Below are 68,884 nucleotides of genomic sequence, written 5' to 3' on the forward strand. Positions count from 1 at the left end.
GTCCTTATCATAATCATTTTTTAGCCCTGTATATTCATCTTTGCTAAAAAGTCAACTAGCCCATATGGTATTCGATAGGTATCTATCGAAAATGATAGCACAATATCTGCGGGTAGTGGATTACACATCTTTAATGTTCTTTTTACAATCCTATTACAAAATAGACGGTCTTCTGAATACAGCCCTGACTAATGGAAACCAGTTAAAACATGCATGAAAAATGTATGTACCTATGTGTCATGTTTCACCCTGTACCAAATCGCACCATTCATGAATAGTCTAGTCTATGACTGAACTGTTTGAAAGAAAGTACTTGCCTGTTTTCACACATGTTGGACAACATGACCCTGGAGGTGTTTGTAGTTGGCCTGAAGGGCACGAGATCGTCTCACAGCTGTCTTGCTGGCACACCTGCTTGCCCTGATCACATATACAAATAGTACAAGGACGAGGTGCCCAGGCTGCACCGTCATACATGACCATCCCGTTCACTATGCATTGTCCTCTTCCTGAAAAGCATCAGGAAACAAAATGACTTATTGTTTTGGCACTTTATCTTGCAGAACATAAGTAATGTTATCGGAACCCTAAGAGTAAGACACCTGCAGCCATTATATTGTCATCCAAAAATGAGGATTTAAGATTTAAAAGCCATTCTGTCCATATGTGTTATTCACATACTTGTATTCTAATTTTGCCCTACTTCTGTAGGTACGCCTATATTTGCGTTCATCTAAAGTATTAACACAATCGCAAAAAAACAACATGGTGAAAAAGAAGCAGTCATTTTCCCGTTCCAAGGATTCCTATGTTCATTTTTTCTCCCCATCAAGTGATTTCTCTGGTTAGATCGAGTTACTGCGCATGGTTAGCAGAAACTTATATGGCTCTGGCAGCATTTGTAACGGTGATAGGAAGTGCCAGGGCCACCTCATCATCTCCAGTCCAGCCCCGAAGCCAAACATTTCATAGCACAACTCTGGCGCTTGGAAGATTAATATACTGCTAGGGGTACTACAGCCATGACTGGACCCTTGTACAGAGAAGGGTAAAGATGAGTGTGTTTCCATTAAACATGGCTTATTGTATTGTTGGGATTTTTATTGTTGGGAATCCTGGTTTCAATCAATGCTGGTTCCCATTAAGTTCTTGCCATCTCTTTGATGGTGGTAAATCTTTTGAATCCACGGGGATGTGTATGCGGCAACCACAGCCACCTTGGTGTCAGTTTCATTTTAAGAAGGGAGGAGCATAACTTGCTAAATTAACAACCAAATCCCGCCAATATTTCACTAAATAGAGCCTGTGCACTTGATGATGTAAGCACAGAAAAACGCCTGATGGAGATGTAGACAGTAAGATAAATACGATAGTACTGCTCCGTGTGTAATACAGATTATTAAACAGACCTTAATAGACCAAGCACAGTACGTTCCCCTTCGCTGGGTCTGTATTTCCACTAGATGCTCACCTTTGATCCATAACCTTCTGTCTGTCGTTCCACACTCAGCAGACAATGTAAGGCATCTGTACAATATCATGTTTCATATGAAAACCGATCACTAGAGAACTGTAAAGAAGTCTACCTCCTTTCAGAACTGGAAACAATGAGACTATTCCCCCCCTAGACCACTAATCGAAACCACCTGAAACAGACAAAAAATATCTCCTGTTGCTAAAACCCAGGTCAATCACCAGTTAAAATGTTGCATTCATTTTGCACTGCCGGAAAGGGTTGGTTGTCAAGGTTTGTGGGTGATCTAGTACATTAAAGAGAAGGGCAACCTCTGGCAACCTGCCTTCAGAGGACTACTGCTCTGGAACACATTTATAGCTTGTAGTCACACATCCATTCTTCATGGTGCTGTTCCACTATATAATTGAGCTCTCTACCATTGTATTTTTTTTTACAGAAGGTTTAATTAAATCATCTTCACCGGTTTCATTGAATTGAAGGTTTTAAGAAGATTTTTTTTAGTTCTCATGGCAACAGCCTATCAGTGACTGCTTTTGTGTCACATGACATTTAAGCGTTCCCTGAAAAATCATGAATGAGACAAATTTTTGTATCTTAAATGATTTATGAGGATGGTTTCACATATCCTACTAAGTAACTTCCCAAGCTAAATGCCCCAAGACCAATCAGCATGCCACCTTCTCCTGGCTGCACTGAATAATCAATTAAACCCGTTACACGAGACTGTCCCCAAAAAAACTGGCCGACTTTCTTAATTTGCACAAAAGATTAGACTTTAGTTGTGATCGTGAACCTTAGCTGTCAGAAGATGACTAACCACAAATTACCTTATTTTATAAATTAAAACATATTGCAGTGGTTATGGCTCTTTGGTTTTTAGGCTATATATAACTCTAAATATACAAAAGTTACTTTACCTGCCACCAGAGTATTCCCAGCTTGTGTATAAGTCTGCAAGGAAGGATTCGGGTTCCTTGACTTCGTTGGTTCTTGCTTGGAAGTTTTCTCTGTCCGTCGTGAATCTTTTGTGGTCACCGGAACCAGACGAGCTCCTTTTTGGAGAATTTGGTGTAAGCGTGTGTTGTTGCCGGGTTTCTCTTGAGATCTTTGGGCGCATCCTTTGAGTCCGAGAACGCTCAGCGCCAAAAGGACAAAAATCAGATTCATCTTGTAACCTGTTTTCTTATATTATACAGAACACCAGAGTGCACACTCAAGCAAATCAAAGCTTGATGTCGCCTTCTCTGATCTATAAAGTAACTGGGAGGTTTTCTCAAAACTCAACTCAAGTCTTTTCCTACATGAAATCCCCAAGAGGGTTAAATTTAAACATATGATAAACTCCTTCTTTTTTTCTTACTTTTCAATGCGAAGTGAAGATTGTTTTCTGTCCAAACAAACACTTCCATCAGCTGCAATTTCTCTTCGTTTTTTCGGTTAATACGCTGCAGCCTATTTTCTCGACAAACTATAGTTTCCACAAACTCAACGTTTTATCAAACAGGAGCGTGTGAGAGATTGGAAGCGTACCAGGGTGGCTGTCGGTGAAGTTACACAGTGGCATCTCACGGCAAGGTCTGCGGCCTAGTCATCATGAATAGAGCCTCTGTTTGTTCACAAGCAGAGCCCAGATGGGGGGGGGAAAGGGAATTAGACTCATGCTAATACACAGCAAGCTTTCTTGGCATTTCCTGTACAGCTCGGCAATATGGAAAGGGTGTTGGAACTTAATTCAGCTTTCCTACACGAGCCTGACTGTATTCACACAAACCCCCCTCCCCAACACGGTTCTAGGGTCAAATGAATTTAGACAGCTTATAACATTTTGTAAGCCCTTGTTAAATAAAATAGAGTGATAAAGAGAGAGTAATATATGCTTCTTCGCCATATTTCTGAATGCGTTTAATATAAATGTTGCTTCTCGTCTTAGAACCTATAAGCGACGGATCAAGTACTTGGGTAAGATAGGCCCGAGCCACTATAAAGTATGGGCGATAAGCTTATGGTCCATCCTACCAGCTGAGACGATAAAAAAAAAGTTTAAAAGTGTAATAAAATTAACAAATAACCATAACTTAACAAGCACGCGGGTTAAGCTCATATAACTGCTTTCATGTTTATAATATAATGAACTATAATATAATTGTATCATATTTACAATGTCTTTAGTTATTAGTGGTATCAGGGCTATAAGATAGGGTTGGATGGAGGAAAGTAGCTAGGGAAGGAGGTAAGGGGGCTGAAGCCCTGAGTGTTTCATGGAGTAGCCTGAAAAGGAGACCCTGGGGCTGAAGTATACTCACCGGTGTCGTCAGCTAAGGTTCTACAGGGTTCTGAAACTCTTGATAGTCTACGTAGAATATAAACTCTTCTCCCCCCTAAGGTTTTATCACAAGGAAGTGTCAATTACTTTTCACATTCCTGTAGCTGACAGTAACCAATTATTGAAGAAAGGTAGACTGAGGCAAGAGTACGGACTCCTTTAATCATTCACGTGTCAACAGAACTTGACTAAAGATGTAGCTTCTAAAGGAGGAGCTTCTGAAGGAGCATAACATAACTGAGGTTGTTTTTTTTATCAACTTCATTTCCCTGCATACTTTTTCAAGGATTGTTACATGGGTTTCTTATTATAGAGCTGGATGTCTATATCTTGATTTTTCCAAAGCATTTGATACGGTGCCACATAAAAGGCTCGTACATAAAATGAGAATGCTTGGGCTGGGGGAGAATGTGTGTATGTGGGTAAGTAACTGGCTCAGTGATAGGAAACAGAGGGTGGTTATTAATGGTACATACTCTGAGTGGGTGACTGTTGCTAGTGGGGTACCACAGGGGTCAGTTTTGGGTCCTATTCTTTTTAATATATTTATTAATGACCTTGTAGAGGGATTGCATAGTAAAGTATCAATCTTTGCAGACGATACTAAGCTCTGTAACGTGGTTAACACAATAGAGGACAGCGCACGATTACAAATGGATCTGCATAGGTTGGAGGCTTGGGCTGGGATGTGGCAGATGAGGTTCAACACAGATAAATGTAAGGTTATGCACATGGGGAAGAAAAATCCAGGCTGGGAATATGTATTAAATGGGAAAACACTGGGGACGACTGACATGGAAAAGGACTTAGGAGTTTTAGTTAACAGTAAATTTACCTGTAGCGACCAGTGTCAGGCAGCTGCTGCTAAGGCAAATAAAATCATGGGGTGCATCAAAAGGGGCATAGATGCCCACGACAAGGAAATAATTCTACCCCTGTACAAGTCACTAGTCAGACCACACATGGAATACTGTGTACAGTACTGGGCACCAGTGTACAAGAAAGATATAGTGGAGCTGGAGAGGGTTCAAAGACGGGCAACCAGAGTAATAAGGGGAATGGGAGGACTACAGTACCCAGAAAGATTATCAGAATTGGGGTTATTTAGTTTGGAAAAAAGACGGCTTAGGGGGGACTTAATAACTATGTATAAATATATAAGGGGACAGTACAGAGATCACTCCCAGGACCTATTTATACCCAGGACTGTATCTATAACAAGGGGACATCCTCTACGGCTGGAGGAAAGAAGGTTTCTACACCAGCACAGACGGGGGTTCTTTACAGTAAGAGCGGTGAGATTATGGAACTCTCTGCCAGAGGAAGTGGTGATGGTAAACTCAATAAAAGAGTTCAAAAGGAGCCTGGACGTGTTTCTTGAAAGCAATAATATTACCAGTTATGGATATTAGATTAATAGGGACAGAACGTTGATCCAGGGATTTATTCTGATTGCCATATTTGGAGTCGGGAAGGAATTTTCCCCCTGGTATGGGGCAATTGGCATCTGCTTCATAAGGGTTTTTTGCCTTCCTCTGGATCAACACAGTAGGGACACAATATGTATATAGGTTGAACTTGATGGACTTTGGTCTTTTTTCAACCTTATGAACTATGTTACTATGTTACTATGTTACACAAACCAGGTTTAATTAGCTGTAATGCTTGTCATTTGTTTTAGAAAATGTAAGGCAGATGAGCAACTGATCAGTAGTCATAGTCCTGCATCTCCACATGATAACACCATAGAGAATTTATGTAAACCAGGTTTAAACACCTCTAGCATTTTTGAAACTTTGACACATAACCCATGATGGCATCCATCCAAAAACAGTTTGAAAATAAAGATGAGGGGCTGTTAGAATTGTATGTGTAAACAGAGCCACCAGCCTTCACATATGAAGATGTCATACTGCCATTTAGGATTAATTTGTCTTTTAGTTTTTTGGGGGAAAAACACTACACATTTTTAGTAATAGGATGGTGCGATTTTGCACCTTGGATTCACAGATACACTTTTTGCTATAGCTGTTGCAATCCAGAAAAGGTTGCCGATAAAATTATACATTGCTGTAATTAGAATTTTCAATTTATTTTATAACAACCCTCATTGTTCTGGATGGCTTGTGATTCAGCATCCTATATTTACTAAAATAAAATAGTAAAAAAAAAAAAATACAACAAAATCAATAGAAAACAACTTCTACAAGTGGGCTACACAGAATATTGGAGCATCTGGATACAATTTAGACATTTTTAAATGTACATTCCAGACCATAAAATACTTTGTCTAAAACTCTTTAGACACATCTAAAGATATTTAATGCACTGTAGAAAGCTGAAACAATCACCATGTGCATGTTCAGAGAGGTAAAAGCACAGTATACTGGTGACAGCTTCACCCTTCCAGTGCCAAAAAAATACTTAGAACAAGAAATGCTACCATGCTACAACCGCACAACCAAAACATTGTCATATTGTTATAATTCTACTCTACTCCAACACTCTTGTATGTGATGGAGACCCATACTCCGACTGTGTAGCTACACCATAGATATCCTCCTTTCCGATGCAAGTTCCATTACTAAAAGGATTAACCCTTTGTGATCACCTAAGCACTAGTTGAGACTTAGTGTAGGGTGCAAGCAGAACTAGGTTTATTGGGAACTGCACAGATATTTATACACACAAACATAATTACGTCAGGAATATAATTCCATCAACTACCAGACAGCCCGGTGCCCCATAACGTTCTATGGCCAGCAATGCCCACCCAACAACAAGTCACTATTTCAGGGTGATCCTGAGGGAGCGGCGTCAATCTTGGAGTATCGACGGATTATCCAATGCTTTAAAACATTTGTTGGAGAGTGTAACGCTTGGTAACTTCATAACGCTTGGCTTCAGAGTGTTGCAAAGTGGTCACATGCAATAGCACAGACCTCCATCAAGTTTACAGCTCCCTGAGCCAGTCAGGGGAGATCAGAGGATCTCCCAACCCACCCATGATCCCCACTTCCCAAAAAGGCAGGTCAGTGGTACAGGGTGACATGCTCACAAATCAGGGCTGTCCTGCAGAAAATTGGATGGCTGAGAGGTATATTTTGGATGGAGTGGTTTACTCTGATCTCCTTTGACATTCTTTGTTGTGAATGTATTTGTTTTTTTTTCATAATACTACATAATGTTATCTACATCCAGGGTCAACACTGAAAGTCCAGTCCAGATCGGTTACTACTCCGTCCACTGCTCCCAAATTCCTGTCCTATACCTGAATTATAATTCTGAATTAGGAGATATCTGTTCATGATTTTACATCTGTTCCCAGTGCTACATTTTTAGCTAAGTCATTGAAAATTGGGAAGCTATGAGGTCATAAAATGAAATTCAGGAGGCCAGAAATGCAGTAGTCATGACTACTGATTACAAATGCGGAGGTAATGGAGTCAAAAAAGCAGACCACCTGTGTGTGACAAAAAGAATAACCACAAATTCTCCCATCTGTTGTTGTAAATGTAGAAGCTTAGAGCTGACATTCTCAGGAGGCGTTCGGTAGCAACAAGGGGTATGTTTTTAACTGTTGATCAGGCTGATAATGCAAATGTTATTGCATGACCTGGGTTAAAGTAGTCAAATAAACACAAAATGAGTTTGCAATGGAGAAAACCAGCAGCTGTCTGAATGTTTCTGTAGGAGTCCAGAAAATCATTTGTACAGTAAGACAGCAAGTGATTTGGAGAATTCGGCCACGATTTGGGGTCACAGGGCTGAGATGTGGAGCGGTAGAGATAACTACATTAGTCCATGGTGGTTGACCCATCATTTTCATAAAGCAAATGCAGGTTTTGTGGGAAGTGGAAGTGGGAATATGTCTCAGTGAGGATTGATTGTAAATAATTTCAGGTTCCATAACAGACAGCTACCAGATTGTTCCCGATGTCCAGGTAGGGTAAAAAGAGAACCTTCTTCCAAAATCAATACTTACTAAGGAATGCTTAACTCTTTATACTGATAAATGACTAGGTGGAAACTGTTCATCAAAATGTCCCTTGGTGGTGTGTTTCACCACCAAGGGACATAAAGAGCTAAAACAAAAATCAGAGATAGTCATGGAGTTTGATAAGGCAAATCTGCAGCTTAAGCAAAGAATGCTGCCAGAACAATGGCTCCACTACACTAGAATTCTACAGGGACATATGATACAGCAAATACATATTGTTACCGATCTGTAACACAAAAGCTGATTAAATTCACTCACATTTACTTCCCCTGCCTATTGGGCCAAACCTCTGAACATCTGACTTCCATTAGCCCATTTTGAAAAGAGGCAGACAGTTTTGCCATCAAGTCCATGATTCAAACAAAGCCACAGGAGTGATGACTTTTGTCATAGGGTGTCATGAATACAGGGTCTACAACTCTGGTGGCCCTAAGACAAACACAACTTGTGTACTAAAAAGTAAAAAATACATTGCTTTCAATGATGGTATCCACACAGGTAATGTGATGGTTCATATGATTATTTATCTCCCGATTAAACCTTGTGAGTGCTGCCTTTTCCTGCATCAGGAGCTGGTGGCCTGATAGAAGACAGCAAACAGAAACCATAGAGATCGTATTCATCCTCCATAAAGCCTGATACATTATTATTATTCTACTCTATGTCCTTTTTAGTCTATTAGCTCATCCCATTGGGGACAGCATGACCCCAAGCTGTGCATTACGCAGGAAATATTTATCTGCATGGGGCAAGAGGGGGTACATGCCCCCTGCAAATTTTCTGATTTACATTTCTCCCATTGATCGAAAAAATACTGGCATTTTCAATAATTCAATTATCAATTGAATTATTGATCACCGCAGAGCAGTGCTGGATTCCCGCACAAGGCTAGCCTGAGGAGGAATAATAAATAAAATTGACAAGTGTGACTGTCTGTGAACTGTACAGGTGAGGCCACAACCGCATCAACTGTTCAACTGTTGGCAGTGCCAATGCTTCATATCATTCTGATGGTGTCACTTCCCATTGGAATGGGTGGGGCATAATAGCCCAACCCATGATGCACACTATCCCATCCATGCCCCACCCCTCAGGCAGGGCTAGTATTTGACCCCTCCCACTCAGACATTCATGACTGCAGGCACAAAAATCAGTCAGTAAATGTAGTTGCAGGTAAAATAACATAAGAAAAAACCCTGAAAATTATCATCACTTCCCCGTTAAGTGTTAGTGATAGGAGATACCAGCACTAAAGAACGGTTTAAGCTTAAAAAGACACATCGTAAAATAAAACGCTACTAATCCCCAATTCACTTGTAAAAAAAATTAAATATGAAAAACAATTTGTGTATATAGAAAGCAGATGTGCAGCCTGATGAATAATAGAAATGGAAACAGCTTGTGCAAACAAGCAAGGCTTTCCCATTAGACAGCATAAATATATGTGAAACAATGATCAGTGGATGTGTAGGTCTGCAAAAGTATCTAAATTCCATATTTGAGTGTAAAATATTAATATATTACTAGCTCAGGAAGTCAGATTTGATAACCATAATCTACGTGGTTGGTTTACCTTAAATATACAATGATCAAACACTGATGTTAGTGGGACTTCCAACAAGCATCCAGCAAAGGGTGGGCTTCGTGTAGCCAGAGATCCCAGGTATGTTCATCGGACAAAGGAGACCTCTGAGGTCCTGGAAGCTGATGTGATTCTACATCTCTGTCTATGATGGCCCAAAAAAGTATCACCTTCAACTAAAGACTATGGAGTCTTCTCCTGCAGATTTTCCAGATCTAGGACTGATTAAAAAATAAACGTAAAATTATCACATGGTTTGATTTACATTATTGGGAAGCAACTCATGGTATAATAATGGTGTTTTCAAGCTGAAGGCAGATTTTGTATTTTAAAGCAGTTGTCCCAAATGAATGGGGTTTTTTTTTCGGGGTTGCACTTGGATTTACAGCCAGAGTCTAGATTACTACAAACAAAAGTGGTTCTGTTTTGTCTAATCACTATTTGTACAAACTGTTTTCTGCCACACACAGAGCCCTTGACAACAGTTGTGTACACAACAACGTACACAATAACATGGTAACATCCAACTAATCTCATGCAGCTCTTTAGTCTTTACAACTAGCCTGGATAGAAGGACCTTGAGTAAATCCATTTGAGGGAGTCTACAAAATCCCCCTACATCAAAATGTGTGGAAAAACTCTATGTTACACTGTAGCTTGTGTAAATAAAGCAAAATTGTGATGAAAAAGCCAGTTGTTTTCCAAATACAAAAAAAGTTTTAGTTATCTCAGAGCAAATTCAATTCGTGTTGTTCAAAAATGTCACAGAATTTATAGGCAATTGGATCATTTTAAGGTTTCCAGCTGTGACTATGCTGGCAACGAGACATCAGTTCTGTATTTTTTTTGCTCTGCAAAAGACACCTGTTTTGTTTCTTCTTCCATTCTGGAAAGACCACCAAAAGGACTGTGGGAGTCCGGTGGAAAGTGGTAGAGAGTTCTGTACGTATAATTCCATTGTTCTTTTGCTGGGATTACAAGATGATTTCCAGAACTTTTTTTTGCCAGCTCGGTCTGTAGTGTTTTTGTCATGCTCTTTCCAGATGTGGTACTTTTTATTTCCCTGACCCAGATTCTCTGTTTTTATTGCTGATCTGAGTCACAATCACCTGACATAAAACCCATGAGATTTTTGTCATCAAATACTGCTGCTAACTGCAAATTTTTGTTAACGTCACTGTGAAGTGTGTTGATAAGATAGCAGTTTAGAAGTTGGAAGGTGAGGGAGGTGGTGGTGGACAGGTCACGTTGGTGGGTCTCACAGAGCATGCGTGGGTCAACTGTGAGAGACCAAGAGATCAGGAGAGTGACAGCAGTTTAGAAGCAGCAGGCAGATTAATAAAAAGTGAGATTGAGATTTATGGGAATGGGCTGTCATCACCCAAGATTAGTTAGTGGTGGGGAGAGTTTGAAGGAAGGAGAGATGAGCATGTGAGTTGAGGTGGTGTGGTGGCAGAAGGAAACGAGAGATGTGGACCGTGGAGGGGTTGTTAAGCGGAAAGGGAGATTAAATCTGTTTTAGGAGTAGGGGTGCAGAGAAGAATAAAAACGTGTAGGGGGTAATGCTGAGGGCTAGTGCGAGTGGGATAATAGATTAGGAGAGTTACCTGCTGACTGCAAGGGTAGATGGTATGCAGTTCCTGCAGTTTCCCTCCATCGTATCTGTCCACTTGTTTCCACCAAGCTTGTTTCCAAGTTGTGTTCCCCAGGCATCTAGTCTTCTCTATTTACACCTCTTCCTTTGGTCAACTCATTTCTTCCTTTGGCTTTCAATACCACCTGTACGCAGACGTACATATCTAATTTCCTCTCCTGACCTTTCACCTTCTCTTCTAACTTGCCTCACTCACTGTCTTTCTGTAATTGCATTATATATGGTGTTGCACTACCTGGAGTTTAAAATCTCAAAGACTAAGCTTATAGTTACTCCGCCATCCTCTCTGTCCATAATTCCAGGCATCTCTATTATTGACAACCTCCTAATCAAGCCATCTGAACGGCCAACCACCCCAGTAGATCTTCCTGACTCAATCGTCTCATTCCTATCTAAGCAGTCCTCTTCTACTGTTTCACCTCCCCATCAACCACTGACTAGATTGTAAGCTTCATTCTCCTTTTGTACCAGTTTGCGTATGATATTAAATTATTTTAGAAACTCTGTTGTAACAGCGCTATGGAATCTGCGGGCACTATGTAAATAAATGTAATATAAGATAGATACTACACAATGTTTCAAATTACACTGATAGATACATACATTGTGTCATTGCCTGACCTCAATTTACATCAGAGTATCGCTCACAGTATCATTGTCCCATGTTCCTTTCCATTGTGCTATTAATGCACTTCTCTGTAAAAAATACAGTGTTTCCATGTTTCACAATCTTATGGGAAGTATTATACTATTCACTGGACTACATATGTTTATATAATTGATTGGGGTCATTTTCTTAAGAAAATTAGAGCCTGATGCCAGACAAGAACCATTCAGAACACACAGTCTGCCCATTTTAAGGAGAACAAAAACATTTATGTTATATGAATAATAGAGGGAGAGAGAGACAGAGGGGGAGAGAGAAAGAGAGAGAGAGAGAGAGAGGGAGGGAGGGAGAGAGAGAGAGGGAGAGAAATGAGACAGTTGTGTTCACTTCTGAGATAGCTTCTGAGACTCATTATTATTAGACTATAGTTTCTTCAGATATCCACCCTTCACCTTTTCCAAACATTCCTCTTGCTCATTTTTCCTGTCTAGTCTGCGTGCCCTTTTTATAGTAAAAAGCCGGCTGGAGTATAAATCTATATGAACATCTGAAGTCTCTAGACTAAGCAGCTAGCTCAGGAAATGAGTCAGCTCACGAGAAGGTAGTCTCTGCTCCCTGGGTGCACACAGCTGCCTGCTTTCATCCCAGGAGCTCCGAGCTTTTTCTCGGACAAGGATTTCTGGGTCAATTGTCTTCTGCAAATGCCCTGCACATATAGAGATGCTTGTAAAGTGTAAGGTGATTGTATACTTGTTTAAACTTTTATTTTCAAAAAGAATTATAGGAAATTATTGTTCTTACTATATTAAGAATTCTCTATTTGGTAGGTATATTTATTGTTGTAAATGGATTAGTTTCTTAAATCCCTTAATATGGAACTGGGGTTGGGAAATCGAAGCTACATTTTAGAATGAGCAAAGGGAGATACTGAACTAATAGCAGTCTTGACTTTGAAAGGTACAAAGGCCATACAAACTTGAGGTGGAGCTGAAATAAAGGGTCAGAATAAGGAAAAAAACCAAGAATGGTTAATTGTGATTAAAGATTGAAAATTAAACTGAAAGGAGTCAGAGAGAAGGAAAGATGAAGTTAAAGTGGGGCAGATAATAACAGTGGTGTGCATTATATACCAGAGATAACTATGATGGGCTTATTAAGACTGATGACCCATATAATGATAGTACTTGTGATCTGTTTAGTAGTACTAATAGGATCAGAAGCTTAGATGTAATGTAAGTAAGTTGTACATTACTGATAGGGTGGTAGATAAGAACATCCTCTTAACAGACGTAGTAGAGGTTGATACAGGAGGGCAATTTGAATAAACATGGGATAGACATATGACTACCTTGATCTAAGACCAAGGATTGATTAATGTTTGAGTCTTTACATCTAAACAAATTGGCATTCTGGATGGGCTGAATAGTTCTTACAGTATTTGCCATCAAATTCTATCCAACTATACAATACTCTCAAAGATGAGCCTAGGGTTAGTGGTGTATGGTGCAATATTTCCTCAACCCTCCATAACGATATCACTTGCACATGCTAACATGTTCTAAGATCCACTCACTCTGTACACTTACATATACATTCACACATCTATCCCCTCACACACTCATGATAACACCCACCCATATACACACGCTTACGCCAAATACTAACATACACACTCTAACACCACACACTAATACACACAGACACACAATAGCATCATATGCTGACATACACTCACACTGAAACACACACTCTAACACAATACAGTAATATGCACACACATATTAATAGCATACACTCACACATGTGCTGACACACATGCTTATGCCATATACTCACACGCTAAAACACCATACATTCACACATACAAGACCATACACTGCTCACACTATACGGGTGGTGATGTTATATCCCAGGGGCGTCCAACCTTCGGCCCTCCAGCTGCTGCAGGACTACATCTCCCATAATGCTCTTTCAGCTAAGGGGCTGGCTGAGGAGGATGGGAGATTGGACGCCCCTGTTATATCCCAACACTCTTTAGCTAACCAAAGAGAACCTTTTTGTGTATTCATAGTGTCCTGTCCGGACATGTTACATGCACAGTTGCCAGTAGATCCATTAAAGGACAATGGCAGGATAGTCATCAACGCCTTGGAAGGCAGATCCCAGGTAAACAAAACAAGAGGCCGATTGTCCTATTGGGTGATAAAGTCACCCGGTCTCTGGTCTCGCTAAATGTCCCATTTACAATATTGAGGACTGTGCCTAGCTTTGCACTGCATCCAACGCATGCTGTACCCAGCTTTGTGCATCCCTAAAAAGCCAATTCAAGACTGTTGGCGCTGTGACTAAACATAATGAAGAGCTGCCATTTTACACAGCTGTATTTTATTTCCGGTCTCAAGGAAGGAAACGGTCATTTCCTAAATCACACATGGATGCCATTTGTCCAGTTTATACCTAGGATTTTGCATGCAGAGTTGGTATCTCCTCTCCTTTCTGGCTTTGCTTTCCCTCACGTGTTCCTGGCAAAGAACAGTTGAAACCCAACAGTTGCACTTTGGATAGACAAGAAAATAAAATTGTTTCAGTGATCACTTGGTATATTTGGTGACATGTAAAATGTGTGCCCTTCAGCCTAATTCTGACTCACCAGCTTCTCTTATTTCAGGCATTTTTCAGTGTTTGCCACTTTTCTGTGTGCCTTTTGTACTGTTGTGGGTAGTATTTTGTTACTTCAAAAATAATCCTATACTTGCCAACAATTCCTTTGTGAGGCTAACAAAATGTTCAGTTTTCAAAACCTGAAAGAAGTATAGCATTTCTGTAAAGGGAGTAGTATTCAAATTCACAGCAAACATCTGAAAGTTTTCATTGAGATCTATATTAAGTGTTTTATGTTTATTTCATTTGATATGTGTTTTTTAGTTGTTTTTGATGGCCATTTCCAGATGAGATATGTAGAAAAATAGGAGTTGTTGTAACATTCCTCTTGGCAGGGGGTTTTGAGCCAGGATGGCAATCCCTGATTGGGGAACAGAATGCAGACCTTGCAGATGGTTTCATCAACTGGCCTACATGTGGTTCTGCACAATAACTAGGCTAGGATGTGATGTCATATCCTTACCACCTATCACAGTGTGCCAGCCCTGTAGTTTACTGTGAGTAGTGTGGAGGTTGGGGAACTGTAAACATTTAAGACCCTGTTAGAATTATACGCCAAAGGTTTTCTGTAAATATTATACTTCTCCAGCAAAACTAGGAAAGTAAATGCTTCTATAAACATTTTCTTCCTCTTTATTTGTCAGGTTTTACTTAAATTTGTCAGCCATAATCCCCCTATTAATTGGCCCCAGGCCTGGACTGGCTATCTGGCACAGTGGGCAAATGCACTGTTCCAGTGCCAGGTGTCATCTTTGCTCATAAAGCAGATCTGCCACTTAAATGTGCGGCCACATGCTGGATACACGTGACTGCATACTGTGTGAGTGTAAGAGCATCCATCTGGTGGCTGCTTTAGTTCCTCAGAATGGCCTTGACTAGCCCTATAGCATAAAAAAGTGATGGGGGTTGACACAGATATTCACATCTTTGCTTCCTTAAACAACGTGCAGACTGGGAACATGAGTATGATGTCAAATTCTGGAGCTCCGCATCACTAGCCTGGACATTGTGTGAGGGAGCAGTGGTGTGATGTTTGTGCAGACCTCTTCTCACCATGCCACATGCTGTAGGTCAACCTAGCAGGAATATCAAAGATCTCCAAACCCACAGTGAGAGTGCCCTCTTACATTTGGTATCTAGGGTGCCCTAGGACACCCTAGGACTGGCCCTGGGTGGTTTCATTAAGATTGCTGACTGTATTTAGGCTCTTGGTTTGCAATCCCACTCCTGAGAATTTTTGGTCTTCCGCATTGGTTTGGAGAATGTCTCGTTCTTCTGGCCACCGTTTTTCTGCAGAGAATACCGCACTACAGTATGTTATACCAACCTTATTTTCTTAACTCTCTGTTACAAAAAAAATGCAGAATAGATCTATAATAATTTTTCCATTGCAAAGAATCATGCCAGTCTTTTTTTTTTATTTTTCCCTTTTCCTGTTTTTGTTAACCTGGGATTGCTGAATAATAGAAACCATCTTACATTTTGTTGGCTTTCAGACTCAAGTTGCAAAGTCTGCCGTCTGGTTTAAATTAAGGATTCATTTTTCTTCTGAGTAGTTTATGTAATTTTTCCTCTTTTTTTCTCAATTTCCCTGACTCTGTGACTAAAGCGGAAATAATAATATTTGAGTGGCGCACTTGATGAGGTGACTGGAAGAAGAATATGACATAGGGCTGTATTGTAGTGCCTTCTGAGACAAAGTGGTCACATTGGGTCCACCTGCAATGATACCGTAAACGGACCCATGCAATATTCCCTAACATATACCTTTACCTTACCTTTGGCAGGGTTGATTTTCTTAAAATATGGGTCAGTGGGGTAAGCAGTTCCTGGCTTTAATATTATATATATATAGGTAAATCCTCTTAAACATGCGACTTGTGACCCCTCCCAATTCAGTCGGAACAGTGTTGAAAGGACATTTATGCCCTAAAGGACTACACATGCACAATGCTTGGTTTTTGCCTATTAAGTCATTAGGAGGTGAACTAGTACATTTTTTTACTACTTAATGAATATTAAGCCAAACTGGATGATTCTATGAAACATTGCGGGGTTAAAAGCCCTTAAATCCCAGCTACAGACTCAGAGCACACTTTACGCACTATGCCACATGCGCAAGACTCAGCAGGAGACATTTAACTAAGACAAGCATTTTTTCCTAAGTAATCCGAGCGCCTTCTGGAAGTATAAACCAGCCAGGGTGGCAGCCAGAGCATTGTGGATAAAATATATACCTCCATTGTTTTTTTGTTTAACACTTTAAGCCTATCCAGTGTCTATGATGGGTTTCATGTGGACAGCAGCCTCCGAGTCTGAGGGAATGTGCGCTCTCACTGTGTTAATGTATACATTCGGGGAAAGCCTTATTGTTAGCGTAATGGATACATTTTATAGTGCTTGAAATTGTATTTCAAACGTTCCTTGTAGAGACATATGCATGGTGTAATGACTGGTGCTTCTTTCAATCTTTTAAGAAAAGAAAGCCAATGGTGTAGTCACATAAAGATGGATAGAATCCAACCGGTAACTGTAAAAAAACTTAACCTTTTCTGTCACTCCACAAACTTGGTAGTCTACATAGAGTGGTAATTTGACCCTGGGCAAACCATTCTCTGGTGAAACACCTTAAACATCCGGGCATCACACTAATCATGTAAAGGAAAAGATAACACATAACAAAGAGCTCTACAATATTGTCACAAAGGCTTTAAAGCTTGAATGGCTTCTGAGCCTCCGGGGCCAAACTATTTTCTCTCAGTGGAGGTCAGCACTCACAATCTCCATCTCTTTGGTTGCTCATGTCCTCCTAGCCAACATTCTTCTGAAACCAAGTCCCACCTGGCCATGGAAGGAATTGAATAGTCATAAAGGTTACAGGCAGTGATGTTGTGCCTAATATTCTCTGTTTGTTTGGCATACTGTGTACCTAGCAGCACAATCGTGTACAATGACCATATGTCCAGAGGTTTCCTTCAACCCATATTCTTTGTACTCTTCCTTATGACATGTCTGGAGGATGCAGAAATATCTGTAACTCCAATGGATTTCAGATATCCCCATTCCTCCAATCCCGTTATTCCGGAGCAGAGCGTTCTGGACGAATACATATATTCCTGTGACACACTTGGACAGATTAAGTCTACCAGATCCTTAGAGATTTGTCGCTCGTTACCTTTATGTGCATCCAAAAATCATAAAGACGTGATAATCTCATTATAAGTCGCCCTTTGTTCTTTGCATATATATAAATCTTTAGCGCAGAGAGCCAAAGTCAGCTGGATCTGCCAGTCTGAATTCAGCTGATCCAGTTACATTAAACTGGCTTCCAGAACCACATGAATATTTGTATTTTAACTTGGGCCTAGATCCAAACCCACCGCTCCCTCCGTGCCATTACCAGCAGTGTAATAATACTTTTTCAAGCCAGGGTTGAAAACATAAACTCGTAAATGTTTCAATGATTGCCTCATTGTGCCAGAATCATCTAGCTAGACACTCCAGGGCTGTCTGGATTTAACATATACCATAAAACACAGTGAGAACGGACCAGTGGCTGATTATGTGCTCTTGCCAAACACTCAGCTGAGTAAGGTAGCAGGTTACTTGGATTCTGATCAACAAGGGATCACGATTTAGCTTTACACTCAAATGTATGCCTGGATCTTACTTCACTTCAGAACGTGCAATGTACCATTTAGCCATTTAACACAAGCAGGAGATGGTCAGTTTACTCAGTAAAGAGCATGTTGCGTGCATTGGTGGGATGAAGGGCAAACTGTATGTTTCCACACCGCAAAAAATTAGGAAAAAAAGGAAAAAATGAATTGCTATCCAGACATTCCATGGCCAATTGCGTCACAATGCACATGACTTTCCAGAAGTAGAGTTTTGTTCATGTTGTGCCGTCAGCGAGTTGGATACATCCGGCCACACATTACATTTGTATACCCATGCAAGGTGGCGCAGGTGTTGCAGTGTGCTTCTGCATGTACCTGGGTGGTAGATCTGGTAAGTATTTTGTGACGCCAGCTAGCGGCCCACTGGGATTTGCCCCATGTGCCAGTCCGAGCCTGGGCCCACTGCTTTACCAGCTTAGTCATCTATGCAAAAGGGTGCATGACCTCCTCTGAGGGAGGTGAAATTAAGTTCAGTTGCAAGTTCATGCAAAGTTTAAAGGGGTGTAAAAAACTACACTAAAATTAAAAAAAATCTTTGTTTTTTGCAGTATTGCTTAGAATTTCTTTTACACAGTAGGTCCCCCCTGATAAACAGTGACCTCATTTTTAGCCATATCCCCTGATTAGATACATACCCCACATACATGTTTGTATGTTCTACATAGTAGGGTGGTTGTACCTTTTACATGTAGTGCTAGGGCAATGGGATGTCAGGACTTTTTTTATTTTTTATTTTTGCACCATTGTCTGTGCAATATGGATCCCTTTAGGCATCTCTTGTACATCTTGTTTATGCCAGTGATGTCACAATGACATAACTGAGCTCTCTGTATTGTTTATTTTAGTTTACATTTTTGTTTTTATGTCATTAAAAAAATAACACTTTTTCCCTTTGTGGGAAGCGGGAGAAACGTTGTTCTCTTTTGCATTAGTCAAACTGATCAGCAAGCAAGGTTCTCCTGACTTGCATTGCTGACTACAATGTGTGCTCCAGTGACCTATCAGAACAGAATGCCAGTACAGTAACACATCATTGGTTGAAAAGAATAGCTTCTGCTGGGAGGAGGGTAGTCCAGGCTGTCAATACCAGAGTCACCGCAATAAGGTCAGGGAATACAGTTATATCTTAATAGGCTTAACACAGCTCTTAATGACGTACCGGTACGTCCACATGGTCACGAAGGGGTTAATTGCAGATTTGTCATTTTATTGTTTGCTTTGAAGACTTAATCACATAAAACAACACAGAATCTTTTTAGGATGCCTTCTAGTTTCCATGGCAAGATGCTTTATCAGAACCTGCATTTGCCAAATGTTCCCGGCAAATATGATAAATGAGACATTTTAAATTATTAAAAAATATTTGGGCATTCAACAGCACTAAAATGGCATTTGGCTAGAATATCATTAAGCCAGAAAGGTGTTAAATCCAGCAGAATTGATGGAACAGCATATTTCAAACAGCACCTGTTTAGGTTAGTACTTCAAATCTCCATTCCTTGTCTTTTTTTCAGGTTCATTGGTTTGTGAAATCACAAATAAATTATGATGTTAACATTTTTTTTTTCTTTATGAAAAAATATTGTTGTGAAAGTTGAAATTGTATCTCGCCAGCTGGAATCCTTTCATACGGTTCTGGAATTGTGTAGCACCATCTAGCTGTGTGCAGACCCTCCGCATATGCAGTCTCTTCATTTCCAGGACAAAGTCCATTGCTCGGGACAGAATAGCGCTCTCCTTAATGTACCCCTTTTTTGTTCAAGAATCAGCAGTGACTGTTTTGTTTATCCAGTTCCTTTTGACTCACATACCCATTGCTTTGCCAAAGAGTCTAGACTTGCAGTCATTCCAAAGCTATTTAACTTTAATTTCCCTCATAGCCTTGATGGGTAACTCCCTATTCTTCAACTACCACCAGAGGGATAAACCCAGAGGGAACCGTTTGATGTTCTCTACTTAGTATATTACTGCTCTGGGCCTCACGGATTTCATATCCTAAATAACATATCGGATGCCAGAAAAGATCTTTCTTTGCATTTGTTAAGACTGATCACCGATGAAGCAGAAGTTTCTTGGCAAAGCTTTGTACGGCATAGTAGGGACAGGTGGTCAGATGCTTACAAAGGAGTACATAACATAGATGATCTATATGTATGTAGAAATCACGACGGCATTAATATATGTCCATTTAAAGGGACAGTAAAGTCTGTGTTAATATCACAACACTGATGTAAGTGTAATAAATACGACATAACAATAATTTCTCGGTGTCAGCCTTTTTATATATGAAGTCTTCTTACCCCATGCTGTAACAGCTTCTAGAGTCAATAAAAATATTATGAAGCAGTGATGTATTTGGCACTTAAATATGTGGTATTTATTATATTTTAATGGGAATTGTTGGAGACCTTCACATCTTTTAGCAAAAGTAGATTCTTTATTTTTAATACCTATACCTATTGTGTTCTTTTTCTTAATTTGTGGGGTTGTTTTGGAGATATTTAGTTTAAAGGTTCATCCTATAGGGGCTGAGAACGGCAGCACGCTGTGGCAAGGCCGACATTATCTAATCAATGTAATTTATTTTTTTGACTGGGTCAACTAAAATAATACACCAGGGAGAAGCTCTTCATATAGCCTATGAAGTTTTCAGTAAGGCATCATACATTACTTTTTAATGTCTTTATTAGTGATATTACAGAAGGTTTTAATGGTAAGGTATATGTTTTTTGCAATTTTTTGGGGGGGAAATTAGAACAATGGTCATCAGTGTGGAAGCTGAGGTTTAATGTTGATAAATGTAAAATAATGCACTTGGACCGTAAAAATCCCAAAGCAAAATATAGCACTGGGGACTCTCTTTGTCAGTGACAATGGAAGAGAGGGACATAGGGGTGATTATTCCTGATGACTTAAAGGTAAGCAGACAATGCAATAAAGTGTCGGAAAAAGCAAGCAGGGTGATGGGTTGTATAGTGAGAGGCAATAGTAGCAGGAAGAGGGAGGTGGTTCTGCCATTTTACAGATCTCTGGTCAGACTTCACCCAGGGTCAACAGTTTTGGAGACCCCATCTCTAGAAAGATATTGACATATTGGAGAGAGTTCAGAGGAGGGCTACGAAAATGGTGAAGGGTTTGCAGAATAAAAATGATCAGAAAAAACTTGGAGGAAAGAAGAGAGAGGGGAGATGTGATAGACAAATTACAATGCTTAAAGAGATTTAACAAAGTACATGAGGCAGGCTTATTTGAAAGGAGAGATGTTAGAACAAGCGGTCATAGTGTAAAACTAGAGGGCCAGAGGCTTACATGTACTGTATGTTCTACTTTACTGAGAGAGTAGTAGATAAATGGAGAAGTCTCCTACCTAGGAAAAATTGGCGAGATAATATAATGGGAAAAAATAATCAAGTGAGTCTTGACAACAGGACATTAAGATGTCGGTACTCATGGTAAATCCTTAATGTGATGACTGTTCTGTCTTTTAAACATAGGTTAGAGGGAGCAAGTGAAGATGGGTTCATTGCATTGCCTAGTCTTAGGGTTTATGTTGTACAGAAAAAAGTAACAGCTAAAAAAAAGAAGAATTAGTGATATTGGTGACAATTCAAGTGTCGAAGCTTTGACTACTGTAAGAATTGCCTCTTAGTTGAACCCTGTTATTTGTAACAAAAGACAACTGCAAGGTGACTGGTGCATATAATTAACACCAAGTGTATGCCCCATAGCCACACATAATGAAAAACACAATAAATGCAGCTGCACTGAACAGACATATTGGATACATTTAAGATAGCTAAAAATAATTTCATTTTAAACGGAACACAACAAGAACAGAGGATGTACACCGTGTCCTGCAATGTGGGATATGGTCCAGCCGGCTCACGATGTGGCATCAAAGAATGGAGACATGGGGGGAAATCTGCTCCTATTCTTTATGCAACTTCAAAGGGACGCGGACTGCAGGCTATCTGATCTGGTAGGCCTGAGGTGTTACGTAATGATCCCATTACAATATACACTATATGGACAAAAGTATTGGGACACCTGGTCATTGCACCAACAGGGACTTTTATGATATTGCATTCTAAATACATAGGCATTAATATGGAGCCCCCCCCCTTTGCAGCTATAACGGCTTCTACTCTTCTGGGAAGGCTTTCCACAAGATTTTGGAGTGTTTCTGTGGGAACTTTTGCCCATTCATCCATTACAGCATTCGTGAGGTCAGGCACTGATGTTGGACCAGGCTCACAATCTCCATTCCAATTCTTCCCAAAGGTGTTCAATGGGGTTTAGGTCAGGGCTCTGTGCGGCCGGTCAAGTCCTGCCACACCAAACTCATCCAACCATGTCTTTATGGACCTTTGTGCGCTGGGGCACAGTCATGCTGGAATAGAAAAGGGCTTTCCCCAAACTGTTCCCACAGAGTTGATATGCTGAAATATTAAGATTTTCCTTCACTGGAAACCTTGGCGTAACCCAACCTCTGAAAAACAGTCCCAGACCATTACCACTCCCCCACCAAACTTTACCTTTGGCACCATGAGGCATTTGCAATTTACTGTATAACTTTGTACCTTGTGTATCATGTTATTCTTTTCTATCTGAAATGAGTGATCAGTATTATGCAAGCATATACTAACTTCACAAGTGCTATACTACTGTCCTCCATCCACTGATTTTGTTCTTGCGTCTTTGACACTCACAAAGCCAAACCCTTTGCATTTTTTGGTCCTTAGAGCTCCCTAAGGGAAAGGATATTCTTAATTAGGTTTATATTAGTAGGTTCCAAATCTGGTTGTATCTGTTGACCACATAGCTAAACCTAAAACAATCTCTTGGTCACGAGAAATCAGGGTTTTTATTTGGAATTTTCCTGACCTTACTAGGATGAGTCATGTTTTGGTCACACGACCATGTAAATATATAGCAGATATAAGTACCTGATTGCGAAACAGTATTTATATGATTCTTGGATATTGAAAAAATTACCCTTGGAACAATCACAGCCGATTGTGAAACACAGGTAGAATTTAATTTGCTCCCTGTGAGAACTAATATTGCTTGACTTGTTTAGGGTCTTCTTTGAAGGCAACCTGTTGCTTTGGAAACTTGAAAAACAGTTTGGGTAAAATTGCCTGTCAACTCAGCGGCTGTCGGGTTTAGTAGTCGGAGCCCAATATGCAAGGCTGGAGATGTGGGTGAATCAAAAGCGAGGTACCGATAGGATAAGCAGAGGTCAGTTCAGGCAGCGAAGGTTCAGACACGATAAGGCAAGCGAAGGGTCAATATCCAATGAAACAACGATAAGGAAGCACTGATGTATATACATAGGGAGCACAGTATATCTGAGCAATGAGTGAACTAAAGGACACAGATTTATAGGAAGGAGGGAGGGATACTGCCTCTGATGTCAAGATTAACCTGATTCTATTCTGGGAATATTGCAGACTGTGCCTTTAAGAAAAGGATTTGTATGCACGCGCGCCACTAGAGGGCGTGTGAGAGACGGAACGTGTTCTCCGTCTCTGTTGGGACGGCCCTGCTTTTGTGTTCCGGCCCTCCTGAGGATCACAATGCCGGGAAGAAGATCGCAGCACCGTCAACGCCGGGGAGTGAGCGGGTCTGCCACGTCGGACCCCTCTTCGTGCGTCGCCATATCGGCGGCGTGGGTCAGAAGGAGGACGCGGCGTGGGGCCAAGGTGAGTACCGCGGCGGGGACCTGACAGCGGCACTATGAGTGTTTTGAGATATCCGAGTTACTACCCTTTTTCCAGGGTACCTCAACAAGTGTCAAAGTTGAAGAGAAGCGACCAAACTCCATGGTTGCCAGCCGGTAGTCCACAAGGTTGAGAACAATGACCAACTCGAAATCCAAGGAGAGGAGCAGCTTTCAAGCTGACTTAAAGTTTTGATTCATTGTGTGTACAGCATGCCTTTGACATGCCCATTTGGTTAGGACCTTGGCTGGCGGGTTGCCATTGCCATTTCATATATTACAACTGTTTCCTGTCAGTGATTGACAGCATAAGCAGCCAATCAGTGTAAGGCAAGTGCTTACATTGAAATCAATGGAAAGACTTTACAAATGTGCACTGGTGTCTGACCAGTCCCCTGCAGGCAGCATTCACCCGCTGCACGTGGTGGAGAAAGATGAAAATGCATTTCGGGGAATTCAGCAGAATCCACTGTATTAAACTATTTTTACTTAATTTATTATTCCAAAACACACATTTGCAATTCTGTAAAACAGCTCTATATACAATAGCTGGTACTGACATTACTAGTGATCCTGAAACTTAAGAGGGGCGACTGTCATTTATTAAATTATAGTAACGCTGAATAATTGCTACCATAATACAGTAATACAGGGTAAGTAAAATAACGTTAAACTGCACAAAACTGACACTTACAGAATGCGACACAGGATCATATGATGGGACCATGTACCATACTGGCCCAAATCTCTTTCCCACAACAGGTTTCCTTTAATTTGATACACATGGCGCTCTGCGTCCTTAGACTATAAAGTAAGTCTAAACAACATTCAGAAACTAGAATCTGTTTAAGGTTTATTGAGGTATTTTGGTGACATGGGCAAAACACTCTGGAAATACTCGGTTTCTTTATCAAAGTTAATGTTAGTTCAGAATGGAATAGAAGAAAAAATAGAACATAGAATACACAATTAAACGTCTTAGTGGAGAATCACATATATATTATTATTTAGGTTTGCCCTGGCGTCAGAGGGAGGGCTGGGGATTTATATTTTACAGTAAGCAACATAGTCGGCACAGCAGTTATCATAATCAACACATGATGCATTGCAGTTGCAGGGAAAAGATGAGGAATATGCCCCGCAGCGCCCATTGCAGCTTGTAAAATCCACACCTACGCAGTCGCAGACACCATTGGCAGACAGGCCTCCACTTATGCCAATGCTGGAGCTGACCCCAAATTTGTGACCACTATAGAAAGCTGTAAGAAGAACGGGGAGATGGAGAACTGTGTTGACGTGGTTAAAACATGAGTTGGTGTCGTGTTATCCCTGTTGTTGCTAGTGTGATTACTGTAAGGCTGGAACTAATTGGATCTGATGGTGGGATGATATCACATCCTGTATATGATTATATTTGATGACATCATCAAGGAAAAAACAACAGCTGAGTAACAATTTAACCCTAAATGGGCAAGTGATTGCCTTTGAAAATCCCAGATCTCATCCTATTGTGGAAATTGAACAAAACCCATCTTGTATCCTTGATACTCACAGTCCTCTCGTAGTTCCAATTCTACCGGGTAATGATCTGATACAGCTTTTGTCTAAGATATAAAGAACAAGAGGGGGTTTTTAGACATGATTGGCTTGTATGGCATTCTGTATACACTTTCTATTAAAATGCTGTCATTAATTATCTTTTTGAAAATTATTACAATCTTTCATTAATGGACATCTTTCCATACTCACATAACAAATTACCAATAAAGACGCACATTTTAAAATTCCATTCTCACCTCTTCATAAGTCAGGCCGTACTCCACCTGGATGTTAAAGACCTTAGCTGTTCCAGGAATCACGGCACTCTGCAGCCCCGCGCCACCAGCCACAAGCCTAAAAAAGAAAAGTGCATGAGTCAAAAAAAGCATGAGAATGGAGAATGTGTAATCAAAATGCTAATCATATGCAGCTCTAAAGTACTACACCAGGCATTAAAAAGATCTGCCGGAACCGATGAATAATGAGTCATTTTAACTAAAAAGGAACACTTGTTGTGGCCAAGTTCTCAGTTGCAGTGAAATAGTTAATACTATGGGGTAGACAGGGGATCTATGGGTGCATTTGTGCATATATGCATGGGTATGTGTATTTTAAAGGCATTGCACCAAAAATGAAAAATGTTTATTACTACTGATTTGTTTCTAATACAAATACAAGAAGAAGCCAAGCATAAAATAGACTGTACATTGGGGAATATAGACTTGCATAGGCCAGGTATGCTGCCCTGCCCATGTTGGCTCCCAATCTTAGAAATAAGATGTTGGGGAGTTTGCCTAATGGGGGTGCCCCATGTATGTCACTCCTTTAAATCGTTGGACAATACAACGTAGTTAAAGTAGTTTTTGCATATTCTTCACCTGTCATAGGCACAGTTAGTGTTGGTGCTGACAGTAGTGTCCGCTTCATCTCCAATAAGCCATTGGAGGCTCGCATCATGACGAAGGCGAATGCCGGGCCAGTGTTTGGTGGTGACGTAACTGCAGTCTGCGTTGTAGTCTCCCAGAATCAGGATATCCTGCAGAGATTGTGAATTTGAGAATGCAATTTGTTAGCAGGGTTTTGGGGGGGGAGGTGGTGCATACAGATGCCAGGGCCAATGAAGCTTAATCCATATTCTCATCAAAAGGAATTTCCCAGTGCAGTATTTAACTCTTCTTTGTAGCCACTTTTTAACAGAAAGGGGCAGTGACTGGGTAGAGCTACTCGGCACCCTTCCAATCAGGAAAGAATGTCAATTATTTTTTAAAATATATGCAGTTATGGAATGTTCCAATATGCATGAAAAAGAGCACAGGCATTTTTTTATGGAAAAACTCCCATCCCCCCCAAGGGCTCCTTTTTGGAAACCAAATTTTCCAGCCATAGACTTGTGGAGAATGAGGGAGATGGAAATTGATGATCTAGGGTTTGATCACTAAAGCAGGAGTTTGCAGAAGGGTTGTAGTTTCATCTTAATAATTTCACTATGCATTAAGAAGGGCCAACCTTGACAAGTTATTCAATCACAAAGGGCAGAATTGGGCCAGCATAATGCATTCAAGAAATCTGATTTTAAAATGCATTATATATATAGCCATACAAGCTGTTCTTCAGCGGGAGGCTCACTTGGTTAGCCCTTCACAATGCATATGGAAGTTGGTGAATTGAAACTACAATTCTAATGCAATCCTACTTGCCAACTCCTTCTATACTGAATTAACCCAGAAAGTTGTATAAGGTCTGATATACAGTAAATGGGAAAATACAGAGGTTCCTACATAGTTTGAAATATTTCAGTATACATCGGTATTTCTGTCTCCATCGTGCCCCTGTTCCCCTCTTTAGCAAAAGAGACTTACGTATTTTTCCCATTATAGTAGGGATTCACCCAGGGGGTTGGTTATTATACATTCATGATGGAACTCTGTTATTGAGTTCTGCGTTCTGTGTATCTCAATGTCGCTGTTACAATTTATGGAATGCAGAAACCTATAAATAAAAGATAACGGTAATAAACTCTGAGACCTCCATGAGCAAACGTTGCTTGGCATCTTCCCACACGTCATAAAGAGCATCCACCTCCCGCACAGCATAGTCTGGGCTGGTGTGAATGGAGACAAGGGCAAAGTCCTTCAGCTCTAAGGAAGAAAGACACAAGAGCAAACTTTGAACAGTTTATTGCGGTCTATGGGAGATTATCTGGTCTGTTGATCCTCCATTGGCTATCTGGTGCTCTGATTTAGAATTTAAATACAGAAAGCACTTTTTTAGATAGGTAGCTATTCTTATGCATGAGATAATTTCAACTTTCAACCCATGTCAGTTCTAAATAACTTTCTCCTGCTTCACTATGAAATCCCATTATGCTGTCAAGATTCTTCAATAGCTTCAGGGTATGATTACGCAGGCGTGCAGGATAGTAACAAATGGGTTAATGAAGTGCAGATGTGCCTGTAGACTTGCATTTAAGCTCCATCTGGCGGTAGCTGCTGGGTAAATCACAGAAGAAAAGAATTCACCCTGAATGGAACAGGGTGTAAACACTAGAAGATGACCAGCACAGTCCTGTAGTATGGGGAATGTATAGACTCATGGAAGGGAACCAATTAGTCAGTTATACATCATCCATACTGCAGGGCAAGCCTTTATCTGGGCTGGTCAGCAATATGTAAAAATGATGTGTCCTGGAAAACATGGCTGATGTGGTCATCCTACAGCAAAACGTTCTAGAGTGTAAAATTACTCTGTAGATCTCTGTAATTAAATTGTAGACAAACAATCACTGGGTAATGTAATGAACTTTCTAAATGAGCTGAAACTGGGACTCTTGAAATATTAACCCTTTTTAGCCCATTGTGAATATTCTATGTAGCAATTCACAAATGGCTCTAACTCATTATTTAAAGATACGCTTAATTGAGTCACCTTCAAGAGGGGATATCAACCACCACATTGTCCTACCTTGCTTGCGGATATGGCAAAGAAATAGTCTTGGATAGGGCAATATTTTGCAGCCCCCATTAAACATTCCTGTGAATACCTATGACTGTGTGGTGTGTGACTCATTATGATGTAATGGACTAAAACTCATGGATTTACCAGTTGTTAGAGAAGAGAACCGAGCCACAAATGGCTCCCGTATAAATGTGTCTGTGCCGCAGCTTTCGCAGTCGTCATCATAATGATACCAGTCTGTTGGCTTTAGGATATCCTCCCTGCAGAGAAAGTATGGAGAAGAATTAACCTAGCTCGTCAGAACATCTCCATCTGATCCAACACTATGAATTGGATGATCTAAGTTCCCCTATTGTGCATTGAGGTCATCTTTCTTCATCCGTCATAGTAGGACAGGTGTTCACATATTCCAGCCTAATTTAAATATTAGAGGGCTGAATGAAGCTGTCACCTATACAACCCAAAGTAAGACTCATTCTGTTTGTATTTCAGTTTCATTTCGACACCTAATTTGTAACATATTTAAAATGATTGCTAGAAAGCAAAGACCATCAACCCATCACTCTTCATTGTTGCTTCCGTTGATCAAAAAGAAGGCAAAATAACCAAGCTAAAACTCTCATTTCGCTCAAAAGAGGAAAAAAAGGATTTCTCCTTAAATAATAATGTATGTGCCTATGTATTCTTAGAATTCTGTATATTTATGTAGTATTTGACTACTCTGTTCTTGCTGCGTTGGTGCCTTTAGTCCTCTGGATACAAAATCTGATTTCTTTATATCTTACGGAATGATCCTGCTCTTCTTTCTTTAAATCCCTTTTCATATTCAACCTTAATTTACCATGGTAATTCACATAAATTGCATTTGACCCAACAATAGGGAAGTATAGCTGAACATCTATGGTTCAGTTCTGCAGGTGGAGCTCTATTAATCTTGATCATGCCACCAGATGTAATAGACATGGTCAGTTCAACCTACCTGTATATATAGACATATTTCTCCCGGTAGGAGCTACGTCCCAGGTGATCGGAAATCAGGACATTGTAGTTTAAACCAGTGGCTCTGAAAATATAAAAGATGGAAAGCGACTCCGTGGATAAATACATGTCCGTATCTAGTGGAATGCAAATCATCCAGATTATGTTCAATAAATCAGTCTGATAGGAGTAAATTGTATGGTATACATGTTCTGTACAGACAAATCACTTTAGAAATGTAGTAAATTTGTGTTTGTTAATCATAAAATCTGCCAAACCAAATAAACAGAGCAAACAATATGTTCTGTGTACAAGTACCCATTGCACTTGTATGTACAAAGAGTCTTCTCATTGTATCACCTACACATTTTGAAGTGTCAGCGGGGTCTTTCTTGGAGAAGAAGGTCATCAAGGATGGTCCTTCACAATATGAAGTTTATGTAGGGAGACACATTTCATCATATTGTAACTAAAACACACGCCACTACTTTTGTAAATACGGTAAGTCCCACTAAAAGTAGACCTACAACCTATATTATAGACATACCCAGACAAACAACTACACAGTTAAGAAAAGTTTTCTTAGTCTTCAGACACGCTGAAAATAGACATTTTGAAAATATGTATTGCGTAATATCATTTTTAAATTGAAAACTACACATTAAGATTGGTTGGTCACCTAGAATACACATTATGTGGGCAACTAATACGTGGATATTGCAAATGTCATCCTTAAAGCCAGGCTAACTTAGGTTATTTAGCACAGCAAACTATTAAGCGGAGGGGGATGTTTGGAAAAAATGATTTATTATTTGAAAATTTCCACTTTTAGGAGCTATGTTACCTGAACAGCAGGGGTTCAATGTTAATTATATACAATGTTCTCCAAGCCAGGTTCCAGTTTCGATGAACAATTAATTTAATGAGGGTACTCACAGGTTGAGTTCCTGGACAAGCCTGATAATAGCGGAGTCGTTCGAACTCATTACTTCTTGGACAGAGATAAGCTCATATCTTCTCAAAATCTGAAGCAGAAAAGGTCATGCAAATGGGTCATATCTGTTTCCTACTCGCAAACTTATCTCACCTTAATATATTTATGAGGGCACCATTGATTAATAGGGGCTCCAAAGCTACTGATGGAACATATACCAAACTTCCCTCTATGGGACCCAAATCCCTATGCCCCACTTTCCACATGTTCAAAATATTCTACAGTCCTAAAAGTCACAGCAATGCATATGGAAAATGCAGAAAATTGGTTTATTAATTAAATACATTATTCTTATTCTAGATGCCTGACCCTTACATAAATGGCAGCCACGCTCTCAACACTACCCTCACGTCATGCCTTTTGCCGTACCCCTTAAAACAAAACTGTCCCACTTTGGCCATTGGCACCACCTGTGATGTCATTTTTATTAATAACTTGATCTTATTATTAATAATAATGAAAATTTGAAAAAATGACAAATTAGGGTACAATTTGAACATTATTGTCCGCTAATCTAATAACGTAAATATTAGTAATGGCTACTGGTTTCTGTGATGTGTCCAGCCATTGCAGTGAAACGAATACATCTGATAACGAATACATTTCCAATAAATAGGTGCTGCTCAGTTTATTTTTCAAAATGTTTTTAACAAGGCAAAAAGCTTTCGTGTTCTACTTATGTCCTATTTAAATCACTAAAAACATGTTAACACAAAATAACGATTCTCTTTGTAAGATGGTGGAGTTTTTGACAATTTTACACAGTCAGTTCTAGCAATGGTACATTTCTGCTATATTATAATCTGTTCTAAAAGTGTTATCCCAAAATGTAAATTAAATCTGTCCATACTACAAATCAAAGCGCGTGAGATCCCTTATAGTCATTCAGGGTAACATTCCAAATAACCATAGCGTTTAATTAAAAATTTAGGCTGAAAAAATGTACAAGCCTACCAAGTTCACCCTAGCTATTGATCAAGAAGGCAAACCAGAAACCCTACTGCGTAGTGGCAAGCGGGCGATGTGTAAGCCAAAGAGCTGAGCGGCATGGGAAGACTCAATACTTTTAAGGAGGCACATAGTTATCCTATACATTAAGGTGAATTATCCTATACATTAAAGTTCCCTTGTATGATAATCTAAATGCCTGGGTATAGAGCGTGTAAGGCTTGTATAGCATCCTATTCGTCACAAGAGGTCTTAAATTTATGTTGAACCCCTATGATTGTTCAGGATCCATGTCTTCTGAAAATATAGCAACGCCCTTGGTACCAGGCGAGTTTCATCCCGTGTACTTACTCGAATCAAAAGGTCCAGCACGATGGGGTCATCCACCTTAGAGGACCCAAATCTCTGAATGTTGAATGACGCGATTTTAAAGGTAAGCCCAGTCTGTAGGAAACATGCTGTAACTGCCAACAGAGTGAGGATCTTCATGGCTTCTAAGAAGATGGGGTTACTTCTAAAGGTATTTTAATCAAAGAATGATGTTAGAGCAGAGTTGCGTACAAATAGACATTCTGTGGTATTTACGAGTGACTCTCAAATGACAGCTATTGGTTCAGTTGCCATTAGGAATGTCCTGGCAGTGTGTCTGACAAATTAGATTGTTTTCATTATGTAACAAATGCTTACATGGAGGCATCACCTGACACATGTTCCGTACAGGTATTTCAGGCTGCCGAGAATGTGACTCAAGTTCTGTACTTACAAGGGTCAACAAGCTGAAGGTGCTTTTGGCCAAGTTGCCTGCCTTCGATGGACTATGGACTCTTTGTTCAGTTATGGAGAGAAAACACGCTAAGCTTGCATTGCCGATTGTCAAAATAAAACAGAATGGATTTATCCAAATCACTTACGAGTTCAGAGGTGTTCCTTCACTGGGGTAATTCCATTTAATGGACAGTCTATTTAGCGCTGCAGAAGAGCTTGGTGCGATAAGTTTCCAAGTTCAGCTCCCCTGAATCCTCATCAGAGGAAACCCAGCTTAGCGGTTCACAGACTCATGAATTCTAAGTACACTTAGTGCTCACAAGTTGTGTTGAAATTCATTGGAATCTCCTCTGATTTTACTTCTCTCTACAATTGAGCTTAGCTAAAAATTTGAGCTTTGCTAAATTTCAAGGATTAAGGAACATATTTCATAGTCATGATATGATATTTCAAACCATTATCAAGATCGGAAAAAATCCCTAAAAATCTAAAAAATTTTAATATTAAAAAAATAAATCAAAAACAGATGTAAGCCAAAAGTTATTAAAATGGCCAGTCTATGAAAAACTTTGAGAAGAAATACTTTGGAAGATAATGAATTACCTGCTGTATTCCCAAACTCCAGATGAATTTACGCAGGTGTTCAATGACAATCCACAGGGTTTACAATTAACTAGAGATGGGAAGCCTTTCATATATATGTGTGTGTATATAAATAAATATATATATATATATTTATATGGCCAACCAAGGCATGAGAATAAAAAACTATATTCCATCTGTGTGACTTGACTTCTGAAGTTGTTTATCCATTAAACAAGCAAATTAATCAAGAGTCGTGGAGGTCATTGGTTTGTTTTTGTGCTGTTCTCAGATGGATGCATGTGTGTTATTAAAAGAGGAATTATAAAAGCTATCTTTTATGTGATTGTCTGCTGCAAGTTGAAGAACATGAACAAATATTTAGCTGGGCTGCTAGAAGAGGTATTGATGCCTTTCAAATGGTAGTCCAAGTAGAACTTAAAATGAACGAATCAACATAAAACACAACTGTGTACAAACCTGGCATTGTAACTGTGGTTACATGGATTGGGCATGAACTGGGAACAGGACACACTGGGTCTTTCTTTATAATACATTTTTCATATATACTTGTAATACCATTGTATTCAGTATTTTTACAACTTGGGACATCCTTCTACATTCTAATACCAGGCCTGGATTGGCAATCAGGCACACAACAGCACCTCCCTTTTGCGACCAGTTGGCCACTGGACCTAGATACCTATCATTTCTGCTGGAATAAATCCATGTATTCACCACCTATTCTGTTATTGTGGCACATTCTTCCCACTATCGATGGTGTCATTACATTCACTGCTAAAGCAAGCCACCAACCGATATATATATATATATATATACACATTCAATAGTGAATTCAAGTCATCAATGTTAAAAGAAACAGACTTATTGAAATGGGCTTTCATCACCTCCCATTAAAAATATATCGTCAATGTATCTCAACCAAGTATCAGCATAATTTCTTACCAATGTCCAAGATATTCATTAGCATAAAATGGGACACAGCATTTACAGCTCTCATTGACAGAGAAATACAAAACATTTGCTTACTGATCCCAAACATAATTATATTCTTAAAATAGTCAAATATGGCGTGAAGGAGATAAGAACAGCAAACAGAGTATGGACAGTTTTATTCTAAGAATAGAATAATGGTTATGGCTAGTCTGGATTGAAAGGTAAATGTATAAAAATGAACTGGCGTCATTACTGCAGAATTTTTGGGGTATGGGAAATAATAAGTATTGATATTCTATTTTGTAAAACGTAATGATTAGATGTGTAATACTCAAGCGTAAAATGGGGTATTTATTTGTGCAGATGGGGTTTTAATGGTGTGTGGCCACCGGCTGGATACATGCAGTCACACGCTGACGGAGTATAGTGTGCTGCTGCAAACAACCAGCAGAAGGCTGCACATATGCAATTTATCAGCTGCTGCCCTTAGTGGCAAGGCCAATTTAAATCTTTAAATGATTTTCAATATGAATAAGCACAAAATGCATAATTATATCGTTTCAGACATTTTATCTACCTTTCTACTAAATATACATATGTATGAGTCTCTGAGTGGCCATTACACTAAAGTTTAGAAATGGCTTTTTGGTTCAACTGGTTTGGTTTAAGATCATGCCACTGTAACTCCAGAAAAGAAAGACAAAAAATCAAAACAAACACATCACTGTCGTTATGATGAAAGTGTCATACACTTATTTATTGGGGGGAGGCATGCAGAACACTGTTTTAATACAATGGAATTAAAACAACAGGTTCTCCTGCCAATAATTGCAAAAGAATGTTTTAGGAAATGACATCCCTTTTTAGACAGAAAGCTATGACATCATATCCCAACACAATACGAAAGCCTCTGTACCAATAACAACACTGATTACAAGATCACATGTCTCAATACAAACACACACATATACATACTCTTTCACTGAGTATCGATATAGTTTTAGTAGAAAAGTATAGTTAAAATGATACCATTTATCAGCTAACTGAGAGTTTGATTGCGAGCTTTCGAGACCAAGTTGTTAGGTCCCTTCCTCAGGCATTAATGAAGCTAACACAGACTTTTCTAAATACAAAAGCACAATTCACACGTTAACAAAGACTTTAGATAAAGACAGAGGTATTGGGGAATTTGTTCAGCAGTTGGACTAGCAGAGATCCAATGGACAGATATGGTTCCATCAAAGCATTGTTGGTCAGTTCACTCCCTGGTTAGAGGGGCCATAAAACCATTTGACATATGCCAGATCCATGAAGGTGTCAAATGTTCCCAGAAATAAGTAGTTTGTAGTTAATTTGAATTGTGAGAGGATTAATGGTTAGTGATGTTATAATGGGAGATGAATTCTCTGTCTCTGTTGAGGCCAGTAAGTAGGGTAATAAAACGGTATATTAGTTTGATCTCCCATATCTTTCTCTCCCTCTTGGTGCGGAACGATCCCATCAGTACTGACAGCTTCACATCCTGAATGCTGTGTCCAGGCTGACAAAAGTGTTCTCCAACAGGTGTATCTATTTTTTTCTGTTTGATGGTATGTCTGTGGGAATTAAACCGTTTGTGTAATACTTTGACTGTTTCCCCCACGTACATCGCTGTTGGGCATTTAGCACACATGATGAGGTACACCACGTTAGATGATTTGCACGTAAGGCAGCCATTGGTTTTGTGGTGTAAGTGTGAGCCTGGTATCTGTATTTCATCTGTGGGAAGGATGTGTGCACAGGTCTCACATCTCTTTTGTTGGCAGGGAGAGGTACCATTTGTTGTTCGCCTGTGAAGGGTGCTCCTCACTATACATTGTTTGAGATTGGGAGGCGGTTTGAATGAGAGCAGTGGGGGATGTGGGAATATCGTGCGAAGTCTTTCATCAGTGTGCAAGATTTCTTGTAGTTCCTTTGAGATCTTGCGCAGGGCTTCCATTTGTGGATTATAGGTGACCACTAATGGTACTCGATCTCTTTTTTGTGGCTGCTGGTATCTCAGAAGGTTTCCTCTGGGGTTATTGATGGCTTTCTGTATTTGGGAGTCTGTGATTTCTGTACTGTACCCATGGTTTATGAATTCCTCCCTGAGATTCTGGAGGTGTTTATCTCTGTCCATAGGATCCGAACAGATGCGGTTATATCGAATAGCTTGACTGTATATGATTGAGTTTTTGGTATGTCTGGGATGGAAGTTGTTGTGTTTCAGATAGGTTGGTCTATCTGTTGGTTTGCGGTAGAGTGAAGTCTGAATTGACTTGTTCCTTATGTAGATGGTAGCGTCCAGGAACTGGATGTTAGTGCGGGAGTAGCTCAGTTTCAGGTTTATAGTGGGATGAAAGGCATTATAGCCTTCATGAAATCTGAGGAGTTCCTCTTCGCTACCAGTCCAGATGATTAGTATATCGTCAATGTAGCGGAGATATACCAGCGGTTTGTTGTGGCAGGTGGAGATGTAGTCCTCCTCCAGTCTGGCCATGAATAAATTGGCATATTGTAGTGCCATTCGTGTGCCCATTGCAGTCCCCATTTTTTGGAGATAAAAGTCCTGTCCAAATATGAAGTAGTTGTGGTTGAGGATAAAATGTATTAGTTGTGTTATGGGTTCCATTCCTAGGTTCTCCTGTTCTAGGTATTTGCGGCAAGCTGCTATACCGTCACGATGGGGAATGTTGGTGTAGAGGGATTCTACATCCACGGTAGCAAGAATGGTGCCCTCAGGAACTGTGCCGATGTTGGTAAGTTTGTTGAGAAGATCGGTGGAGTCTTGGAGGTAACTGGGCAATCCCTTTACTAAGGGTTTAAGGATTTTTTCAACCCAGCCAGAAATATTGTCTGTAAGGGTTCTGACTCCTGAAATGATGGGTCTTCCGGGGTTTCCCTCTGTGTATTTTGGGGAGCATGTAGAAGGAGCCCACTTTGGGGTCAGTTGGCACCAAGCCTTCCACCTGTTGTCTGATGTTGGGCGGCAGTGCTTTTATGGTATTCTTGAGTGTTTTGGTATAGGCGTTTGTGGGGTCCTCCTGAAGTTGGATGTAGTGTCTGTCATCAGAGAGTTGTCTGTGTGCTTCTTTTTTGTAATCCTCAGTGTCCATAATAACTACAGCACCTCCCTTGTCTGCTGGTTTAATTGTAATTTCTTGATTGTTCTTAAGTGATCGAATGGCCTTCTGTTCCTTCTTAGTTAGGTTGGCAGTTTGTTTGGTATTTTTCTCTAATATTTCCGAGTTGACTCTGTGTCTAAAGCTCTCTATATATCGGTCGAGTGTTTTAGTATAGTTTTAGTATAGTTTTAGTATAATGTGTAATTACACATTGTGTAATGTCTCATTATTATTAGTGTCCAGCAACATTGCTACACTAAAAATATACGTTGGACTAATTGATAGTTAAATACTATAGATCACATGTGGGTTACTTACTAATGATCTCTTGTTTTACTAACAGATGTGATAAACCCTCAAAAATCTTGATGAACCAGTTTGGCCAACAACAAAGTATGTATGGTATAATTATATTTCTATAAAAGTGGAAATGTTTGTGAGAAGGAACAACAGCACTATAATATTATCTCAATTAAAACAAGTTAGCATAAAGCACAATTTAAAGATGGCACCTGGTACTCACAACGTATATATAAATCCTTATTTATATATATATATATATATATATATATATATCAGTAAAATTAAGGAACGGTTTTATCTACCCAGCATCTACCTCTAGAAGGTATCTTCCCCTGTGTTAAGCGCCGGGGCATTCTGTTATATCCATGTGATTCACTTAAAAAGGGGAAAAAGATACTACAGATCCAGTGATGGCCACGCAAAGACCTTGGGAGCGTAAAAGAAGGGGTTTCCAAGGGATCCCCCCAAACTGGCCCATTGCACCAGAGAGCCCAGTCACCAATAGGTTGCCCCACCTGGTTATGCAGCACAGGAGCAAAACCCAAATACCGGTAACATGAAAAACATAACATGACATCAATTTCTTTGGCATTGGGTTTATTATGATATAACGATTTTGGAATTTCCCATTGGTTACCAACTTCAAGAAACTAAATAATGACCAATAGAACATTTACAAACAAAACCTTCAAATGGAAGATTTGTTTTGATGGTAATAGCCTAAAGTTACTATTTTCTTCTAATCTTTTCACCCGTTGTTTAAGTAACCACACTTTTTGATTGATGTGGGAGCCACCAATCCTTACATAATGTTGACAAGATTAAGTGTCTTACGGTTTTAATACAGAAATCTTTATTGTTGTTGTTTGTTACACAGTATTGATTAAAATCCTGCATTCGATAATTCACATCGATATTTAGTGTTAACACATTTGACCTAATGACCAATCAATGGTAAAATGAGCCAGTCAGGTGGAGGTGCTTTTGTCTGCTTAAGATTCCACCTTTAATTGATTAAAATTATTACAGTTTTGTTTTAAATGATCACGTTATATCTGTGGCAGGAACTGAAACTGCAGTTTCTGTCATAAGGAAACTATGGGCAGCTGATCATATGTACTATACATGTGTTACAGGTTACTCATGTATTGTAAAGTCATCAGCTATTCCAGTAAAACAGATTTTAATACTCATGAGCACAACATGATCAATGATGGAAATATGTACTACAGAGCTGCACAATGCTGTCAGAGACAGCAAGGTTCAGTAGTCACATCATATTTCACGATTTGCTTTATTTACGTAGGAACTTCCACTTTCCTATTTCTGTGTTCCATCTGCGGTCCTCCCTTGCCAGTTGTAAAATCCACATAAGAATTTTACTTTAAATCGATTGTGCGTGAAGCCTGAACCATGAAACAGAATGCAGCATCCAGTCTCGGCAAGAAGCCCAGCAGGTCTCCCGGTGCAACAGGAAAAACCCTAGAAAAGAGGGACATCTGGGAAGGAAAGAGGGACCAGGGATTTGGGGCCCACAGAGAGGCTTCCCTCCAACCCCTAAATAGAGGCATGCAGTTGAATTTCCTCCCTTTCCTTTAAATATTTTTTAAAGTTATTACTTCAATGCATTTTCTTTAACTATTGCTATGGGCTTCTTTTATATATATATATATATATATATATATATATATATATATATATATATATATATATATATATTATAATTCTCTTCATCTTACAAACCGTCACACCTACGCATTGCTGGTCCACACAAGCATGTACCTACTAATAAAATTGTGATACAGAAAGAACCAAAAAAAAACAAAAAACCCCGGCATTTGAATGACCAATGAACGCGCTAAATATTTAATGAAAGCAAATGTTGACCAATCCGCGTATGGAAGAGGTGGCCTTTCAGGTTTTCTCTACTGCCCAATGGGAAAACGGGATTGTGACGCCAATTGGGACGCAGCACTGGGCTGGCTCAGCCAATGGGGCTGCTGCTGCGGTGAGGTGGAGTTATGGCGGGAGCAACAGATCTGAGGAATGCTGCAGATTTATATCACCGGCTAAAGGTGTGTGTTAATTAGGACTGTGTATACTGACTGCGTCCGGGGATTTGTGTTACAGTCTACATAATACGGCGCAGCCCGGGTTAGCGGGATAATTACGGTCTGGAGGAAACATGGAGGCATGCGAGATGGGGTGTTACGGTTACTTCCGGGTGGGTGGGAAAAATGCTTCCCCCATGTTGCATTCCTACAGCTTGTAGAAATGCACTAATCTCTGACATGTGCAGGAGCAAGGTGTCCCTTTATTAGACACGACTCCAGCTGTTGCTGAGCATCAGTCCCATCAGTCTTCATGATGCTCAGCGACCAAAACGGTACATCATCATCATCATCATCAGCTGCGCTGTCTGAGAATTATGGGATTTGTAGTCCAGCAATACTTGGAGATTTAATTATGGGACATCTGTTTTCTTCAGTCTTGGCTGGAGATTCATAAAGGGAGAAGTCGAGAAACACCTGCAGATGTACTTTCTGGTCTCCTGACGGTGTACTCCTCAGCTGTTCTTCTTTCTTGACATGAATGATGCATTCCCAGCTCTCACTGACTGCTGGGGGTTAGAGAAAAAAATCACCCTGTTGCCTGCTGTTAGGTCCCATAGTAAATGTGATGATCTCACAGCATGTAAATGATGTCATTAATGGTTTCCAATTCTCTTTTTAGCCCTTAAAGTATGTGTTGACATAGCTATGGTGCCTTCTCATTATTACTTTTTGTCCCCTGCCCCTGGGGGGCAGCTTAATGCCCTGGTGGCTGGTCAACACATCTAGCCAGTATGGAGAGCATATGTGATCCTAATCTTTTGGCCACTGAAGAAAAAGAAACTACCATTTTACTATATTGCCCAAAATGCACATTTGCGTTCAGTCGTCCTATAAAAACATATAACTCTATGAGCTACTCAAATTTATGTCACTGTTTTGTTTGTGAGGCCGTGGCATCCAGTCAAATTTGGTTTAAATTGGCTAAAATGAATGAAAGCAGGAAGTTCCGTGGAGAAATGGATTATTTTTTACCGTTCGCTACAGTACTGCATACACTAATGTAGAAAACTGACGTTTCCAGCTCAGATACCGCAATGAGCGTATTCTTTATGGAAGTTAAACACCCCCCCCCTAAAAAAAAATTGTAGAGCGGCACACCCAAATTAATATAAGAAAATAGCAACTTGTGGTGCGACTCCCCCAGAAAAAGCCCCTAAATTATCAAAAGTAAAAAGGAGGTGCACTCACTAATACAATACAATATTTATTACAGAAATAAAGCTACAGAAAAAAAGTTTTATATAAAATATATACTCACAGAACTAGGAATAAATAACAGAAAAACAATACCAGTGTTATGTGGGTTTTTCTTTGTTATATTATTTTTGTAATAGCATATTTTTTCATATTTTAGTGTGTGCACCTTCTTTTTATGTTTGATTATGGAAGTGCCAGTGGTCCTTTGCTTCACAGATTTATTCATTTTAGTTTTCCAGGCTGAGTTATTAAGACTGAGCCATTCTGTTCTTTACCGTAGAAAGTATGATGAGATTAGTAGATTGAGCTAAAATAACAGAGCTGGAAAACATACACATGATAAATACTCTACTCACAGAATGTATTCCGAAACTGGAGGGTCAGAGGTTTAAATGTAATGTAAGGAGTTATTACCTTACCGAGAGGGTAATTGAATAGACATAAAACTGTCCGGACCAAGGACTGATTAACATCTGACGGCTGAGTAGATGGGCTGAATGGTTCTGCCGACAAATTCTATGTTCCTGTTATAGTAGACCTCCATTAAACTCAATAGTACTGACAATCTTGTCCACTTAGACGATGTAACCATTTCAGCGATGGTGTCATAAAGTAGCCGCATTACTGTAGTGCTGGATTATTTCTTACGTTTAACAGAACTTGTTGGGAGGCTTGTAACATCCAGCTGAACGGGGCACAGCATTTGTGATCAGTTCTACAAATCATTCCAGGTTAATAAAGCAATGTCGAGTTACTTCTCTTAACTCAGGTGACCATTCAGACTGGGGGGGGGGGCAGACCTACACAAGGAACGTGTATGTAATATATTGCTTTTGCTGCAGGTCATTTCTTGCCCATGCCTGGAAGGTTGTTATCTCACAGAGCCTCAGACTATGTACGATCTCCTGTGTACTCCCTCAGCCCATCGCCTGGACATCCTGGAGTGGATATGCACAAGGTAATGGCTGCTTGACCTTCGGGCGTCCTTAACACTTTTCAGCATCTTTCACAATATAAATATGTGATGCAGCTGTATGCGGTACATGGGATTTACAAGATTTTCAATGTAACAAAGGTGTAAAAAAGTTATCTGTTGCAATAAAGTGTATCTAACTATAGGTACACTTACTAGGGATAATTGAACTTAACACCTTTCTGTAAGTCTGATTGTTTTGTTATATACTGCTTGTTATGTCCTGTTTACCATTGTACAGCGCTGTGGAATATGATGGCACTACATAAATCAATAAATAATAATAATTTGGGGAATCTTGTGCTTTTTTTTTTCCTCTTTGTGCATTTAGTGTTTATTATCCCCAGTATGAAATCAAGATATTAAACATTATATATATTGATTTCTTCTAGAGTTTATCCTCCTCTCCAAGACCAATTCTCTTCTTTAAAAGAATCACAATCGGACGTTAAAGTAAAAGGTACACATTTTTCTTGCTATACACTTCTAATAATGGATTGATAAAAATAATCATTTCTTATGCTTCTCTTGAAAGGTGTTTTTTTTAGGAGCTACACACTTTAAAATATTTGTTTCCATTAAAATAAATTGTTTGGAGATATTTCTACCACCCATTACATATAATGGATACATATAATTATAGTTTTATTAGTGTATTATTTTTGAACCTTGGTAGCTAGTTTCTTGTGCAGGAATCAGAAAATCTAAAATGCTCACTAAACCTTTTTTGGCAATCTCTACAGTGAGGACTGTATGAACTTTCTGTTAAATAAGTGTTTGGTAGAGTTTGTAATCCAGAATGTAGCTTTTGAAACAGGTCATAGAGTGTAATACTTGTTGAACCACATGAACTGTGATAGAAATTAAAAAACCTTTTCTTTATCTTTACTTATCACTCACTTAAAAAGGTTAAACATAAATCAAAAAAGGTATTTTTCCATCATGGTCCCTTATTTAAAAGTGTTTTGTTTTTCACTATTCTTTTTCTTTCCCATAGGTTTAACAGACAGTCCATAAAACATGTAATGCACACTAAGACAGAATAGGATTTGCCGGTATTAGCCAGTTTTTCAAAGGATCACAAATTTTGTCCGTAGAGATCAGTATGAATTGATAAAGACAGACACAAGCAAAAAAGTTATAGCCATGGCAGTCTTTCCAAATATGAAATTGTGATTGCTGATATGCATTCACCCACTATTAACACTATAGTTTATTAGCTTGTCTAAACACACAAATCTACATATCGTATTCCAACCTAGCAAACCCAAATAAAGCTGTGTGTGTGTGTATATATATATATATATATATATATAATATAATATAATGTGTGTGGTTATATAACAATATTCTAAACTTGCGTTATATGAAGAATAATTTAAGTTGGTGATTACCTCTTGCTGGTATACTGTGCAATCTGTTAAATACTTCATTGAACTTGCAATTTTTTTTCTTCTCTCAGAAATGGTCAGACTTGGATTTGAACTCTTGCTTTGTGGTTCTGATGACCTGGATCTAATTAAGGTACTGATCTTCTTTTGGCATGTGTCATACCAGGTCCTGTGTGAATTTTTTAGAAGCTATTGATCGTTGAGAAGTTTATTCACTATAGGTAGTGTTGCTAATGAGTTTGCAAGAAAATTCCAGTTTACAGGCTTTATTAATTGTGAAGAAGTACTGGATGTTCAAAGAAAGGTCTTCTGGAGTGATAGCCTCTCGTTTGTGCGTGACTTTAATAAGTGACAGTTTGATCTACTGGATCATGTAACCTTTCTGCTTTACAGTGTGAATGGATCTAGCCAATGAACTATTCTGCATTCCAATTCTCAAAAGCCAGTCACTATAAATTTATCTGCTTGTACTGCAGTCTTTCATACGTAAGGCTGAAACAGTATTGGCTCTGTTATTTCTTTCCCTGAGTCTCCGTTGTTCCTGCTTTTCATTGCTTTGGTTTTTCTGTCTCAGAACAGTTCATGATCTTTCCTTTTTGTAGAAACTGCCATCTGAAGTAGTTTGTTTCTGCAGGGACATGCCCCTCCACAAAAGCAACTCTCCTTTATTAGACAATTGATGGACATTATTCAGAACCCTGGAACACTTGCAAGCAATATGACAATGGAGCCAGCAGCTATTAGGTAAGATGAACATATACAAGTGTATATATTTCAAGAGGTTGAATTAACAAGCTATTAACAAGAATTAACAATAATGAAAAAGTATATATAACACTAGGTGATGTGTTTGGCCAATGAGATCTCCTCCACGGCACCAAGCTTGGGTGTGGGGAAAGGGGGTAAATGCATTTCATGCATTTGCTAAGAAGACACCACCAAAATTTAAAGGGTCCACACAGCTTTCGTATGCATTAAGGTGCATATGATGACTGGAGTGTCCCTTTAAAGAAAATAAAAAAACTAAGATGTATTGCAGTCACCCTTTACTGTAACTGGTGACCTTGGGGTTTATAACTTTTGCTTGTTCTGTCTTTATTTCGGTTTCAGCGCTGACAAGTCTGTTGTAAACTGTGTTCGGGAAAATGAAGAGCTACTGAAAGATCTGTTCTTCAGCCCTCAGTTCCAGGCCACCCTTTACCCCGAGTGCACGCCCTGGCCAGCAGATCTCAAGCCTCTCTTGCTTTCAGAAGAACCCACACACAAAAGGTATGTGATTTTGAGGTACAGCCTCCATTAAAAGCAGTTCAAGACTATACCGTCTTCTTTGTTTTGTTGTTCTAAATCTAAGTGTACCCCGAGATTAATATATAGCATTCTTTCTCATACCTTATTGTATGTAATAGACCGTATTGGTATTATTTTGAACACCTAGATTTACATAAATAATAAAAAAATTTGCAACAAGGACATCATTCTGTATTAGTGAAATATCTTATTTTATATTAATAATGACCTCAAATACTTTGATAATAAAGTTGGGGTTCATTTACATCAGAAATCTGGCTATATGCTGCTAACATTAGAATAAAACTGTCTACCGAAGCCATCTTTCTTTTCCAAGTATACTCCCTTTGAGGTAGCTTTTTGTAAAACTTTAGTTCTAAAATGACCTATAAAGGCTGTAAAGTTCAATGCATTTTACATGTACTATGCACATATAGTTTTATCATAAAAAAATTGTATCACAAGCCACCTCAGCTATTAAAGAAGGCTTCTCTGAGCAACCTTTGTATTGAGCTCATTCTGATTATTTTAATGCCAAACCTTTCTTTCTACAGGCCGCTTCAGTCCAGTAAGGATTGCGTCATGGGTGAGTCTTTAGAAGCATTACAGAAAATCTCTGCCAGTCTCCAAGCGCTTAAAGAGGAGGTGAGTGTAGTAATTGCCTCAGAACATGACCTAAACACAGGGTTTCAGACTACTACTGTAGATAGGGAACTGCCTGGATTCAATACACAAATGCCATCCGTGATCACTGAGATGGGCTATGAATGGGTGTGTGTGGCTGAAGTTGTTGCATGTGTTCTTTGTTATGTGTTTACTTAATAAAACCTTAAGCTCTTTTATTAATACAAATGTAACTTCTTTTTATATAACATTTACAATAAGGAGATACTGTATTGCTCTATGGGATAACATTCTCCTGTGAAGCAATTTGTGCAATGATAATTATTTTGGTGGAGTTGGCCGACATGTAAAATCATGCCAGTCCTGAATGAAAACCTTCTTCATTTTTCATTTAACCTTCTTTGTTTAGTTATCTATATGAAAGTGTAAGAAATTATGACCTCCTATATTCCTTAGAGAATGTGTGATGAATAAAGCACAAAGACAAGTGTATAGAGAAATGTATCTTGATTTTGAATTAGGTTAATGTTACAAGTAATAAAATATATAACATACACAAAACAAAAGGGATACTTTAAGCACTAAAACAATGATACATTTCTTTCAAGTCCTTCTCCATGGGCCTTCAACCTTCCTCCATTCATAGCATTCTCCTGAACACCATCCTGCGCAGATTCCCCCTGGGCCTCCTGACCCAGAACACTTCTCTGCGCTCTCCTCCCCAAGATGGCCAGCTATCCCCAAATCCCTTATACCTCCCAGAAAGTGGTTCCCCCAACCCCTTTTCCAAAGAGGACAGTTACGGAGGAAATAGTCTGTGTGAAAATACACCACTCGTCGTTTCAGGTGTCTGATAACCTGGAATCAGTGTTCCCTCTAAGCTGTGCGCTTGTGCGCGCGCACATAGCTTTTTAAGAGAGCGCACGTATCCAAAAATTGTGCGCACAACAGTTTTTCCCCAAAAAAGAAAAAAATATTTTTTTTAAAACTTTATGCGGCGCGGATATTGTGCGCACAAAATCTTTGCTCCGTGAAAATTTTTGCACAAGAGAAATTTTCTGCGCACGCCAACTAAGAAAAATTAGATGGAACATTGCCTGGAATGGGACTTTTCTCAGTCTAAGAATTCCATCGTTGCTGGAACCCTTTATGCCAAACCCTTTTGTAGTGTATTACTATGCAAATGTCCTTACTTTGGGAAACTAGATGACATGTCTTGGACACACATATACACCCTTTCTAACCAGTACTACTGGGAGTTGTGAGTGATGCTGGGGGGGACTTAAAGTTAAGGTCTAATCATATCAGCAGCATGTAGTGCAGGTTTCTACTGCTTCCCCCTAAGTGCCACTCCTTACAGTCTCAGGCCATGCTTTTGTACTTGGCCACAGGCACTCGGCCCTTCGCCGTCTGGGATGCTCTGTGCCATAGGTTGATCAGTGAGATGTATCCTATGAGATCACAGCCTCTCTAGCAGCAGGAATAGGGCTATGCAATCTGAAATATGCATTACCTTTCCTCAGCTGTAAGGGTGGGTGAAGGTATGTACACTGCCCATTCATACCTAGATAAGGACATGTAGTGTTAGGAAAGTGATGGGTATAGAGATAGAGTTTCCTCATTTTAATGAGAGGCCAGTATACATGTTCATTTGTTTGCTTTTTATTGACGGGCCCTTTGAAATTATCTGTTTCCTGTAGTGTGAATTCCTCAACAGCTCGGTACCAGGCAGTGATACCATCTTACAGACTCTGAGGTTGGCACTCACCGATTTCTACCAGCTCATAGCTGCCTTTACTGAAGTTTATGACCATGAGTTTCAAGAACACTGTGGACACCCAGCCCCTCAAATGAGCCCATCCGGACCCCTCTTCCAGTCTGTCCACGAGTCTCTTACTGTGTGCAGTAAGGTAAAATTTACAACAATCATCATTTATTCCAGTGTTACTTATGGCACTAGTTAGTGGTATATATTCACTAATCTGTAAGTCTGTGAAGTGTTTAACATACCCACAAGGGGGCCCTTCATTTGTATCTGAGCTGTCCCTGCTTAATATACAGATGCTGCAGGAAGCACAGTTGTATCGGTCAGGTTTGTCACACCATGTAATGTGTATAATACAAACACACATATGCATGCACTTGTGCCTTGCATATTTTTTCATTCTCAGGAGCTCGAGGCTATCGCCCAGTTTACGGAAACATCAGAGAACATTGCAGAGGTAGTAAAAAAAAGACAGCATTCTAAAGAGTCGTGGGGAGGCAGCCGGTATACTACACTCTGTAAGTATTTTTACTACATCTGAACATCTGCTTCATCTATATTTTTATTTGTACGCACCTATTTTTGTAAAGTCACAGTAATATCCATACCAAGCGTCCATATCCATACATATCCAAAGCCGGCTTAGTAGATAAAGCACTGCGGTGGAGCGTAAACTGTCTTTAATTACGTTTTCTTTCTTTAAGTAACAAAAAAAGTATTGAAATGCATGGCTTACCTAGAATTTTCACAAATGAATTCAGCAGAAATTGTGCCGCTGATTTGTCAGTTTTGCAAATCCTACATGGTTCAGTTCATTACAATAAGTAAACCAAATGTTTTTGTTTTTTTTACAAATTAAAATAAGCAATATAAATGAATTTGAAAATGACCTTACGTTATATTAACTTCCTCTTGGGAGCTGCATGATTACTATAAAGTCTTTGTATTTTGTTCTAGATTGTTGTTAAATGGTTTGGTTATTTATAATAATTATTATTGATTAGATATGCTAGTTTTGTCAACACATTCCTTAAAGTCGCTTATAAAGAAATATTCCAAAAACATTTACAGTGACTGAAAAAATGCACAAACTAGGGAGGTTTAGTAGAATTTAAGCTAGATCCCCTTTTGTGTGTTATGTCAGCAGTTTAACTCATATCATCTTGCTCACAAATTAATTTTCTGTTATTATCTTTTAGACGAAAAAATCAAGGAACTGAAGCAAAACTATGAAGCGTTTCAGGGCTCCTTACAAGAGTGATCTTACCATGGTTTCGATTAAAACCTGAAGAGGATCCTGGGGTTTTGGTGTAATGTCTTGCTACAAGCAAGAATTCCAAAATACAGACATGAATGCTGGATGTGTCTTTCAGATGTGTCTTAAAAATCCTGTTTGGCTACTAGAGACATGGGGGCAGCTCCCGTCCTGGAGGAGCGGTTTAAAGTACTGCTTGGGATGGTGCCAGACTGCTGTAAAGATGTCTTCAGGACATCTAAAAATGGGATAAAAGAAGAGTGAAAGAAAAGGAAGAGCAAAACTGAGTGTTATCTATGTAAATTAACGTTATTAATTAAAATGTAACTGTGTCTTAATATACAGCTGTCTCTGTCTGTAAAGCCCGCTGCGTATGGGCAGTGACGCTGTGCTATGCAGCAGCTTTAAATCTGCTCCTATGCTACTGGTCATGCGCTGCTTTGGAACATTGTACTGCTGAACATAGTTCTTCTTGAAGTCCCTTCTCTCGGTACGCGTGTTTATGCCAATTAGTTGGATGGCTATACCACTTATAAGGCACTATATTTTTCTAGCTTATAAAAACAATAGGTTTATTTGATTCCACAGCCAGCTTGTTCTTAAGTGAATTTCCTGGGGTTTCGCTGTCTGTGTACAACCTCTAGTTATATTAAAACTTAATGTTGCCTCTTTATTCTCTACTTTTCTAACTTTTTAGGCACTTATCTCGGTAGCCTTTGGTCAACAAAAAGCATCAGTTTTGTTTTGTTCTATAAGTAACCCTCAGTGAATTTATAGCTTTCTGTATAGTAACCTTAAAGTGACAGGGTTCAGTACAGGTATATGTGACGATGCCCCCTGCCACACCATCACGGTAAGTACGACACTTAAAATATATACTTTGTTATCGAAATTATTAGCATTATAGGAGCAAAAGTCCATGTGAAACCAAACATGAACATTTTTTGAAACTCATTATATGTACATCTAAGTGTGTAAAACCAGCTTGCTAAAAATCATTCACATTTGCAATAATACTGTCTTTCCTAACGTCTTGAAATCGATGGGAATACTTTCCTGCTTCAAGCAGCCAATCAGTGGCAGGAAAGCGCTCCCATTGAAAGTCTACCTCATGGCATCTAGCTGAATACATCCTGGTCTGATAGGATTACAAAGATTACTGGGCCCTCATGCAAACTTTGCTCAGGGGCCCCAAGTGTTTCCAAATGCCCGTTCACTAGACTTTCAATACTCATGGTATAACCATACATACACAGAACAAAGAACGCATTTCTATACAAACTGCCGTACGCAGGTACATAAGAAAAGGGCTTTTTGGTAAACGCTATTTTTGAAAACTTGACTCCTGTTACTCCAACTCAGGAGCATCTTATCTGTTGCCACGTTTATGATTTATTCGGGGTTAGGAATAAAAGTGATTCTGGGGCAGCAAAGCTGGACTTCAGTGACATAGAGGTCATATATAGGCTGCCTTGTCATTAGGTTAAACACGGACTCTAATAACAAGGAATTGGACCACGAAATGGAAGCTTTTCTACTTTTGCCATTCCACATCTATCCACAGAGGATCTAGAGTTTAGGTCGCTTTTTGACTATAATTTTATTAGCTGAAAATGTCCAGCTTCTTCAGTTCAGTGGATAAGTAGACACGATGAAATCCATATATATATCCATACAATATAATCAAGAACCTTTTTTGGAAGCTTATCTTCCATTTACAGAACGTTTGAGGTCAAGGCTCTGTGTGAGACAGTCAAGTTCCTCCACACCAAACTCATCAAATTATGTATTTAAGGAGCTACAACTTTATGTACCAGGGCGCAGTCCCGTTGCAATACACAAACCACAAATTGGTGCCACAAAATTCAATTATCTGGCCCAAACCATGAAAAAAAAGCCCCATACCATTATGTCTTCTCCACTAGACTTCAGAGTAGGCACTATGCATTCTGATAGGTAGCATTCTCCTAGTAGCCTCCAAAATCAGATTTGTCCATCAGAAATCCAGATAGTGAAGCGTGATTCATTGCTCCAAATAACATGTTCCACTCCTCCAGAGTCCAGTGGTGGTGGACTTTACACCACTCCAGCCGCCGCTTAGCACTGTGCATAGTGATGTTTGGCTTGTGTGTAGCTGCTCTTCCATGGAAACCCATTTCATGAATCTCCTGACACACAGTGTTTGTGCTGATGTTGTTACCAGAGGCAGTTTGGATCTCTGTAGCAAGAGATGACATGGATGACAAGTGATTTATTTCGCACTGTGGGCTTCAACACTCTGTGGCCGCTCATTGCGATTCTTCAATAATAGCACTTACAGTGGATCGGGGCAAATCTAGCAGGTGTGACAGAAAGCAGGGGATGATAATGGAGGGAGTGTACATATCCCCTTATATTATGCAGGGTGGTTACCCACAATAGTTTCTACTAGCCCCAGGGAGATGTATTGTTAATAATGGAATTATAGAATGTCTGTTATTTGTGTATTTTGGGTCCCTGGGGTGAAGCATTTGGAGAGTAGGGCGGGCCAGTGCTCCACTCCACAGTTTATGAGCAGCCGGAGTGGGAATCCAGTCCGGTGATTCACGGTTACTCACCTAATACTCACGAGAGAGAGAAAGTACCTTGTATTAGTTAGTGCTCACAAGAGCGAGGCCTTTAGGTTTGGATTATTTATTTTCTGTAATGCCTGTGCTGATAAAATAAACCAGGCCCAGCCTTTTATTTTACCCTCCTCGTGTCTGAGCCGTCTCTGCAGCCTGGTAGACTGTGTGTGAGTGAAGATTCCCGGACGGAGTACCAAAGTGAAGGGGTATTGCGTCACACAGGGCAGATATTTTACAAACAAGAGGCGACATCCTATGACACTGAGCTCTTCATTACGGCCCATTCTACTGCCATTGTTTGTCTATGGAGATGGCTGCCTATGTGCTTGATGTATACATGCGGCTGAAACACCAAAGCTCAATAATTAAGAGGGGTGTCCCAATACTTTTGGCCATATAGTGTATTTACCGGGACATTTCTAACTGTTAATGTTACAGAGGAAATGTACTGCATGTATCAAACCAGGAAGTATTTCCTGGATTATTCAAAAAGAAACTATGAAAGTGTTTACCATAAAAAGCTCAACCTTATAACAACGCTGTGTGGGTGGATCAGTGTCGCGTTGCTATAAATCGCAGGAATAAGCCCAGCTGGCAGCATCTACTTCAACCCTGTTACATCGCTTTGTAGGAGGTGAGAATTGTTTAAGTATTTACAATTATATTGTAATATTGCAATCTGGATATTCTCATAGTTTTTGTTTTCTTTTGTAATGAAAAGGCTAGTAGGAGTGTGTCTGTGCCTGCCTACTGTCCTATGTTTCTAGGAATAGTCCCAAGATTATGAGATTTACATAATTAGATACTTAAAAAGTACAGGAGGGAAGTTTGTTTCAATAGAGGAGAAATGTCAGAACACAGAGGCTTGTAACAGTACGGATGTTTTATGTTACAAAGAGGTAGTGGTAGATAAATGGAACATCAGCCTCCCCTCAGAAGTGGTGGAGGCAAATACAGTGAAGGAATTTATAAGTGCATCGGAAAAGTTTTGGTCTTTACATTAGGAAAAATGGGCAGACTAGATGGCCGAATGTTTTTTTATCAAATTGTTTGTTTCTATGTTAGCATTAAAAATGCAAATGTTAAATATTCTAAGGTATATGTATATATAATAATAGACGCAATTCTATTTTTCTGTGGAATGTCTACTTTGGTATAAAATTAAATATTAAATGGGGTAAACATTACCCTTACCCTATAAAATATTTTCAGGACATAGTTCTAAACAAGCATGGAATACCAACACTTTTTGTCACATGCTTAATTATCATATTGTTATATTTACCGTATATCAGAAAATTAAGAAATATTTGTTTAAAAAGGTTAAATGCTGGTGTATAAAAACATATCATTTTGTGGTGCATCGCTTTTAAAGAAAATTAATCTGGAAAAGTATTTTAAACAAATACAGATCTGTTTACCGGTATTGTGAATATATATGATTATACAACAGTGAATAAACTACATATTGTGTAATAACACCTTTATTGACAGTGCAAGCCTTGGAAACTAATGAGGGCAGCCTGGCATCTAACTAGCCCCAAAAAACTGAATTAAATTACAGTTTAATCCATCCAAAAAGATGACAATAAAGGATGGTTAAGATTAACAATAACCTAAAAACTGACAAAATGAACAATGACATTAACATAGGTTAAGACAGAAGGCGTATGGATTACAAGGGATGGGGGATGTAATTATAAACCCATAATGGTTACCAGCTATGTATGTTGTGTCACTGTGATGAACAGAAAGAAATTAACCTACGGACAACCTTTTCTGGAAAAATAAACATTGAAGTGGTATAATATCTCTATTGTGCAAAGTAGTTTCGTTTCTCTCTGATGACTTACACCGTGCTGCCCATCCCTAATGAAGCATTTCAGGTATAAGATATATATACACACACGCAAACAATAATGGCTCTAAGGGTTGTCTGAAACATTTTGTGTATGTGCCAATAAACATGCATATACATAAATACATGTACATATACACTAGAGAGTGAAGACTCATGCATGTCTTTTTAATTCCAGTCCCAGATGTTTAGGTAGTGTTTTGGGATCAGTTGTTTTAGACAACGTATAAGGATTTTAGATACAAAGCTCTTTTCCAAAATACGCAAGACGTGTTACCATGATCTCGGTAAGATTCCTGAAACGTTGATGGATGATATGAGCAATCAAAGAGCTATGTTATTTGAAATGTATCTCTTGTTACATCTTAGGGAGAACAGGGCTCCCTGATATCCTAGCAATGCTCCTTCAAGGAACAGGAAAGGTTGATCAATCCTGACATCTTTTTATCATTCTCTTTTCATACTACAGGCTTTCAGCATGTTAAGTTCTGTAAAAACATTTGTGTTCCTGGACCTGGAGGCCACAGGACTAAATAAATATCTTCCGAAGATCACTGAGATCTGCTTGGTAGCTGCTCATATCTCCTCTCTGCAGAACCCGGTTACCAATGAATTTGGAGAGATGCAACTTCCCCGGGTCCTTGACAAGCTCTGCCTATGTGTTGATCCAGAGAAGACCATCAACAGATATGCTTCTGAAATCACAGGCCTCAATAATAAAAATCTGGTTGATAACGAGAAGCAAAACTTCAACTCGGGCCTCATTGTTCTCATAAAGGAATTCTTGGATCGCCAAGCTAAGCCAGTCTGCCTCGTAGCACACAATGGCTTTAAATTTGACTTTCCACTTCTGAAGACAGAGCTGAGGCAACAAGGAAATGATTTTTCTAGCTCATTGCTCTGCCTGGACACTGTGCATGTGTTCCAGCTGCTGGATACCCTGGAGAACGGTGCTCCTACACAGGGGAGAGGGTTATACGCTCTTTCAGAACTTTATAGACGGTCTGTCGGGAAGGAGCCAATTGATTCTCATCATGCTGAAGGTGATGTACAGATGCTCATTATGATCTTCATGTCCAAAGCAAAACAGGTGATTGAGAAAACCTCTTACTCTTTTAAGAGGTGGAGTGAAATCAGGCCTATGTATGTCACTAGGCGTTAATAAATGGAAACAACTTTGGAATAGATCCATTTCTGCATGTCCCATGCTTGGCCTCTCTTCTAAGTGATTCTAGAAGGACTGGTTACAATCCTATAATAAATAGGAATAGTTTTAATGAAAACACACACTATAACAATACTCTAGATATAAGATGTAGCAGAAAGAATCCTGTCCTCTTTAGTGGTCAGGGGGGAAACCTGAGTTCCATTGCCTTTTAGAGATGTGGACAACTTGTGTTGCCACCGCTGAAGAGTCTAGCAACTTAGTATCAAGTGATAATATTTATTGTTCAAAGGGGCCTATATAAAATGTCTACTTTGCAGGCGTAAGTGAAATCCCCTATTTGCCTTGGGCATACTAACTTGCAAAACAGTTTATTGTGCCTATTTAGCAACAGGATTACGCCCAAAGGCTTCCCGAAATCACAGCTGATTACCGGACCTCCTGCGCATTCTTTAATGTTTAGGAAAGAGAAGTGATGTTTGGCCCACTTTTTACCCACATCCTACCAAGACTCCCCAGTCTATTCATAGTTAGCCCCATCACGTTAGTGTAGTTGTACCCTCTTCCTGCTCTTGGGGCAGTCAGCACATGCTGATGTGTCATTGCGATGGCTCTGCAGAATGTTTCGCACAGAAGCGCTCTACGCAGCAAGGGGCGTCAGGAAGCCCCAAAGTATGCATTTTTATGCATCCCTCATTAATAGGGAAAATATGGTTCAGTAGCTGGTGGCGGCTGGCAAATTGAGATTAAGCTGCCCCTACCATCTACATCAAATAGAAATATGTGCGATGGAATGAAAACAACATGGTGTGATCATATTAATATGTAAACAGATATGTATGTACCAAATGTGCTAAATATGTTTTCAAATCTTATCATTGTTTTTAACATCAATTGTTCTTTTATTTTCAAGAAATATCATTCTTGTTTGCCAATATGAATTTACAATAACTGTATTCTAACTATATTACCATGTAATTAAAGCTAAATATGACATGTTGATGAAGATTGTAATTATGTTGCTGTGTATGTAATTTAAACATGTAAACCTGATGAATGTTGTTCCGATTAAATAATTATTGGGCACATTTTAGTTTTATGGTTTGCGAGTAAAAATACTATGCCTGAGCTTGATTACTACCGGGACTCTCAAAAGGAGAGAACTTAATTCTCAGGCTTATGTTGCTACATAAATAACCAAGCATGTCTGATACATGGAATATATTCTAGTTCTAGTAATAGTTTGTGTAATGCAAAAATATATATATCTTAAGTATCAAATTAACGGTTTCCAAATTTATTTAAATAAATTACTTAAAACAAAGTTATATAAAACAGAGAAATTACTTTTACAGTAGGTAATAAACATTGCAAATAAACGTCAGCCGAAAGCTGAGAGAGGGGGTTGTGTGAGCTGTGTGGGTTATCATAGTTACATATAGTTACATATAGTTACATAGTTCATAAGGTTGAAAAAAGACCTAAGTCCATCAAGTTCAACCCTTCTACCTAACCTAACCTAACCTTCCTATTCTTGATCCAAAAGAAGGCAAAAAAAAATAATTAAGCTACATCGAATTCTGCCATCAGGGGAAAAAAATTCCTTCTTGACTCCAAGAGGCAATCGGATTTCTCCTTGAATCAAGAAGCTCTAAAATATTAATGTTATTCTATTGATATCCCTGTATATCGTGCCTTTCTAAGAAAATATTGAGGCCCCATTTGAAGGCATCTCATGTATTGGATAAAACCACCTCCCTTGGAAGTGAATTCCATACCTTTATTGTTCTCACTGTAAAGAATCCCTTGCTTTGTCGTCTATGAAACCTGCGCTCTTCCAGTCTCAGAGGGGGACCTCTTGTTCTTTGTATATTTCTGTTAATGAACAGGTCACTGAAGAGCTCTTTATATTGGCCCTGCATATATTTATATAATGTTATCATATCCCCTCTGAGACGCCATTTTTCTAGCGTATATAATTTTAACTTTTTTAGTCTCTCTTCATACCTAGTATCTTCCAATCCCTTTATTAATTTCGTAGCCCTCCTTTGCACTTTTTCTAATTCCATAATGTCCTTTTTAAGGACCGGTGCCCAGAATTGTACCGCGTATTCAAGGTGAGGTCTTACCAATGACCTTGAAAGAGGCAATATGATATTCTCCTCCCGCGAATCGATACCTCTTTTTATGCATGCCAAAACCGTATTGGCCCTCGCAGCTGCTTGCTGGCGTTGCGCACTGTTGTCAAGTCTGTTGTCAACCGTTATTCTTAAATCCTTCTCATTGGTAGTTTCCCCCAAGGATATTCCATTTAAAGAATAGGTTGCATTTTTATTATTTTTACCATAATGCATAACTTTGCATCTGCCACTTGCACGCCCAGTCCCCAACTCTGTCTAAATCTTCCTGCAAAGAAGAAACATCCAGATTAGTCTGAATTACCCGGCCTAATTTTGTGTCATCAGCAAAAACTGTGACATGGCTCTCAATGTAGCCTGGGAGATCATTTATAAATAAATTAAAAAGAAGAGGGCCGAGGACAGACCCCTGAGGCACTCAGGGCTGAGAAACATCCATTCACAACAACCCTCTGCATTCTATCTTTTAGTCAATTTCTGATCCACATACAGACATTTGCCCCCAAGCCTATTTCTGTTAATTTGTAGAGAAGCCTTTTATGCGGAACCGTATCAAATGCCTTAGCATCAGAGACAGTCACTGTGTGTATGCATATATATGTGTATATTGTTAGAGGGGCTGTGTGTGTATGTAAATATATATGGTTTTAGATTGTGTGTATATGTACACTTAAGTGTATGGTGTTAAAGTGTGTGTGCATGTATGTTTATTTGTGTAAGTGCATGGTGCTAAAGTGTATAAGTTGAAGGGTGTGTGTGTTTAAATGTGTAATTGCTTGATGTTAGGCTGTTGTGTATATGTAAGTGTATGATGTTACTTTCGCTGTGTGTAATTGTATGTGTATGTTGTAAGAGTGTGTGTATGCATGTATGTGTAAAGTGTTAGTGGGTATGTGCATATGTATGTATGTTTACAGAGTGGCTGTATGTATGTGTTATTGGAGAACTGCTCTTGACCATCATCATACCCCCAACATCCTATTTAATTTCAATACTCAACCACAATGATTCACCCCATCATCATATTTCTCCCCATCCTCATTTCAATCCCCTACCATTATCACCCCATATTGCACCACAATCATTCCCCTCTATTTTAATGCTTCCTAAAGTAATATCTCATCATCTCTACAGCGATCAGCCATAACTTTATGACCACCTGCCCAATATTGTGTAGGTCCCCCTTTTGTCACCAAAACAGCCCTGACACGTTGAGGCATGGACTCCACTAGACACTCTGAAGGTGTGCTGTGGTATCTGGCACCAAGACATTAGCGGCAGGTCCTTTAAGTCCTGTAACTTGCGAGGTGGGGTCTCCATGGATGCATCCTGGTGCCGCGTGTCCTCCAGGTAAGCGACGCACCCGGCCATCCACGTGATGTAAAAGAAAATGTGATTCATCAGACCAGACAACCTTCTACCATTGGTCTGTGGTCGAGTTCTTTTCTCACAAGAGAGCTGGTGCTGTCAAATAAAATAAACGCCTTCAAAAAGGGTCTGGATATTTTTGTTTTAGAAAAGCAGAACATACAGGGCTATAAATGATTTAAAGAAACGTGAAAAAAACCTAAAATCACGTGTTGTGTGTTAAAGTGAATGAATAATAAAGGTGAAGACAAATATTATATCCCAAATAGGACCGCAGCTACCCACAAAAAAACACTCTTCCTCAAAGTGTAGAAATACAGGCAGACAAAAAAGAAGTATGGGGCGCAGATACGTATAAGGGAAAAAAACAGCTAAAGTAAATATAATAATATCTTTAATAATCAATGTGTGGATATAAAACAAAATAAAAGAGTGCAATATTTGGGTAAAGAGTCAATTTGACCAACAAAATGCACTTACATTTAGTCCATGCACCCAAAGTGCATAATGCGTGTGTATGGAAAAAAACCACCGATTGTGGAATATAAACAAAGTTCAAATGAGTCCTTCCAGATCCTTCGAAACGCGTTTCGCCGACTTGGCTTCTTCAGTAGAAGTGTACTCAGTCCGGTAAGTGATTTTGTTCTGTTTCTGTGCTGTTTTTATGATTGTTTCCGTGTGTACGTCATCCCGCACCGTCCGTCTTTCGTCCGGTAGTTTCGTCGCGTATCATATGTGTGATCGTCGCGTATCGTGTGCGTCATCGCGCACTGTCCGTTTCTCCTCTTTGTATGCGTCATCGCGCTTTGTCGCGTGTGCGTCATCGTGTACTGTCCGTTTTCTCCTCTTTCAACACTGCCGCGTTTCGTGTGTCTCTAGGCTTCCGTATACGATTTAATAAAGATGTGTTGAAAAAAACGATTCAGCTTGTGTTTAGGGAGATCGTGACACGATCCTCCCAGTATATGGGGATAAAAAACATGTGGTTAGGAGTAATCGGACAGGTAAGTAAAGATGTATTTAACCTCCATACCTGAAGACGAAAAGGTGAACGGGAAGAAGACTAAAAAGAGTACAGAAGAGGACAAATCCACCAGAGTGCATTATCTATATCTATATATATTTTAGATCGTTGTTTTTATGTAGAGTAGTATTATATAAGAATGTGACAGTGATTTAAAAAATTATAAGTTCGTTGATTGATTCATATATAATTGTGAAAATATAATCGAATGTGATATATAACTATTTGATGTGAAAAAAAGTGAATTAGTGGAGAAAAAAAATATCTGAAATTTGTCAGTTTTGTGTTTGTGTAGATGAAATATACTCCATCTCCTTGTATAGAAAATAGTGATTGTATGTTTAATATCACATACAAAATACTATACATGAAATATAATGTGGATATTTATAGAAATTAATTCTATTGTTCTTAATATGAAAAAGTTAATATTCGTAAATATACAAAATAATAAAATGGAATAATATAATGTAAAGTGTAGAGATTATATAGAAATTATAAACAGTTATAAGTGCTATTATATTTTATTCAAAATTGTAGGATATATTTTGGAAATAAATAATTATTTATATAAAATCAATAAAGGAAGTAACTCCTTAAATATAATATAATATAAGCCTATGGAAATGTATAAAAAGTGCTATTTATGTTTGATATATTAAAATGAAACTTACCGGACTGAGTACACTTCTACTGAAGAAGCCAAGTCGGCGAAACGCGTTTCGAAGGATCTGGAAGGACTCATTTGAACTTTGTTTATATTCCACAATCGGTGGTTTTTTTCCATACACACGCATTATGCACTTTGGGTGCATGGACTAAATGTAAGTGCATTTTGTTGGTCAAATTGACTCTTTACCCAAATATTGCACTCTTTTATTTTGTTTTATATCCACACATTGATTATTAAAGATATTATTATATTTACTTTAGCTGTTTTTTTCCCTTATACGTATCTGCGCCCCATACTTTTTTGTCTGCCTGTATTTCTACACTTTGAGGAAGTGTGTTTTTTTGTGGGTAGCTGCGGTCCTATTTGGGATATAATATTTGTCTTCACCTTTATTATTCATTCACTTTAACACACAACACGTGATTTTAGGTTTTTTTCACGTTTCTCAAGATATGCATGATACAGGGAACTACAGTGAACCAGACAAGGAATAAACATTGCTAGACAAGATATACATGATACAGGGCACAACAAAGGACAGGGAACAAGGCAAGGAACACAGGGGAAGGAGTGAGGAGCCGGAATCCTCGGACGCTTCTCCTTTAAGCAAGGATAGGCATTATTAACTAGGACATGGGGAGAGGAGAGAGGAACCGGAATCCTCAGATGATACAAGGAAGAAGGGCAAAGGTACATAAGATACAAACAAACATGAATACAGGAACTAGCCTAAGACTGGTTGATAACAATTTTCGATTCCGTCACATGATATGGCCATAGTATGCTTAGCCCACCACTACGCCAAAGTACTCCAATGACAGTGGGTCCTAACGCTAATCCCTGCAAACAAAGATATGAAACACCCCAAACATGAAATCCAAACACATAGCACTGAGACATACCTTTAGACTGCAGACTGAGACAAACAGAACACACAGGTGGGGCACACCTTATAAAGGAAACAGAGCTGAAGCAAAGAGCTGAAGCAGAAGCAAGGAATGGAAGATCAGAACAGAGCAAAAGGAAATCCAGGAATGGATTAAAGCAAAACAGGGAAACTGAAACAAGACAGATATGCAGCTCCGCAGCCAGGGCAGAACGTGACACCAGGTATGCCCATCATCGCTTGTAGGAAATACTTCAAACAGAGACTATTTGTTTTTTTTGTTTTTTTTTAAACAATTGACTTTATTGAACAAATATTTTATTTCTAGAATTACTTCTAGGATTATTTTTTTTTGTCACAGCATTACCCCGCTACTCTTTCAGTTATAAACACGTCCAGACACATCTACTATTTCTGAAGACATGTCCAGACTTGTCCCGAACACCCCCCCAATCCTAATGTGCACACCAATCGCACAGAAGCAATTAACATACAAAATACCTAATATAAACATTGATTGGTACAGTGAACGAGAGCAGATACGTGTCAAAAAGGGTTATTAAATGTATTAAACAGGTTTATAAGCGTATATTGGTACATGGCGTGCGTTTAATTCATTATAATTCATTTATTAATTAGGTTTAAAATTGGAAATTTGATGAAATCAAGCACATATAAAAAAAGGCGTGGTTATTCAAGATCAAAGGGGTGTGGTTAGCAATATCTACTGCGCATCCAATCTGCGCATTGGGCGTGTTGAAAATAGGATGGTGGGTATCCACCAAAGGGGCGGGGCACCTGTCAAATTAAGTTTGACAAGATATATCCCTGGGGCGTGGCCAAAAAGGAGGCATGGTAGCTCCGCCCCAAAAGCCAAAAGTTTGACAACATATATACCCTCTTACTACTATTGGTGGCCAAACAGCTGCATAAAAAGTGTCCAAATGCTCCAAAAATTTTACAATTCTCTCCATTTTGCAACAAAACTTGTAGTTTTTTTCTCTACCATGGTAGGGTTTTTTGTTATTAAAGTTATTTTTTCATGCCTTATATCTCTAGCAGTTTTTCTGCGACTGGGTAACATAATAATACATTTAACTCTATCATAGCAGCTGACGTACAGCTCATTAAATAAACAGCAAATAAAATATTCAAATTTCACTTACTTACATTAAATGGGTATTACCATCATCGTTAAACATACTTGTTTTGTTTTAATATATTTGTTTTATTCACACATCAAAACCAAACATTCAATATCAATATGGAAATGGGAAATTGTTGTTTTTTGTCCATCATTTATTATTGAGGTTTTACAGAAGTTAAGAATCAAATCTCTGCCATACATGAGAAAATATATGAAGCACGTTCAGTTTACAAAGCATACGTCCCAATGCCCACCCAATATCAATCTCTTGTGGCGGTCATTGCCCACCCACATCTCCAGAGGCTGCTAAATATGTGGGCTCAATGTGAAGTCCCTTCTAGTTGTATCGGATGCAGGAAATTAGATGTAAAAACGTATTTTCCATATTTCCAACATTGTTTGCCATGAAATGATTTATAGTGTTCATTTACGTTAGCATATAGCCAAAAAAAGAAAACTTAACACCAATTGTACAGCACTTAAGATGTTAATCTAACAATAAGAAAACCTTAACACCATTCCGCATCTATGTCGCAGTTTGAAGTGAAAGAATAAAAACAACTTTGGGCTCGCAAGTGTCATTCATCTGGAAATTAGGAATTCTTTAAGCTCGGACACCGGAGAATGCTTACTCCACGTCCCCAGGACTGTGTGCCTGCACAGCAACGCTTACTTACCGAGCCCCCCCCCGCAATCGGGATGTTTACTGCACATGTTCACAATACCTCCGACCCCCCTAGTATCCCAATTCGCCAGGGGTAGAAGTTGGGTGATATGTACCTGGAGCTACCCAGAGCCCACCTTTTTTGGGGATGCGGAATGGTGATCCTGCTGACATTTCTCCAGGGCTAGCCCCACACGCATATTGTTAAAATACCATGCAGGTGCTATTAGACTGAGGGATGCCAGTATCTGGCTAGTGAGTTTATCTTGGCTTGACTGTGGCTCTGTGAGCCAAGGCTGTAGTCCTGCTTAGCTCATTCTTTTGGCCATTAGGATTAGTAACCATGTAATAAAATATCCTAATAGGCTGAGAGCAGTCATTTCTAGTGGTGGGCATCCCACTTGATTATTTCCATCTGGGGTCAGGATGACATTGTGAAGTCAGAGCAACTTTTAGAAGAGAGAGATGGAAATAAGTAAATACTGTAGTAAAGTATATATTCCATTGTACAGCACTAAAGATAATGCTGACACTATATAAATCAACTAATAATACTTTGAGCTGAGGGATTGGTATCCTTATTGTATTGCTCTTGTAACTTGTTACTTTTTTCACTTGCTTTTTCTACACTTGTTACTTTTGTATCTTTTTGACGGGCATCTTGTAATTCCTTCACTTTCTTTGGATGGATTGCCAATTGCAGACATTTGCAGACCCAGTCAAGAGGCTCTTTAACACTACAGCTGAAAGAGAGACCTGGAATAAGAGCACAGAATGGATATAGACATGGTCTAAATGCTGTCTTTTGAGGTATAGACAGATTAGATTAGATTGGTCCATGGGGCAGCCAGCCTTTCCCTGCGCGGGGTGATAAATACCCTTATTAACATCTCTCTCTTTGACGTCACCAAATAATGTTGCAAGTAGTGTTCATGACCACTAGAGGGCACACTCATAATGTCTGATACTTGTTTAAGGCAATAATACTAGTTTGTATTGTCATGTTTTTTTAATGTTAGATTACATATGCTTTAAATTACCTTGCTGAACTTTTTATGTAAATAAATAAATACTTATTTCTTTACATCTTATTCATTAAAGTAGGAGCTCTCTAACCCCACATTGGAGTACATTTTGCATGGACCACATTGCAGTTTACGATATGTAAATATGTGCTTGTGACTTGAGTTTTGTCTTATTTTCTCTCTTCCCTGCCTTTACATACAGTCGCACAAGTCAAATCAATTCAATGTATGCAATCTGAGCTCCCATTAATAATAGATACAATGTTGTACTATTTACAATGTTGTACTATTGAATTCCTTTTTTGTTAACTGTTCCTCTGTGGGAAAGGACGTGTCCTAGACATGCCAACACTCTCAGACCCACTTACCATGAGAGTTGCAATTGATGAGCTGTCTCCATGTAAGGGGATTGTTGGCTAGGGGCTCAGGCAGTGGCATATTCGGCCTAGGACAACTAGGCCCAGGCCTAGGGCCACATAACTTTGTCCCCCTTTTGGAAAATCAGGCTCCCTGTAACATCACTCCTCAGTGGGCCAGTTCAGAGGAGATCCCTGATCTTCCCAACTAGCCGAGTTGGCACGGTCCTCCATAATTCCCTTCTGCTCCACGCTTCCTTTAAAAGTGGAGTAGAAAGGACAGTGATGCAGAGAGGGAGGCAGCTGGTGGTGCCCTGGATTAGGCCTAGGTCAGTACTGGGGGTAAATATGCCACTGGGGCAGGTGGACAATTGCCCCCTGGGATGACCTAGTTTTTCATATTTTAGGTCACTACCTAAAGCATTATTGTGTGGTTTACTTGCAATTTCATATGGAGCCACCAGGGTGTCTAACATAAATTATTTAGGAAGAGTTTGCTATTTGACTCAGTCCTTTTGGTCTCTATGTTTTACTTTTTTTTTTTTTACAACTTTCTATTTGTTGGTCCCCAGGCTGGGATTGTCCTTGGACTAAATGTTACCAACCCTTCCTGCTCTCTGTAGACTCTACTTAGGCAGATTTCATATGAAGCTTCTGTTCCACAGTACTAACCCGAGACATTGGTGTGGAAAGCCAGGCAAGAACGACAGGACGTATTAATGTTTTTGAATTGTTACAACCAAGTTGCAAAACACTTGCCAAGTAGTCAATGTACAACCATGGGCAGCACAACATTAAGTAGCTGCTTACGGTTCCCTATGATGTAAGGCACCCTGTAAAGTTTGAACATCTCATTTATTTCCAAATACACTTCTACCATTCTGTCAACTCATCTGATGATCTTTGTCTGTCCTTTTTTCTATTCCTACTTCTCATCGATGTTTACTAGAGCTGGCCCCATCCACCGGAATACCCTTCCCCGGCTTATCTGACTCTCTCCTGACTCCAGTAGTCTCAGAATTCCTCAAGATCCACTTCTTCAGGGATGTCCATCTACTGACCTTACCTACTTCTCCCACCTACATCTGCCTCACCTCTAGCAGCCCCTCTCCTGCTCTCAGTCTATAGGTATGTTCAGCAACAGTATTTCTTTAATTACAGTTTTTGTGGCGGGTCCATCACAAACATTGGCACTTTTATCTCTTGCCTAATAAACCCCCAGCCCATTGTAGATTGCAAGCTCATTTGAACAAAGCCTACCTTTACCTTTTGTTTCTGTGCATCCCAATTGTTATATTATGCATTGTTTGTTATGTCCCGTTTACTCAATGATCAGGTCTATGGAATATGATTGCATTATATAATTCAATAAAAACATAAATAAAACATAAATAAAGCAAGACGCTTATAGAAGTGTGACACACATTCCATATAAAGTTTCATTTCTGTAATGTATTTTTATTCAAAATAAATGCGTGGTCATAAATATTGAGTTCCTGCATTATAATTACTTTTTAGTGCTTCCGATCATAATATTTAGTTTAAAACCCCTAAAACCTGGAGACGCCCCATCGGCCCCCATCTGTAACCACATTTTTTCCAGGGATAGGTTACCTTTAATCAATACATAAATTCAGAAACGAACCCTTTTTCCCAAAATGACAGCCTTCATTCTTTTTCAGGAACAAGATTAACCTATTGATGTCTGTTCATTGACACAAAAGTTCTATCTTAAGGTGTTTTTTTTTTTCTTTCCTAAGTTGTGAAACTTCCTTGACCAATGAGAGCTACCGATGGGTCTGCTAAGCCACGCCTACCTCCCTGCAAAAAGAAAAGAAAAAAAACACTTATCCAAGTCACTTCATGTTCGTCCTCAGTGCAGGGCAACAGGTAAGTGATTTTATTATATTTTACATATAGTTTAGATTTTGTGTTTTGTTTTATTATCATGTTAATAAAAAATGTGCTTTTATTACGTGATGGGGAGACGTATAATTTAAGGCGCAATTTCTTTATTTTTATTTTGTGGTCATCCGGTAATATGGTGAAAAAGTCAGTGTATGTTTGTATATACTATATATATATATATATATATATATATATATATATATATATATATATATATACTATATATATATCTTTCTCCTAATGTGTCGGAGCAAACCTGTTATTTGCATGCAATGTTATGTCTGCAGGTCCTCATGGCTAAGTATATAATGACAGATGTATGCATATAAAGGCCATCAGTATGAGACCTCCTGTTTTTTTTCACCCCACATGGTTACATAAATACAGAATGAGTAGAATGAGCAGTTGCGAGGTCTCCAGCTGCCTAGTTACGTTATTACCAACCTATTTGGTAACTTTGTTAAGACACTAAGCACAAGCATATAGAGTCACCACTTGACGTAACTTTGTACTTTGAAGTAAAGCCACTTTATGCCATCCGAGCATTACGATGTCTCATTGCTGCCCCCAAGGTACCACCTCGTTCTGCCCCTTTTATACATCTGCAATGCCCAATTTAGTCCTACTGGGGCCCTCGTCAGGACTTATCAGGACTGGCCAGACGAAATTGGAACTGTTGGCCGATAAGAAGTTATGATGAAGCTGCTGCTAGACCTGATGGGTCTGCCAAAGGTCCGCGGACCCTGAGCTTTGGAGTGCCAACCATGATTGTTAATAGGAACACCTACAAGGGCATTCAAGAGAGCACGTTGTTGGTACGGAATGTACTAATTTGTAATTACAGTTTAAAAAGTTTCCTAACGAAATAATTTTTCTGGTTTCTGTTATATAAATGATCAAATTTGCTGGTTTTAGATAAATCATTTCACATTTGTATAGCTATCAAAATTAAAATTGAATGCAGGGTTTGGCACCAGTGGAGGACCATGGAGCTGCAGTTAAAAACACCTGCTTTGGTCAATGCATTTCCCCCATAAAACTAAGGTGTAGTAAGTTGAGGATGGTTTTCTATTTTCAGTCCAATACAACAAGCCTTTTCCCATCACCCTCAACTAGTCTTTTGCTGCCAAGTGGTCTTTCGGAGCGTAGGGTCCTTACAGAAACGTAGACTTTAGTAGATAAGACAAATTCGGACCATCAGTAATCAGTAATCTTCCTGATGTAGAGACTCAGACCTTAATCAGTCGTTGGTCTTGTCTTATCTGCTCACTGTGTTAAATATGATTTAAGATAATGTTACTTACAGGTTTGTGTCTATGAATAAGTTCCTCGCCATGTGTAATTTAAACTCGGACAGTAAATATTGAGTGAGCACTTAATTAAGTTTTTTAGTATGTGTCGGTTGGAATGGATGCTGTCTGCCGTCATAAAAATATTTGATAAATGGGACTTATTTGTGAAGGAGGTGTACCTGACCTGGAATACGATGGATTTTATGCAGGTCATTGTGACATGTTTTTATGAGAATCAACGTAAATCAAACATTTCATCGCAAAAGTCTAAACAAATATCAAGGTGTTTATGTTTTCAAAGTGTAGTAGAATTTATTCTCATTTCAAATGATCAAATCATTTTAATGGGGAACTTGGGAAGCAGTTTACATTTACAAAATTACCAACAACTGCACTTTGAAAGTCCCTCTAGACATTAATATGAAATAATTTTTCAAATAAAATGTCAAGGTTTTGGGTCTCTTCATAATCTTTTTAACTACGATTCTTGCTGCAGCATTACGGAATCTGTTGGTGAATGAATAAGTGAGTAATTTTATTCACACACATCATTGGTGTTTAAATATTTAGTTTCAAATATTTTTCTATGGAATTTTCATTATTTAGAATTTCTAAAATAAAGTATGTCGTGGATAATGTTTTGTGTCAGATGGTCAGTTTATACTGTAATTTCTCATTTACCTAATTTAAAAAATAAAATCTACATTTTAATCCTATTTTAGGACTTCACTTATTCCATTCTTTCGCAAGTTTCACAAAGATATTAGTGAACTGGATATTCAACAACAATGTATACCTATCTAGATATCTTGATATTAACTAGTTCTGTTCTAGTAAAAATATAATGAAGTCATAAAGAATAAATGCATTGAATACATGGAACATAATTCTGGCAGATGTGGTTCGGCTATTTACAGAAAGGAAAAAATGCTTTATAAACTGAAATGAATCTACCAATTCAGTTTATAATTATTACGTTCATCAGCTATCTGACATGAAAAATAAATATATATATATATATATATATATATATATATATATATAAATATATATTTAAAATCTATTGATGCGGAAATTCATTGATTACAGGACAGGTTATACCTTAATTATGATAGTATATATATATATATATATATATATATATATATATATATATATAAATGATGATACTGGCCCCTTAATGGTCAGTTAAAAAGGACATTTGGTTCAGCTTGATGGATTCTAACATTGCTTGTTTTTGTTGCGTCAGCAAAGTTTTGGATCTTTCTATCTCCGTCTTGCCAACACAGCCCTCTTATCACAGTTAGCTCATGACCCGATAAAGACGCTGTTCTCGGTAAAACCTTTAAATCGCATCATCACAGACACCTATTTTGCAGTTTAGAGGTCTCCATATTCATCACAATGCAGTTACTGTGTTTCTAGAACGTAAGACTCATGGAGTATTTTTTTTTTTTAGAATTCAGGTATTAAAGGCTTTTTAAATATTTTGTCAAAAAATTGCCCTTTTAATATTTCAAGTACATGGGCATTTTTGAATCCCTAGTTTTTGCTTCATGTCCAGTAATGGTAATGAAATATCTAAACATTAAGTGGGGGCTGCCAACAGGACTTGCTTCAAGCAGGTATTCCCTTCCCTTGGTTTGGACTAGGGGTAGATCTCGCTATTTTGGACCCAAATCTTTGTACCTTTATTTCCTCCCCTGATGTCCCTCCTTTTTTAAGAGCTCATAATTTTGGTTCATATGAGCTTATTGGTGTCCTACAGTCTTAATCATTAAAATCATGTTTACCTAAAAACAGCAAAATTAAGTTGTGTAAACATACATGATGACATCATAATATAAAATGAAAAATAAAAATTGACTGGTGTGCAGATGCCTGGTGGTGCTGCCTAATTGATGTCAGTAGGGCGCAAGTGATAAATTAAGCAGTGTTTCCAAATTGAATTCTGCTAGAGAAGATAACACAGGACCTTTAATGCGTTCCTGAAGGATTAACCACAATTCAAGTGGGTGATGTACCTGATGACTTTCCTCCTAAGACAAGAGCCAAGTTGACTTCTTAGTGTATCCATTTGTGCCCTTCTTGGGCCTACTCAGCCATTAGTGAATAGACCCCTAATATCTGCAGGTATAGGGTTATTGGATTAATAAAATCAAATCAGTACTATTATGTTTGATACAATTGATACAAACAGGTTTCTGTGGTCTCCATCCTGTATTTACTGCCACAAAGTATAGCAGCGTTGCTGTGAAACCTGGGCTGGCTGATATGGGCCGGTCTGCGCCGGGTGTGTCTGTACCATATCATGCCAAGAAGAGCACAGATAAAATTCTATGGGTTTATCTCCCATCGACACTCTTTACTCTGTTCCAGGACATAGTGCTGACTCCATCTTGTAGCCGGTTTCCACAGGAATCTTTACCAAAATCCATAGTTTTTTTGTTATTAAGTAGGTGCATTATTGAAGAATTTGAGATAATAGAATTCAGAAATGCTAATCTATATCACAGAGCAGGGCTGGAATGGGGGGAAAAGGCAGACCTGGAACTTTAAGGGTAGGTGTACAGTGCTTTTAGCCACCGGCCCACCAGGCATTTGTGGCCGGTCCTAGCCGGCCACAGACCCCATGAGTGTATATTAAAAGTATCTTGGAATTTTCTAAATCAGCTGACCCTGAAACAAACGTTAACTCTTTAATAGTTTGACACAATGATTCTGCTACAGTGACGTGTAAAATATATCAATATATTCAGAATGTGATCATCTCATGTGACTGTTTGTCATAACTGGGAACTCTCTGGCTCCAGCTACCCCGAGAACCCCTTTGCTGATGTCGTGGTTCTGCTGATGTTGTGGGACACATGCGATTTTTGGAGGGGAAATGGGTGGGGAGTGGGGCACGAGTTTCCCCACAGTGATCCGGAGAAGTGGCCAAAACCCAGAGATTTCCCAGATATGCTGGTAGTAAGCGAGAGCATGTAGAACAGCTGGGGGTGAGGAAACTCCATGAAACGTTAACCACACAGCTTTCATATGGATTAAATGATGGCTGAAAATTTAATGGGACCATGCAACTATCATATGCATTAAAGTGTTTATGATGCCTTTAATAAAGGTTTTTTTCTTATATACACAAATCCATTGAGTCATCTCTCTCATGTACATATGCATTTACTTGTCATCCAGAGGGTTAAAGGCATCGAACATGTCCACCCACCCCTTCAACTCCTGTTTGTTAAAGTATTACCTCACAGTATGTGAATTAGAGGAAGTTTGGGTGCTATAGCTTGCA

General features: G+C 39.0%; 4 protein-coding genes across 4 annotated transcripts in view; 2 read left to right on the forward strand and 2 right to left on the reverse strand.

The window, feature by feature from the left end:
• LOC149284922 (extracellular matrix protein 2-like) overlaps positions 1–2,644 on the reverse strand; it is a 15,392-nt gene extending 12,748 nt beyond the window's left edge. Inside the window, exons 1-2 of the mRNA XM_089496057.1 lie at positions 2,395–2,644; positions 682–733 (exon numbers count right to left, since the gene is read on the reverse strand). Of these exons, the coding sequence (XP_089352183.1) occupies positions 682–733; positions 2,395–2,644 (302 nt within the window). The remainder of the gene's footprint in view (positions 1–681; positions 734–2,394) is intronic.
• A 22,106-nt stretch (positions 2,645–24,750) lies between these two features.
• On the reverse strand, positions 24,751–31,609 carry LOC149284923 (deoxyribonuclease-1-like). The gene is made up of 9 exons (XM_089496169.1): positions 31,472–31,609; positions 30,115–30,203; positions 29,180–29,263; positions 28,345–28,460; positions 27,271–27,383; positions 26,124–26,281; positions 25,503–25,599; positions 25,259–25,310; positions 24,751–24,965 (listed from the first exon to the last, which is right to left on the reverse strand). The coding sequence occupies exons 1-9, from the start codon at positions 31,607–31,609 to the stop codon at positions 24,751–24,753; spliced, it is 1,062 nt and encodes a 353-aa protein (XP_089352295.1).
• Positions 31,610–38,891: 7,282 nt separating this feature from the next.
• On the forward strand, positions 38,892–47,482 carry LOC149284924 (HAUS augmin-like complex subunit 7). The gene is made up of 10 exons (XM_089496192.1): positions 38,892–38,945; positions 41,024–41,139; positions 41,547–41,614; positions 42,617–42,678; positions 43,180–43,289; positions 43,656–43,814; positions 44,387–44,477; positions 46,157–46,366; positions 46,628–46,739; positions 47,421–47,482. Exons 1-10 carry the CDS (start codon positions 38,892–38,894, stop codon positions 47,480–47,482), a joined length of 1,044 nt encoding a protein of 347 aa, XP_089352318.1.
• A 4,936-nt stretch (positions 47,483–52,418) lies between these two features.
• On the forward strand, positions 52,419–53,102 carry TREX2 (three prime repair exonuclease 2). Its single transcript, XM_089496058.1, has one exon. The coding sequence runs from the start codon at positions 52,419–52,421 to the stop codon at positions 53,100–53,102; it is 684 nt and encodes a 227-aa protein (XP_089352184.1).
• The last annotated feature ends 15,782 nt before the right edge of the window (positions 53,103–68,884 follow it).

Source organism: Sceloporus occidentalis, unplaced genomic scaffold, assembly GCF_023333645.1.
Source record: "Sceloporus occidentalis isolate IW3139 unplaced genomic scaffold, rSceOcc1.0.p SCAF_87, whole genome shotgun sequence".
NCBI lineage: Eukaryota > Metazoa > Chordata > Lepidosauria > Squamata > Phrynosomatidae > Sceloporus > Sceloporus occidentalis.

Excerpts from the sequence above, each read along its gene's own strand:
- LOC149284923 (XM_089496169.1), bottom strand. The coding sequence starts at position 31,609 with ATGAAGATCCTCACTCTGTTGGCAGTTACAGCATGTTTCCTACAGACT. Across the intron at positions 30,204-31,471 it reads TGCTGGACCTTTTGATTCGA|ATTTTGAGAAGATATGAGCT; the intron begins GTAAGTACACGG and ends TTTCTGCTTCAG. Across the intron at positions 24,966-25,258 it reads ATTGGAACTACGAGAGGACT|CTTTCTATAGTGGTCACAAA; the intron begins GTGAGTATCAAG and ends TTCTTCTTACAG.
- LOC149284924 (XM_089496192.1), top strand. The coding sequence starts at position 38,892 with ATGGCGGGAGCAACAGATCTGAGGAATGCTGCAGATTTATATCACCGG. Across the intron at positions 41,140-41,546 it reads CTGGAGTGGATATGCACAAG|AGTTTATCCTCCTCTCCAAG; the intron begins GTAATGGCTGCT and ends GATTTCTTCTAG. Across the intron at positions 42,679-43,179 it reads ATGACCTGGATCTAATTAAG|GGACATGCCCCTCCACAAAA; the intron begins GTACTGATCTTC and ends TTGTTTCTGCAG.
- TREX2 (XM_089496058.1), top strand. The coding sequence starts at position 52,419 with ATGTTAAGTTCTGTAAAAACATTTGTGTTCCTGGACCTGGAGGCCACA.